The 72,089-nt window shown below is 42.6% G+C and overlaps 1 protein-coding gene across 1 annotated transcript; it reads left to right on the forward strand.

Annotated features, from left to right (window-relative positions):
• The first annotated feature begins 19,964 nt into the window (after positions 1-19,964).
• AVPR1A (arginine vasopressin receptor 1A) lies at positions 19,965-31,644 on the forward strand. The gene is made up of 2 exons (XM_066591478.1): positions 19,965-20,956; positions 26,741-31,644. The coding sequence occupies exons 1-2, from the start codon at positions 19,993-19,995 to the stop codon at positions 27,031-27,033; spliced, it is 1,257 nt and encodes a 418-aa protein (XP_066447575.1). The 5' UTR covers positions 19,965-19,992; the 3' UTR covers positions 27,034-31,644.
• Positions 31,645-72,089: the final 40,445 nt, after the last annotated feature.

Raw genomic sequence — 72,089 nt, forward strand, 5'->3', positions numbered from 1 at the left:
TGCAAGGCTTGTCTTGTTAATTTCAGTGTGTGTGTTGCACAGCTGCAGCGCTTGAGAGGTTAACCTCGCTAAAATCATTGCCTGGATGCAAATGTAACAGTCTGTCATGTCATGTGGTGTGAGTGAAGGTATAAATAGGAGTGCATGAGAGCAGGTAGAGAGTTCTGTCCTCAACCCAAGTGCTAGTTTCTGATCTAGCACAGATCCACATGGAAGCACCTTCAGCTTCCATGTAGGTGAAGATGGAGGAAAAGGAGAGATATCCCAAAGCAACTGAAATCTGGATGTGAGTGGAGTGAATCCCAAAACCCGTAAGAGAGAGCATTCATAAGTAATTCTGTATAGAGAAATTCATTGTAAAGGTACTAATTCTAAACCTCAAGTTGTTCTTGTGCAGCCATCCAAAGTTAGGATCACTGTGCAGAAGTATGCTACAAGTCACATCCACGTGTCTCCCATATGGGGTGTCAGAGCTAATCCTTTAACTAAATAATTGCTGCCAGAGTGTCTGTGGAGTGACCCCTAGCCTCTTTCCTCCTCCGGAGTGCTCCCAATTCAGGAGCGGTACCATACAAATAACGCGGACTGTAGAACCGGTTTCATCCTGTGTATCCTCCCTGATCTCTGTTTTGCTTTCTCTATGAAGAATTGTACCTGCATTTCTGTTGTACTGGCCCTAACCATTCCTAGGGACCCAAGGTACTATACACAAGTGTCTGTGATTATTCTCCGCTGTGTAGCATAGCGGTGTGTAGGAACGGTTGCATCATGCGTGATAACTACTACCCCTATCATCCCGTTTATTGGCTTGCCCTATCCTAGGGGTGTCGAAGGGGGGCTGCAATCCAGCTCTGGTCTTGACTACGTGTCATTCCTCAGGGAAGAGAGTCTGGTAAGTGCCGCCATGACAAGCCATCACTTATCTCTCCCAGCTCTCCGCATTAGTCAAGTGTCTGGGGTATTGCAAATGACTGCCTGTTTACACAGGCTAATCAATGCTCAATTTTTACGCATGCATAAACTTAACAATGACCTATAAGCAAACCAATTATTGTTTCTTGTTCAGTCCGCGTATGCATTTACGCTGAACAACAATCATTCAGAAACTCACTTAGGGTCCATGTAAAAGGGCCCTAAGCAATAACATTGTCTAATACGCTGTTCCATACTACATATAAAAGGTATGACAACATATTGCTGGCTAAGGGCCCTTTTACACGCAATGATTATCGCTCCAAATTTGTTCAAATGGAAAAAAGTTATCGATAATCGTAAATGCGGGCAGTCATGCACTTTTCGTTTAACAATGGATTTCAGCCAGCATAAAAACCATAGTAGAAGCTGCTCATAGACTAAGTGAATTCCTTCAATTAAATGCATTTCCTTGGTCTTTCTAAAGACTCCAGGATGGATTTGTTTACCTTTCATACACAATGAGGTAATTGATTATGGGAGGTAAACAGTTGCCAAGAGAGAACAATGGAATCCCATTGGGCAGATAATGCCTCCCACTAAACACAAGCCCATACTGCTATTGAGTTTACCTCAGATAGTGAGAGAAATGGAGTGATTATCTGTGCAGGTAATTTTATGCAAAACCAATGTTGAATCTTTTTAATCTTTGAGCGATTATCTTTGTGCGTAAGGTCCATTTACACGGGTCGAATGTCAGCCAAACGATGCTTGACACTCGTCCCTGTGTTTCCTCGCTCTCATGCTCCTGCACTGCAACTAGCAGAGCAGGCTCACTCACAGAGCGGTCAGCAGGGGGCGGGGCAGTGCAGGAGATTTCTCTCCTCTTTTTTCCCCGCCCCTCTCCATTGAGATAGCACACTGCTGAACGGCTGCTGTTTAAATTGAACGATGAGCAATGAGCTAATCATTTATGCAGCGTATAAGATCAGCGATAAAGAGAGAGAGCAATAGAGAGACAGAATGAGAGAGTGATAGAGACAGAGAGAGCAATAGAGAGACAGTGAGAGAAAGAGTAATAGAGAGAAAGAGACAGCGATAGAGAGACAGAGAGAGAGACAGCGATAGAGAGAGACAACAATAGAGAGACAGAGAGAGAGCAATAGAGAGACAGAGTTATAGAGAACAATAGAAAGACAGATGGAAAGACAGCAATAGAGAAACAGACAGAGAGCGATAGAGAAACAGAGAGAGAGCAATAGAGAGACAGACAGAAAGAGAGAATAATAGAGACAGAAATAGCGATAGAGAGAAAGAGAGAGCGATAGAAAGACAGAGAGAAACAGACAGACAGAGAGAGCAATAGAGAGACAGAGAAACACAAAGAAAGCATAGAGAGACAGAGAGAGCGATAGATAGACAGAGAGAGCAACAGAGAGAAAAATAGAGAGAGATAGCAATAGATAGAGAGAGAGAAACAGAGAGAGAGTGATAGAGAGACAGACAGAGAGAAAGCGATAGACCGACAGAATAAGAGCGATAGACAGACAGACAGAGAGAGCAATAGAAAGACAAAGAGAGAGAGAGACCCAGAGAAAGCGATAGAGAGACAGAGAGAGCAATAGAGACAGAAAGAGAGAGCAAGAGACAGACAGAAAGAGAATGAAAGAGGCAGACAGAGAGATAGAGCGATACAGAGACAGAAAGAGAGACATAGACAGACAGAAACAGACAGTGAGAGACAGACAGACAACAAAAGAGACAGATAGAGGGAAAGGCAGACAGAGAGAGAGACAAACAGACAGAGAAACAGACAAACAGAGATAAAGAGACAGACAGAGAGGCAGACAGAGACAGAGAGATACAGGCAGACAGAGATAGAGACAGACAGACAGAAAGAAAGACAGACAAATGGAAAGAGACCTGTAGGATTTTTTATATTAGATATCTGCTCCAAACACTAAGTGACACTCTAAACAATCACCTAACCAAACAGATTTAGAAGTTCAAAACCACCACTTTTGAAACATTTTATGTCAATCTAGTAATTAATAATTTATTAATCTATCAGTAACTGACAACCTTCCCTGTAAGTGTAAATACAGAAATAACTGACCGTCTGAGTAGGTTTACCTAAGTACAGAATGAGCAGAGTTTTAGATCAATAGATTCCAAGTTATAGTGAATCATTAAAACTATATATCACTGTTCACAACTTCTCCTGCTCTATAATATGTTACCCACAGATCAAATACCATGTTTAACATGATTGGTTCCCTATAACAATCTGAGCTGGAGGAACTAGTTGGCAGCTATGGATAAGAGACATTTATAGGTCTCATGTCCCTTATGGTCTGTTTACTTGAAAGCTTGGCAACAGCTTGTACCCCTGTGAAAGGGTAAGAGGACCAACTGAAGATGGTTGAATGAGAAAAGCGAAGATTGTAAATCCAATACGGAAGCGAGAAGAAGAGATAAGATATCTAACTTGGAGCTCCAGGTTATATTTTACAATTTATCACAACTTACTTGTTCTTCATTCTGTAATTGTGCAGCTAAATATACTGTTCCGATTACAACTGTAAGTAGAGGTATGCAAACCTGATAGGTCAAATTACATAGGAAAATGTGCAACTTTTTAAAAATAAAAATCATACTAAGGCCTCCTTCCCACGAGCGTGACGGGCTCCGCCGCGTAATATTCCGCAGTGAAGCCCGTCACGGCGCCCCCCAGAGACCCCATACTTACCAGCGGAAGATAGCGTGAAGACGCTTCCCCGCCCACCGCCGTCGCGTCATGTGACTGTAATGGAAATATTTTTATGGCTATTTTGTAGCCATTAATCCTTGATTCTATATGTATATACATATTACAGTGACGCGCCGGCCGCGTCATATGACGCGCGGCGGTAGGCGGGGAAGCGTTTTTTCACGCTATCTTCCGCTGGTTGCAGCGGGAGATAGCGTGAACGGACGGCTTCCATTGACTGCAATGGAAGCCGTCAGCGCGTACACCCGCAGCAAATAGAACATGCTGCGGGTGAGAACGGGAGATTTCACGGTGCGTAATTCCGCGGTGGAATTACGCATCGTGAGCATTGTGCTATTAGGTTCAATAGAACCTAATAGCAGGGGGCAACGCAGCGGATTTTTGCCGCGGATTTATGCGGCGTAAATCCGTTCGTGGGAAGGAAGCCTAAAGGAAGTGCAACAGAGAGAGTTTATATAGTAAGTCCACAGTATTGGTCTGTTAATGACCGCACAGAGTACATGTATAGATCTTATGTTTACAACAGGTGTATGAAATTAGATCCAGAGTTAAGCCCACTCCATGTCCAGTGAATATTGGCTGCATTGAACAGCTGACACACCCCAAGCCCCTCAATGGCTATGATCAGAGATAAGTCTGATTGAGGCCATTCAACCACTTAGACACCAAGGTTAATGGAGACTTTGACACCTAAGTAGTTAGACAGAAGGGTCTTCCTCCATTGTCCCATCAGCTGCCCCCCACCCCCACTCCCACCGCCCAATGCACACACACCCTCATGATGCAGGGTGCCAATGAGCTGACATAGCACCCTAGGGCCTCCAGACCTGTCGAGTATTGAGATCTCACCTCCACAACAGACTTCACTGGCTGGCAGGGAAAGAAAAAAATAATGATTGTCAGTGCCCTCTCTTTTCTAAGAAGCTCATGCACCTCTGCAATTAGGTTCCAAAGTTATCCCACACCATATACACATCAGCTGAAAAGAGTCATGTAGATGAGCATAGTCATGTTGATTCATAAGCTGATGAGCTAACCATGCCCCTTTTCTCTCTCCTGATAAAAGGCTTGACCAAACTCCTGTTACACAGGAAACTGTGTCTATCAACAGAAAGGGGGTGTGGTTAGTTTGACAGCTCATGAATCAGTATGACTCTTCTCAGCTAGATGACTCTTCTTTGCTAATCTGCATATGGAACTTAATTGTGAAGATGCATGGGCTCATTAGGAAAAGATAAGGCATTAGAAGGTGACAGATGTTTTTCATACCCTGAAAGCTCACTGCTAACAGCGCTGTGAAGAACGCGTGAACAGACTGCATCAAGCTCCCTGAAGCAGCCCATTCACATACTCCGAGGTGTGGGCTGCATGCTTTCAAAGCCCCCATAGGAGCCCATGGAATGCACGCAGCAAAGATAGGAAATGTCCTATCTTTGCCCGCACCTCAGAGCTGACATGCGAGTTTGCACTCACATGTCCTATCTTTGTTAGTTGTATGGAGTTTTGCGCACCTAACAATTCTCCATGTGAACACTTCTATAGGAAGCTATTGGTTCCTATTAGAAGCGTGTTTTGTGTGCTGCTAGTAGCGCGAAAACTACGTTAATCTGAACGAGCCCTTAGTAGGACTAAAAAAATATATTAAAAAAGTTAAACGAAGTTTATTCAAAAAGAAAAATAAATCAAAAAATGTTAATAGTTAAAGAGAAAAAAAGTCTGTAGTCCCCACCTGTTAGTATTCAGGAGAGTCTCTTGAGCTTTCTAATGAGGGCTTCTTACATTACATCCATTTGAAATACACCTGAATAAATAGAAAACAGTGGTTGGGAAAGCCATCCTGTGTGTGGCATGTTGCTAAGGAGAAGGAGTGTATGTGACACACGTATGTGATAGAGACTTTGATAAGGAATCCAAATCAACGATCCACTAGAAATTGTCAAGGTTATCCTCTTCTCCCATTCATGATGCACTGAGAGCAAAACATCATTAGAAATACTTGAATAGGCATATAGGATCCACTGTTACATATGCGCCATGCAAATTTCACTGTGTAACCCCTGGAGTTGATATTACCTCACAGGTAGAAGTCCAAGGGGTGAGATACGGCGAGTGTGGGGGCCATTCCACCAGGCCACGACCTCCAAACTACTTCCCCAGAAACTGATGTCACTTCCATAGTGTGGGGATGCACCATCCTGCTGGAATAACACTGGGAATGTGTCATTTGCATTGCACAGTGATGGGAACATTTGCAGATACTTGTCAACCGTAGTTGATGAATAGGCCCACTATCTTTGTACTCCATAAACCGCCCCACACCATGACTTTCTTTCCACCAACCATCTTGAAGGGATCTGTCCAGTGTGTGTTTGTGTTAGACCAGTAATGAAGGTTTTGTTTGCTCATCTTCCTATTCATGTAGATGTATTCTTCATTACTGAACAGTACCGTCTCTGTCAAATGTGGGTCCCATTGCAATTTCTCATCGCTCATCGTTCAGTGTAAATAGCGGCTGTTCAGTACTGAACTGCCGCTGTATTAAGTGAATGGAGGGAGGCGGTGGAGCGAAAGGAGAGAAATCCCATGCACTGCCCTAGGGTTGGGACATCGACACAAAAATATCGATAGTCAACTATTGCTGAACAAACTATTGATTATTGTAAAATATCGGTGGAAAACTATCGTTATTTCGATATATCGACTTTTTTAAATGCTGTATAAAAATAAAACAGGTCTCGGGTTAATATAAGTCACCATTGGCAGAAAAAATTCCCACAAAGGAAAACTAGAAATTACCGAAGGGAAATAACAAACTAAAATATAACCTTTATTATAAATATTTAAAATCTGGCAAAGTATCAATATATCAATACAAATAATTAAATATGACAAATTTTCAAAAATATCAATAGATGAATGGTTACTAATGAAAATTTGGGTATAGGGATCCCACAACAACAGGGGCTCTATACGATAATCTAGATATTAGCCCAGCTCATCCTAATATAACTGATCTATCTATTCTCCGAATATTTAAATCATTCGGATCATACTGGTAAATCTTACGGAGATTCCACCACACCTAACCAAGACTAGATCTCTGAATAGAATACCTGATCTCCAATTAAGACAATACTTAGAGTAGCTCTACCATTCTTTTCTATAAATATATTATACCTCCCTCCAAGACTCCTAGATACCATGGTCGCTATTGACTGTGGCATCTAGAGAGTTAAATGTCAGGGATCAGAGCCTTTCTGATCCTTGCCATTATAGTGAGAGCTCAGCTGTCAGTCAACAGAGGGCGCAGGACGCATCACATGTCTGTGATAGAAGTTAAAGACAAGCCAGTCTATAATGTTCATTTACATCATGGAGGCTTAACACGTTAGAAATAGGTGGCACCTTAATTTATACGTCCAGTTCTAACATGTTCTGTGCTTCATAGTAAGTTTACTGTGGCCACAAAGGCTTCACCACTCTTGCCACCTTTGTGGCTGTGGCAGATGATTTGCTGACCCTTGTATACTTGTATTTGCTCCATTTTTTGCCAGTTGGGGCCCACCTACAACATGGGATCACTGTGTAATTTTTCTGCTAATCGGCCCCTGTTATGATGGTTTCACCAGTGCTCGAAATTCTTCATGGCTATCATGCTAATTCTGATGCAGATTTGCCACAAAATTACGAAGGGAGAAATTCACACAAATTTCACGCAAAATCTGCTTGTAAGACATGCGGATTGTAGTGTCCATTGCAGATTTTACTGTCACGTGTGAAAGCACTTTTAATCAGACTAATTTGTTTTGTGAAAACAAGCAGAGTACAGAATTTGTAAGGATATATGCACACATACACAGAAAGTGATGAACACACAGCAAAAACAACCTCATTCAAATGTATGGAAAATAGTTTAAGCCACAGAAGTTTCTAGAAAAAAAACTGCCAGGTTTATACCCGGATATTAAAGTTCCCCATAATAATTACCTCACTGTAATTTGCTGCTTCATCAATTTACCTTAGTAATAGATTTTCAATGGCTTCTATTATATTTGGTGGCCTATTGAGAAACCTTATGAGGATTTTATTGTTGTTTTTCCCTCCATGTATTTCTACTCATAGAGACTCCACATGTTCATTTCCCTCACATATATCTTCTTGTATTGTAGGCTTTAAACAGGATTTTACATGAAGACAAATCCCTCCCCGGTTCCGGTTTTTATGATCCCTTCTGAACAGACTGTATCTGTTATTCCCACCATGTCATAGTTTTTCTCAGACATTATTACTTCCAGTTTGTCAACCTTATTAGTCAGAATTCTAGCATTAGTCACCATACAGTTTAGAGGTTTTTGGTTATTTTTTATGTTAAATGTAGCCCTACTAACTTTTCTACCAGTTCTAATTGTACTAACCCTTCCCACCACTCCCCCACCATTTCCATTACTTTGTCCCAGATCTCTGTCTACACTATGTTTCTCTCTATCTATGTGGTTGCTCTACCCCCAGTCCCTAGGTTAAACACTACTCCAACCCTCTAGCCATCTTTTTCCCAAGGACAACTGCATCCTCACTATAGTAGAACCTGTAGCCAACAGCAAAGTTGGCCCAGTTCTCCAGGAACCCAATCCCCTCCTGCCTACACCAAATTTTAAGCCACTTGTTTACCTCCCTAATCTCTCTCTCTGCCTTTCTGATGTGGCATGTGGTACAGGTAATATTTCAGAAAATACTATTTTGGAGGACTTCGCCCTAAGCTTTCATCCTAGTTCCCTAAAAACGTTTTAAGCACCCTCCACCTACCTCTAGCTTTATCACTGGTGCCAATGTGTACCATGGCTGCTGGGTCCTCACCAGCTACTCCCAGTAATCTGTCACTGCTCGATGATCCTGGTCTTTGTGGCAGATTGCTCTGTCTGTCCCCCTAATAACTGAGTCTCCCACTACCAAGCTTGTAATCAGGGCCTGTCTAGCCTGCCCTGTACTACTATTCCCTTTCTTACTGTAGCAGACATCCTCCTGGTGGTCAGAGGCCATGTCATGCTAAAGCAGTGCCAATCCTGTGATGGCATTCCCCTCATCTGCCAGCTTTGCAAACTTGTTGCTGTGTGCCAGTTAAGCACTAGCTTCCCAGACACTCTTCCCTCTACCCCTCCTTCTAAGGCTGCCTGTTCATGGGCGTTGTGAAATCCCGTGGCGGATCACCGCCGCGGGAGCCGCCGCTCGGGAGCAGGAGCCAGCAGATGGATCTCCGCGGTGAGCCTACCTGACAGATAGGCTCACCGTGGAAAATCGCAGCAATTCGCAGCATGTTGCGAATTGCCGGCTGCGAGCAGAGAATCGCTATGATTCTTCGCTCGTGGACAGGGGGGCTGCGCTTTCCATAGCAACACTATGGAAAGCGTTCACTGCGTTCCCCGTGGCTGGATAATCACCGGGGGAATGCAGTGAAAATTCGCCCGTAGACAGGAGCCCTAACTGTCAGTCAGCTCGCTGCCTGCATATCCTGCTCTCTCATACAACCATCTACTCTCCATATCTGACCCAGTGAGTGCCGGCTCAGTGACCAGCAAACTGCTTTCCATGTTTTCAGTGGATCTCAGTCTTGCAAGCTGCTCATTTAGATCCAGGATCTGGGCTTACAAATGTGCAGCACGCTCACATTTTGTACAGCAGAATGCAGCCTTGAATAGCTGTTCAAGGACTACATACATGGCACAAGATGTACACTGGACGGCATTGTCAATCATGGAGCTCATTCTAAATTAGGTTCGTACAGATTAGATGAACATTATATATGCAAAAAGTAAACTAGATAGGCAGCACATAAATACAAGTGACTCTTCCAAAGTCCCTGAATCCAAAGTCACAAATCTCAAGTCACACACTTAAGACACAGAACATTTAAGACAACAGCAAATTTACAATACAGCACGCACCCTCACTTATGATTGATTTATACAGGTCTTCCTTTCAACGTGACACAATTCACACTAATTGACAAAATCCGCATCTGGTCTGCGTCATGCAGACAATTCAATCCTGTGTGAAAGGTCCCTAAGGAGCACACAATTCATAATCATACCATACAAATAAGAGGTTAGAAAGCAGCCAGGGCATTTTACGAATAAAAATTGCTTTCATCTGTGTAATGGAAGCAGCACACTGCTAGAATGCAGAGGTGCTGATAGGGTAACATGCACAGTAATACAGAGCTGCTGATAGTGTAACATGCACAATAATGCAGAGCTGCTGATAGGGTAACATGCACAGTAATGCAGAGCTGCTGATAGGGTAACATGCACAATAATGCAGAGCTGCTGATAGGGTAACATGCACAGTAACGCAGAGCTGCTGATAGGGTAACATGCACAGTAATGCAGAGCTGCTGATAGGGTAACATGCACAGTAATGCAGAGCTGCTGATAGGGTAACATGCACAGTAATGCAGAGCTGCTGATAGGGTAACATGCACAGTAATGCAGAGCTGCTGATAGGGTAAAATGCACAGTAATGCAGAGCTGCTTGAATAAATAGGGATTAGAGATGAGCGAGTATACTCGCTAAAGGCATTGCCTTTAGCGAGTATCTCCCCCGCTCGAGACTGCAGGTTCGGGTGGCGGCGCGGGGGAGCGGTGAGTAGCAGCTGTCAGCAGGAGGGAGCGGGGGGGGAGAGAGGGAGAGAGAGATCTCCCCTCCGTTACACCCCGCTCTCCCCCGCAGCTCCGTGCCCACCACCGGCAGTCTCGAGCAGGGGAGATACTCGCTAAAGGCAATGCTCGCTCGAGCAATTGCCTTTAGCGAGTATACTCGCTCATCTATAATAGGGATGTGATACAACATAACCACAAATATGGATGGATGAAGTAATCATTTACTATGGATGTATATCGTTATAAATATTGCAAGAACAGTCACATTGGTAACGTTAGTGGTCACAACAGTAAGGCTGCTTTAATACAGCTAATATAAATGTTTAGGGCTAATCAAATGGCCAAATCTTTAATGGCTTTTTTTCAAAAAATGCAGCATTCTCTATTTTTTGCGTATTTGCCTCCATATTTGTATTATTTTCTATTGGGCACATACAGATCAGTATTTGCGTAATATAAATAATAAAAATATGGAGGCAGGGAGACATGGCCAACTATGACCGCCATCCTGCCTAATCCAGCCTTGCAGTCTAAGAGGGCACCAGCAGAATCAGCAGAACTAGATGACATCTTCACCTACCTATTCCCATACCACTTAGATCTCGCTGACACCTCCTGTAGATGTTCGGGATTCTGACATAGCTGAGGCCTACCGTCTGGGGCCTAGTACATGATCCGCTCGGAGGACCACTGCTTCGCACGAGCCACATCAGCCCCCACAGACAGTTGGCCTTGGAAGCAAGGAGCTCCTAACAGATCCTGGGGACTCTCTCACTTTCCACCACCATTCACGATTTGTTGTGCAGACAGCGGCGAAAACTGGATTGATCCTGAACACGTCCCATAGGTAGCAGCTAGAGATGAGCGAGTATACTCGCTAAGGCACATTACTCGAGCGAGTAGTGCCTTAGCCGAGTATCTCCTCGCTCGTCTCTAAAGATTCGGAGGCCGGCGCCGGTGACAGGTGAGTTGCGGAGTAGAGGAGTAGGGGAGTAGAGATCTCCCCTCTGTTCCTTCCCGCTCTCCCCCGCCGCTCCCCACCCCCCGCCGGCCCCCGAATCTTTAGAGACGAGCGGGGAGATACTCGGCTAAGGCACTACTCGCTCGAGTAATGTGCCTTAGCGAGTATACTCGCTCATCTCTAGTAGCAGCTTCTTCTGCCCTGTGATATAGAGCGCCTGGAGCCCTCACATGATCACAGGATCCTGAGATGGACATACACCCACAGCAGAGGTAGGCGACCTGCCTAAGTCCCATCAGCTCCTCTACGCATCCGACAGAGAGGCGGTCCTGCATCTGGGCAAATTTAGGTCCTGAAGCCTAAAACCTACAGTGCAACCTAGAGGACCACTTGAGATTCGCTAAAGATCCCCATCTCCCCACCCCAGTCACAAACCCAGCAACAAACTCAGTCACAAGCTCTGACAAAATGGTAGGGAGCAGTAAAAGCCGCTTCTTTATCAGCTCCTTTACCAGGATTCTCAACTCCATATCTGCTGGGCTTGAACCCTAATAACAGACTTCAATTTTATTATTTCTCCTAAGCATTCTGCCTCAGCAATGCTTAAAGGGCCACTAGGATCAAGATGAACAACTAATCTTTACGTAGACTCCACACAGACTTTAGCTCAATTCTACAGAAATTGTGAAAAATTGTTAAAACAGGAAAAGATAAAAGCAGGGATCTAACAGGTACACCAAAACCCATGAAAATTCAATTAGAAATGGAAAAATAGTTAAGCAGGAAGCACAATTGCCCTGCTGCTCATAGAAACAAAACACCATATGAAGCACTGCAAGAACAAGATTTAGACAAATCTGATATGGAATGTGCTTCCACCACGTCTGACCACATTGACGAATAAGGCCATGGCCTAATTTCCTGGTCCTTCATCAAGATAAATCTTGACTCAGTCTCTCTCCTCTGTGATAAAAGAATTAGCCAACATGAAAACTGATGTTAAACATATTGGCTACTGGGTGGAAGAGCTAAAAAGTTGCCACCATGAGATTCTCCAACACAGATAGACCGTCCACTCTAGCTTACTGGCCCAGCAAGAGCATTTATATCAGGCGCTACTAATGATAGAAGATCAAGAGCACAGAAGAAGGCGCAAAACTAGACCCCGGAGTCTACCTGAATCCATAGCAAATGAAACCCAGGATAGCTGTGGCCTCATAAACATTACGTGCACAAAATACACCCTTACAGAACTCTGCCTCAGAGACTCTAGTATAATTTCAAAGCCAGAGGTCAGGGACTACACCTACTTCTTACTAGCACATTTGTCTTTCCATAGAATTGATTACCTTTATAGATCAGAGAAGCATGTATCACTGCTGCAGAAATTGGCTCTATAATAATCTCAGACCACCCTTAGGTGTCACTAACGATTTCCATTCAAAGTTTCCCGGTTAGAGAATGGTCAGGGTGATTAAACGATATACTGATAGAAGACGGCAGATAGTTCCCTTCACTCACAGAGAAACTTATAGAATTTTTTTAACTAAATGATACACCAGAAATCTCTCCTATGCTTTGGGAGTCACATAAGGCTTACATTATAGGGGAAGCTGATTATGCTAGACACTAGTCTTAAAAGACTGAGGGAGTTGGAAATAGATTCTCTTTCGTCTCAAATTTCTAGTTTAGAAAACCAAACTAAAAAATATATTGAACATAAAAGCAGCCAAAACTTTCTTCTCATCCAAATGTAAAATCTACGCACATAGAGACAAAGGCTCAAAGGCCATGTCCCAACTAATTAAGAAACAGAAGGATTAAGCTTTTATTTACAAAATGAAATCTTCCTCTGGGACGCAGTCACTTCCATGAAGGACATAGCCACTGAGTTCCAAACATACTACGAAGCCTTATACAGGTTAACTGAAAATATACCAATGCACCACAACCCCCTTCCGTTACCTTCTCTTTTTTAGACTCCTTAACATTACCAAAATTAACCAATGAAGAAAGAACTCAGTTGCTCCAACCATTCACTATTGATGAGGTGACCAAGCTTTCTCATCTATCTTCAACTGGAAAAGGCCAGGCTTAGACAGATTACCCATCTATTACTACAAAAAGTTTTCTGAAACACTCCTTCTATCATTTACTAAGCTATGTAATTCCTTGTTAATGTGAGTAATGTTCCTCAAACAAACCTTGGAAGCTTTTATCACTTTAATATCTAAAGAGTATAAAGAGCCTGAAATATGCAGAAAGCATCGTTATATCTTCTTAATAAACTTGGACCGCAAATTATGGGCAAAACTTCTTGCTCATTGTATGTCCCCCTTCCTCGCTAAGCTTATACACCCAAACCAAGTAGGTTTTGTCCCAAATAGGCAAATTTTACACCATTTGTATTATCAATGCAATACACTATGCCAAAGCCAACAACATTCCGCTAGTCCTCCTTGGCACAGATGCCAAGAAGGCCTTTGACAGAGTAAATTGGAATTATATGGGGAGCACGTTAGCAAAACTCTGTTTTCCCCCTCTGTTCATTACCGCCAACTTTTCTTTTTATTCACAACCTTAGCCAGAATCCATATATAATGGAACACTTTTGAAATCCTTCCAAGTTAAAAAAAGCACCAGACAGGTTTACCCACTCTCCTCTCCTCCACCCTGTTTGTTCTAGTGATGGAAACCATTCTTCCAAAAATGAGGGAATGTGCTGACATTGTAGGTCTCGAAGTGGGTGTTACCACTCATACTAAAGCAACATTTGCTGATGACCTCCATATATTAATGACAAACCCGAAAAAAAAAAAACTTCCCTTTAATACTGGAATACTTTGACCTCTTCTGAAAGCTATCGAATTTTAAATTTAAATATAATCAATCTGAAGCGCTCAATACATCAGATCCAGGTAGGTCTATTTCCTCCTTAAAATGACACCTCCCATTTGCATGGCCCCCTTCAGGCATTAAATAATTACAAACCAAGATCTCTTTCGAACTTTCTTCCCTATATAAAAACCTAACGAGGCCCCCTTCTTAAAAAAAGCACAAGCTCAACTTCAACAACGAAATATTCCCTTTCTCTCATGGCTGGGTTGAAAAAATCTACTCACTACGTATGTTCTGCCTACGATCCTATACACGTTGCAAAGAGTACCAATAGCTACTCCTAAACATTTTTTTCTAAGCTATGCCAACTATTTGGCAAATTTATATGGAATAATTGTAAACCATGCCTAGCTCATTCCTATTTAATCCCAAAAGAAATCACAAAGAGACTTTGGCTTACCGAATATTGAATTTTACAATAAAGCAAACCGCAATTCTAGATGGCTTTCTCTGGTAGACCTAACCATAAGCTCTCCCCCCATAAACCTTGAAAGAACTCTGTTAAACCAATCAATATGTTATTTGGTCAAATAGCTCTATTAAATCTAAAAAGCAAACCCTCAGCTCCATTACAAAAGTCTCAAAGTTCCCGAGCCACCCAAACTCCCACCAATGATCCCTGCTTCTCTAATCCCCTCTATTCTGGCTGACAAACCACTAAAGATATTGTACACATGGACAAAACTTAACACCCTAACAATACAACATTCTTAGGGCTTCTTTAGACAACCGTATATCAGCTCGGTTTTCACGCCGAGCCGATATACGGTGTCCTTGTCTGCAAGGGGGGGAGGATGGAAGAGCCAGGAGCAGGAACTGAGCTCCCGCCCCTTCCCCGCCTCGCGCCACTATTTACAATAGGAGGGGCAGGGGCGGAGCTAAGCGCCGGGACTTAGCTCCGCCCCACCTCGCCCCATCCTATTGCAAATAGTGGCAAGGGGCGGAGAGGGGGTGGGAGCTCAGTTCCTATTCCTGGCTCTTCCATCCTCCTCCCCCCCTGCAGACAAGGACACCGTATATCAGCTCGGCATGAAAACCGAGCCGATATACGGTCGTCTAAATAAGCCCTTAGGGTGACTACCCACTACAGTTTTTTTTCACTGCAGGGGTCTATGGGTGTAATGTTAAAAACGCGATCGTGCAAAATCGCAATTCATCGCGAAATCGCGATTTTGCACGATCGCGATTTTAACATTACAAGTCCCATAGACCCCTGCAGAAAAAAAACGCTGCGAATTTCGCAGTCAAAAAAACTGCAGTGGATAGTCACCCTTAAAAGGAACAGAATCACGAACCCAGCACAAATTAAACTTCTCCCAATTACAGCACTCAACTACATAGAAACACTAGTCATTAGAGATGAGCGAACGCGTTCGTCCAAGCTTGATATTCGTGCGAATATTAGGGTGTTCGGGATGTTCGTTATTCGTAACGAACACCATGCGGTGTTCTGGTAAATTAAACTTTCTTCCCTGAGACGTTAGCGCTTTTTTTTGGCCAATATAAAGACAGGGAAGGCATTACAACTTCCCCCTGCAACGTTTAAGCCCTATACCACCCCCCTGCTGTGAGTGGCTGGGGAGATAAGGTGTCACCCGAGTATTGAAATCTGCCCCTCCCGCTGCTCGCTATGGATGCATTCTATATGCGCTCAATGGGGCCAGCGGCAGCAGCGCTGACCCCATTGAGAACATATAGAAGACAAATCCTTCTTCTCTGGCACAGCTGTAACAGCTGTAGCAGAGAAGAACGATGTTTGCCCATTGAATTCAATGGAGCGGCAATACAGCATGTTCCACTGAATGCAATGGGCTGCCGGCGATCGCAGGATGAATGGTCGGAAAGGGGTTAAATATATAACCCCTTTCCTGCAATTCATCCAGAAATGTGTTACACTAAAAATATATACCGGCGTATAAGGCGACAGGGCGTATAAGACGACCCCCCAACTGTCACCTTATACGCCGGTAATACAGTGGAGCAAAGAATAAAAATCATTACTTACGTTTTTAGATGATCTGCGGTGCTCCTGCAGGCTGTCACTCCCTCCTGGTCCACGGCAGAGTATTGCTTTCTCCACGAAAGACTTTAAATCCCTGCCTCCAGAAGCACACGTGCCTTCAGCCAATCACAGCCAATGACAATGATGTCATTGAATGGCTGTGATTGGCTGTGTTTCTGGAGGCGGGGATTTCAAGGCTTGAAATCCCCGCCTCCAGAAACACAGCCTATCACAGCCATTCAATGACATCATTGTCATTGGCTGTGATTGGCTGAAGGCACGTGTCTTCCTGGAGGCAGGGATTTAAAGTCTTTCATAGAGAAAGCTTGTCTGCCGTGGATTAGGAGGGAGTGACAGCCTGCAGGAGCGCCGCAGATCATCTAAAAACGTAAGTAATGCTTTTTATTCTTTGCTCCACTGTATTGCCGGCGTATAAGGTGACAGTTGGGGGGTCGTCTTATACGCCCGGTCGCCTTATACGCCGGTATATATTTTTAGTGTAACACATTTCTGGATGAATTGCAGGTAAGGGGTTATATATTTAACCCCTTTCCGACCATTCATCCTGCGATCGCCGGCAGCCCATTGCATTCAGTGGAACATGCTGTATTGCCCCTCCATTGAATTCAATGGGCAAACATCGTTCTTCTCTGCTACAGCTGTTACAGCTGTGCCAGAGGAGGACGATCTTTATGCTGACAGTGGGGGGGGGGGGGGGCACTCTTGCCGCTATTGTGGCTTAATAGTGGGACCTGTGAACTTGAGATGCAGCCCACCATGTAGCCCCTCGCCTGCCCTATCCGTCACTGTGTCATTCCCATCACTTTCCTGAATTGCACAGATTTTCACACATGAAAACCTTAGCGAGCATCGGCGAAATACAAAAATGTTCTGGTCGCCCATTGACTTCAATGGGGTTCGTTGTTCGAAACGAACCCTCGAGCATCACGGGAAGTTCGTTCCGAATAACGAACACCCGAACATTTTGGTGTTCGCTCATCTCTACTAGTCATCTAACTCTCTCAAGAAATTCCAAGCACTATTCCACATTTCTTGTGATACTGAATGCAATATCTCTTTTTCCTTGTTGTTTTTCTCAATAAAAATTGAAATGTTTAAAAAAATATGGAGGCAAATAAAGATTGAGATTTGATGACATGGGGGTGTAATAATAATCTTTATTTGTATAGCGCCATTGTAATATCTTTTGGAACATATCCATAATACAGATCCATATTGCGTGTGCAAAAAAATAGATCCTGCTATATCTTTCTAAGTCTTGCGCAGCAAAACTGCCATATGAGCTTATGGCAAGTGCGCAAGTACGCAAAGCGAAATATGAAATACAGCGTAAAATACAGAAAAAGAAGACAGCTGGCCATTATTAGGTTTTAATAGCCATTCTATTCCACAGAATGGGTATGTCATGTTCGAATGTGAACTGAAAATTACAGTAATATGCGCAAATACACACGCAAAACGCTGATTATAACCCTCTCCAAACCTCATTCATGTGCAAATATGCTGTGTTGTGGTATTTTTTAAAATTTTGTGCGCACTAGTGCGGAGTTTGAGTCGTCCAAAGAAAAAAAACCTGGTTGATTTGCTAATACATTCTGTAGTGGTGAGCGCATTAGTGCATGCCCCATGTGTTTTTACCCTAAGGCTACATTTACACTGCTGATGATCTCATGCGAGTTCCGTCTGTGTCTGACACGGACAGAACTAGTACACAAAATGAACCCATTCATCTTAAAAGGTTCCTTTACATGAGTGATTTTACACACTGAGGGTAAAAACATATGGGTTCATGCGCCAGTACGCCCTCGGAGCGTAGTAGCACATGAACCGGAGATTTTTTTTGACTATTCAAACCCCGCGCTATTGCGGAATATAGCTCCTGCCCTATCTTTCTCACATGTACAAGAACTACATACGAAAAAGATAGGGCAAGTCCTATCTTTTCTTGCGCCTAGTATTAACCCTTTCCAATCCAATTTGTATCCTGATTTTCCTAGGGGGCTTACTCTTTTTCTGCCATTATACAACGGCGCTATATGCTGGCTAAAGCCAGTACTGCATGAGGTGACACGTTGGATAGGCTCCAACAGCAGAGAGGCTGGCAACATACAGTAAGAGAACCCTGATGGACGTTGTCCAACATCGGAGCTGTACAGCCTTAAATCATGATGTCTTTAGACGTCAGACAGTGGATTGGAAAGGGTTAACGCATGAGAATCCCAATAGTAAAAACGAAACAATTGAAATCAATGGTTTCGTTTCATTCCGTTATGCGGCCATGATTTTCCTGTATTATGGGACAAAAACACGCCCATCTGTTTAAGCCCTAAACCATGGGCTAAGAGGTTTGATAGACAAACGAATGCGCAAATACACTCTCCACAACAGAGCATATTTGCGCATGAGCAAGGTTTGGAGATGGCAATAATCAGGCTGTTATGCATGAGTCAACACATATTACTGTCATTTTGGCACTTGCAATGCCAGTTCACACCGGTGTGTGAAACTCTCTTTCCATGGACTTAAATGGCTATACCCAGAAATTGTGCACGAGAAATACACTCATGAGAACGAGCTCATTGAAATCAATGAGTTCAGCTCATCACGTTTTAAGGGTGTGAGTTTCACACACATACATCTATTTAAGCCCTAAGATTGAAACGAAAATCGCTGCATGCCCCATTTTCATGTAATTATCGCATGAGAATGGGACATAAATGTGCCATGTCCCGCTGCTCACACAGCACACGGATGTGTGCTGTGCAAAGCAATCTGCGCTTGAAAGTCTTGGGTGCAACTTGCATTGACCTGTGTAAATGCAGCCTTAGTCCTTCTTCACACGAGCGTATGCGTATATACATTCGCCCGTACGCAACATTTATTTGCATGAACGAATTTTTAACAAGCTCGACTTCCGATCGTGATTAACATTTTTAATGTCATTCACACCGGGCAAATAAATGCGTTGAAACGAAGGCAAGCAATGATCGAAATAAACCCTCGGAATAGCATTAAAATGCCTAATTAGGGCGAGCTCTCTTCCTTTCCCAGCATTGTACACAAGGTAACTCCTCCCCCCTCCCTTTCTTTCTGCTGCCATAAAAGTCTATGGGAGCTTTCTGCGTAACATCAAGACCTATCTTTTCATGCCCCGTATAAAAAAGATGGCCGAGAAAGATACAGCAGGTACTATTTTTTCTTGCGCAAATATTTTGTGCGGAAAAACAATTAACATCCAATTCATTGCATGGTCGCGTTTTATGTGCAACTTTTTAACGTGCGGAAAAGCCTGCGGAAATATGGCCGTCTGAATAAGCCATCACAAGTGCAATATCAGTCCGATTTTCTCAGACCGATATCGCGCTCACCTGTGCAAATACTGCCTGAATATTCAACTATTTATACAATGATTAATAATTATATATTATACACTTTTATGAAAAAAACATAAAAACTAGTAACACATAAATAAAATATTTTCTAAAAAATAAACTAACAAACACATAAGAACTAACAGAGAAGTGAGCAGACAGACAGGAGACGCAGGGAGAGAATGCTATCTCCCCCATAGGGAGCTGCAAGGACACTCCGCTCACAGCGCTGCAGGTCGCTGCACAACGCACTGACACGGGGAGCTGCAGGCTGGAGTGACGCCAGCCAGTGTCTTGTCTCAGCCCCCTTAAGGAGGAAGGAGGAGTGAGTATATATAAAGACCCCTGGACTTGTATGAACAGGAGGACGGGACTATCTGGATAGTGCTCGGTGCAGAGTTACCATGAGACCCTCTGCAGCGGCAGACTCTAGGAAAGGCGCAAGTTTGGGAAATGACAGTACATGGGGGGCAGTGGGCACCACGACCCCCTCTCTATTCTCCACGATCCTTCCTGATGGCAGCAGAACAGCCCCCAACTCCTCCGACCTGCTGTCCAGGGATGAAGAGCTGGCCAAGGTGGAGATCGCCGTGTTAGCGGTCATCTTTGTGGCTGCAGTTCTGGGCAACTGCAGTGTCCTGCTGGGTCTGTACAAGTCCAAGAAGAAGATGTCCAGGATGCACTTATTCATCAGGCACCTGAGCCTGGCAGACCTGGTGGTGGCTTTCTTCCAGGTTCTTCCCCAGCTGTGCTGGGAGGTCACTTACCGCTTCTATGGTCCTGACATCTTGTGCAGACTTATTAAACACTTACAAGTGTTTGGGATGTTCGCTTCAGCTTACATGCTGGTGGTGATGACAGCTGACCGCTATATCGCGATATGCCACCCCTTGAAGACGCTCCAACAACCTACAAAGAGGTCCTACCTGATGATCAGCGGTGCCTGGATCCTCAGTTTCATCCTCAGCACTCCTCAGTATGGGATCTTCTACCTGAAGGAGCTGGGAGATGGGGTGTATGACTGCTGGGCAGACTTTCTTTCTAAGGATGCAGCCAAAGCTTATATCACCTGGATTACTATTAGTATCTTTGTGATACCAGTGGGCATCCTGCTGACCTGCTATGGCTTCATCTGCTACAATATCTGGAAGAACATAAAGTGCAAGACCAAGAAAGAAGAGACTGAAGGCAGGAAGGGTAACATCGGGTTACTGTCCACATCTGTCAGCAGTGTGAGGACCATCTCCAGAGCCAAGATGAGGACGGTAAAAATGACCTTCGTGATTGTGTCAGCCTATATCATTTGTTACAGTCCATTCTTTGCCATTCAGCTGTGGTCTGTATATGCAGAGGACACCAACTGGACTGGTAGGTGCAATTCTCTCACTATTCTTTGTGTTCAATTGACCCTGATCTCACAGTCTTTTTTGCAAAAAGTCTCTTTTTGTTGCTTTTTTTTTGTAGCAAAGCTACATCCAGATGTTAGCTGTAAGTCAATATTATAAAATGCACTATAAACATTTCATTTTTTATAGTGGCATTTTTCCTTTTATTTGCTGCTGTCTTTGTGTCTGTGATGTTTTGGGGCAAATCACAGTATATTTTACACATGGCATTTTTTCAGGCGTTTCATCATAGACCTCTCTATAGGAAAACACATGAAGAAATTGCACTTCTGCATAAGGGCTCTTTCATGAGGGCAGATTTCTGCATGTTTTTGCGTGTGCAAAATTTGCATGCGCAATACGCAGAGAATGCACTGATTTCAATGGATTTGCTCACATTTTCATTTTTTGCACACACATTTCGCATGCAAGAAAAAAAATGTAGCATTGTAGCTAAATGCCATGTAAATCAGGGCATGGTTGTATCCCGTGTGCAAAAAAAACCACGCTCTACGGGCGCAAAAGTTACAGTAAAATATGACGATGCACATGCCAAAGAGTCTCGTTCATAGCGGAAATAGGTTGCACTGGGGCATGCGCAAAAATACATACCCCCGTGTGAAGGAGCCCTAAGGCCATATCTAAATAGGTAATTGTGATATTAAAAAATTCTGATCTTGTACACCTGGAATTTATTTTGGCAAGTGCAATACATTTTGTGACAAAAACGCATCACATCACTGTACTTGAAAATTGCATGCTTTCCAGTAGTACAAGTACAAGATCACATCGCAGGCGTGTGAAAATCACACTTACTTTCGAGTTCAATGCTATTTTTTCTTTGCCTCCTATAGAAAACAATTGGCGATTCTGCTACAGAACCACCTAAAAATAGGACAGGCTGCAATTTTTTGTTCTCACACTATCAATGCCAGTGAAAGATCACTCATGTAAATTAACCCATTGAAGTCAATGACTCATTTTCCAATTAAAGTTCTGTCCATATCGCAATCAGATGGATTTCACACAGGAAAGCTAGGAGAAACGCTGTAAAAAAAATTAAGGAAGCCTTAGCCATGTGTATGTCTAATAATGATGGATATGGATCTGGCAACCCCTAGGGCCAGTTTCAGATGAGCATATTAATTGTGCATTTTTGTGACGAGTAGACGAGTGTCCTGGTCTGATTGGACAAGAACACTTGTCCATCTTATGGGCACAAAAATGTGCCCTTAATACACTCATCTGAAACTATCTCTGAATGTTGTGCAACTGCAGTTTCCTAAGCACCCAGTTTTAGTCAGGAGGAGCTAATAGTTACTTATGCTTGAAAACATCTGGAGGTTGTCATACAGAGGATACTTCGTAGCAGTGATCTGTGAGTTTACTTGCCCATTTAATGAACTTTTCCTTCTTGTGACAGAATCCATCTGTAGTGTTTACAAGCTACAAAGTCTATATTGGACAGTCCAAACAATACAACATTTTGTAAGCATGTAGTATTGTTGTTGGCAGGATTAGGGTTCATCCATTGTACTTCTTTAACTAGCTGGATGAACTCTACATGTCTGACTTCTTAGGGACCTTTCATACGGGTCGGAGTAGGCCCGCGCGAACATTCATGCGTCACAATATTATTCCTATGGGGCTTTAATTCCACACCTGTTAAAATCCTCTTGTCTTTACTTAACGGGCACCCTCCCCTATAAATGTCTATGGGGAGCTTTGGTGCGCAAATATACACAAAATTAGAGCATGCTGCATTGGTTTTTCGCACATATCCAAAAAAGGGAGATGAGAATGTACCCATTGAAATCATCAGGTTCTATTCTCTGCGTATGGCGCACGCCAATACACCCCTGTGAATCCGCCATAAAACTATAAGACTAAAGTTTGCAGTGGAAAAGCATTCTGCTGCGGAGTAAAGGATATCTTGGGGAATTCTTCTTGCGGATTTCTAATGCATAGGAGATGTAATATCACAATTAAAGTCTGCGGAAACAAAATGCAAAACATTTTGCAAGATGTTTCGCAAAACACATTGTGCAGTTAAAAATGCAACAACATCCACATCTGTGCTGCGCCATGTGGACCATTCAGTTCCGTGTGAAAGGTTCCTTAGAATGATGGATGTCTCTTCCCTATGCCAATCATACTAGAGTTAGGATGTTTATCAAATAATGTACAAATATGCAGAGTTCTCCTTTGGTTTATTCATTTTAATCCATATTATTAGATATGCAGTCAAATTATGTTATTATAATCTCATCTAATGAGTACTCTGATTGCCTGTTAAACTGTAGTGATTATAATCTTCATCAAAGGTCTTAATGAGCTTATTATATTCAAATCTTTTCCATGACCTCTGGGCTTTTGTGTGCATATAAAAAAGAACCTGTAGAGTATATTAAGGGCTAATGGAAGGCCATTCAATGTCCTTAAATGGGGATAAATATCCCTTGCAGCATGATGGTATTTAAGGCAACTGGCAGCATAAGGCCAGCTTTACACGGACGTCAAAATCACGCGAGATTTGTGCATTGCAAGACGCACAAATATGAGCACAAGAAACTCCACGATCCTCTGCCCCAAAGAATCCCTGCAGCCTCGAAGTGATGCGAGGCCGTTTTGGTATGAAAACGTCTCGCATCCACAGGAATTTCACAAGGCTAAGTGCGATATGGAGTCGGAATTTTTGGCCCTATATCGTGCTCACTTGTATGAAGTTAGCCTTATAGACAATGGTGAACCAACTAGACAATGCAAAGGGCTAAAGTACTTTTGTCCAACAGACACACCTTGCTTTAGCAAGGACCTTAGGCCAAAGATTGCAACACAAGTACAGATAGTCCCCTACTTGCGAACTTTCGAGTTACAAACTTCACAAGATGCGAACAATCTGCCCTGCACAGTATGATGTAATGCTATGGCATTACATCATACTGTGCAGGGACCCCACAGGCTTCTATCAAGCCTGTCAGGTCAGATCGCGGGACGCTGTGCGGTTGCTAGGCAGCCAGGGCCTTCTGAAAGGCCCTAGGGCTGTCTATGCAGAGCGCCTATCAAGCCGTGCGCTTGATAGGCACTCTGCATAGGCAGCCCTGGGGCCTTTCAGAAGGCCCCCAGCTGCCTAGTAACTGCACATTGTCCCGCGATAAGATCGCGGGACACTGTACGGGCCCCCTGAACGTCGTGTGCACGCTGTTTCTTACAGCGGACACCCGGCGGCAGCATTTCTGACGAGCCGCACCGCTCGTCGGAACTGTTAACCCTTTAAATATGACAGCGGCATTTAAAGTGTTTACAGTTCCGACGAGCGGCGCGGCTCAACGGAACTGCTGCTGCCGTCAGGTGTCCGCTGTAAGAGCAGCCTGCATCTGACGTTGTATAAAGCGGGATCCACCCGCGATCCCCTCCATACAACCATTTGTTCGGACATACGAACAAATGTACTTGCGAAAAGGCTCCTGGAACGGAACCTGTTCGCAAGTACGGGACTATCTGTAAAGGTTTTCATTTCTATGGTATACAAAAATAAGAGTTAAACGTAGTATTCACTTGCTGATTTGTCATTCTATTGAGAAAGTTTAGAATTTACAGATGTAGTTGAGCTGCAGTACAATGTGTTTTCTTTGATTTTATACGCTGATCAGCCATAGCATTAAAACCATTTGCAGATGAAATGAATAACATTGGTTATCGTATTACAATGGTACCTGTCAAGGGTGAACTGTTCCTGAAGCTGATATGAAATGATCCTACTTGCTTTGGCAGCAGCTGCCTGACACAAGCTTACAGTTAACTAAAAATCCCCAAGTCCCTTTCCATGTCAGTGTTTCCCAGTAGTTTCCCATTTAGTGTGCAATGGTGACATGTATTTCCGCTGCTCATGTGCATTTTATATACCAATCTTTAATGCAGGACAGTATGAAACGCTTTGAAAAAGTCCAGATGCACAAGATCCAGTGACTCCCCCTGTTCCAGTCTAGAACTTACCTTCTCAAAGGAGCTGATCGGGTTGGTTTGACAGGAGCGATCTCTCATAAACCCATGCTGGTACAGAGTTATACAGTCATTTTCCTTGAGGTCCTCCAGGATAGCATCTCTTAGAAACCCTTCAAACACTTTAACCACAAAAAAAGTAAGACTTACTGGCCTGTAGTTTCCAGGCTCTCTTTTTGACCCCTTTTTGAATACCGGTACCACATTGGCTATGCGCAAATCCAGTGGAACCACATCACTATAGAGACCTTAAGTATAAGAAACAAGGGTCCGTGTATCACATACTTAAAACCCAGGGATGTATGTCATCACGATCCCACAATTTATGAATGTTAATCTTTTTAAGACAACTCTGCACTTCTTTCTGGGTTCCATCTTCCTTATTTGCATATATTACCCAGAGGAACAAAGATGGCTTTATATGTCTCCTCACTTACCTCCTAGGTGTCTCCTCACACATCTTTTAGGTGCTCTCTAGAGATGAGCGAACGTGTTCTTAACGAACACTTACGCACCCGAACACCGGCTTTTCCGAGGACTTCCGTGTTCGCGCGTAAGTATTCGGGGGGCGCCGGGGGGCGGGGAGAGGCGCGGCGGCGCGGGCGGCAGCAGCGGGGAACAGGGGGGAGCCCTCTCTCTCTCCCTCTCCCCCCCACTCCCCGCCGCAACCCCCCGCGCTGCCACGGCGACCCCCGAACTTTTTTCGCCCGAACACGGAATTCCTCGCGAAGTTCGGTGTCCGGGCGAAAAGGGGCGGAGCCGAACACGTTCGCTCATCTCTAGTGCTCTCCTTAAGGAGAAATGATAGCCTTCCCAACTCACATTATAGGCCAGTCACTAGCCAAGCCAGAAACCTACTGCACACTGATGAGGGGCAAAAAGCCTGAAACAGCTGTCTGTGTATGGATTCTGGCTGGGTTTTCAATTTCAAATCACTGATATAAAGACCTGTGTAAAGAGTCGGACATTGATTTGCAGGAATGATGCTATCCAACATGTGGCACTGCAGAGGTATTGTTCCATCTTCCTTATTTGCATACCTGTCCCGGGTACATGCTACCTGTAGTTTGGGCATCATGAACCAGATGACAGATTCCCTTTAAAGGTTGTGCTGCCACGTACCACAGGGCACCTTCAGAGATTGTAGAATCCATGTCTCAATTGTTCACAGCTATTTTAACCTGAGGGCAACCTGCATAATATTAGCAGGTCGCTTAATGTTATGGCTGACCAAAGTATAATACTGTAGGTAAATATTATCTTTACTGAGAGTTATAATACATATACAATGTAGCATAATAAAGTATGAAAGTGTTTAATAATAAATTCAGATTTGCTACGTGAGAATATTACCATGAAAGGAGCATAGTATAACGGTGGTTTCACATCTGCGCTCAGGGTTTTACTTTCCTGCTTCGTTTGGGGAGGAGAAAAGGGGACTCCACGCTGCTGAATAGCCCAGTCTCAGGACGGAGCTGAACAGCGGACCCCATTGGTTATAATGGGTTCATCTGGTTTCCGCTCAGTTGCCCGGCTTTTGGACGGAAGAAAAAATGCTGCATGCAGTGCTTTTTCTTACAGTATTTGACCGGAGGTTCCAACGCAGATGTGAAGCTGGCCTTAATTCAATGTTTACTAGCCCAGAATTTTGAGGTTTATCTTAAATGTATAGAGCCAAATAATGATTAAGACGATCAGACTGCATAAATGTTTGACCTAAAAAGGCTATAGTATTGCAATTACTAATGTTTTTGATCATTTCTAGAGAATGAGAACATGGCCGTCACTGTGTCTGCCCTGTTAGCCAGCCTGAACAGTTGCTGCAACCCCTGGATCTATATGTTCTTCAGTGGACACCTACTTCACGATCTGATCATTAGTGTTTTATGCTGCAGTAAATTCAAGCAAAATATAAACAAAGAAGATTCTGACAGCAGCACCAGAAGGCACACGTCCTTTACAAGGACCCAGTCAAGAAGTCCAACCAATAGTGTGGGCACCTGGAAAGAGTCTCCAAAATCTTCAAGATCCATTAAATTCGTACCCATACAAACCTGAGACTGGAAAATAATATTTGCCGATATCAGGCAGCATGGCTTATTGCCTACTAAATAATGCACTTCAGATACACAAGTTTGTGAACAATGATGAGTATGGACAAACACAATGTATATGATGTATTAAGTATTATTTCATGTACTGTAAAGTTAATGGGAGGAATTTATCAATTGCTTTGCACAAGTTGTTTTGGAGTAAAAAAAAGTAACAAATTTTGTGACTTTCTCAGTAACCACCATTTTTGAAAAAAAGGTTGAGAAAACAGTGGGGATTGGTCAATAACCTTCTGAAGCACGTATTAATTCTAAAGCCAGAAAATATCACACATTAGCACTGGAGATGAGTGAGCACCAAAATGCTCGGGTGCTCGTTACTCGAGCCAAGCTTTTTGTAATGCTCGAGAGCTCATTTCGAGTAATGAACCCCATTGAAGTCAATGGGAGACTCAAGCATTTTTCAAGGTGACCCATGCTCTGCATTGTTTTTAATGGAGCCACGGCTGCTGCCGGCGGCTCCATTGAAAACAATGGTCTGCCGGCACCCCTGAATTGTTTTTCAGGGAAGGGCTTTACATATAAGCCCTTCCCTGAAAGACAATAATTTGAGTGTAAAAAAAAATATATATATATATACTTACCTCTCCGCCGCTGCTGTTTTCCCCGCAGAGATGAAGAACACATCTGCCGCATGCGGCAGATGTTTCCTTCATCCTCGCTAGTAAAGAGAATTCCCTGCTGCTGCACCTGCCACATCTGTGACAGATGCAGCAGAGGAATTCTTTAATTCCAGTCATTGGTTTTCAGGGAAGGGCTGTAAACATAAGCCCTTCCCTGAAAAACAATAATTTTAGTGTAAAAAATTTTTTTTAAAAACTTACCTGTCCGCCACTGCCCTGTCCCCGCGGGGATGAAGAACAAATCTGTGCCATGCATTCCTTCATCCCTGCGGGGGACACGGTAGCAGTGGTGAGGTAAGTTTAATAATTTATTTTTTACACTAAAATGATTGTTTTTCAGGGAAGTGCTTATGTTTAAAGCCCTTCCATGAAAAACAATTCAGGGGTGTCGGCAGAACATTGTTTTCAATGGAGCCGCCGGCAGTAGCCACGGCTCCATTGAAAACATGTGGGGAGGAGAGGGTGAAATTTTTTCGAGCACCACGTGGTGCTCGGCTCGAGTAATGAGTACATCGAGCAGGCTAATGCTCGAACGAGCATCAAGCTCGGACGAGCATGCTCGCTCATCTCTAATTAGTACAAATCTATACTTGTTCCTATCAGTCATATGTTTCATTTTCTGACTTTAGAACAGACCAAAATATGCCAAATTTATTGAGGAGTGTGCCTTCTAATAAATTTGGTGCAATTTACCGCTTAATGAATGTGGGGCCATTTGTACGCACTTTGTATAAATTTTGTGTGTTCTTAGTATGGAAAATTGTCTCTGGCTACAATTAAATGTGAGTTGTATTACACTGTAAATTTAGAGGTGAACTTGATAAACACATTTCTCTTTCACTTGACACAAAGAGAAAACTGTATAAAGCGCTTTCATAGAATCATAGAATGGTAGAGTTGGAAGGGACCTCCAGGGTCATCTGGTCCAACCCCCTGCTCAGTGCAGGATTTACTAAATCATCCCAGACAGATATCTGTCCAGCCTTTGTTTGAACACTTCCATTAAAGGAGAACTCATCACCTTCCGTGGTGACCTGTTCCACCCATTGATCACCCTCACTGTCAGAAAGCTTTTTCTAATATTTATTTGTGTCTCCTCCCTTTCAGTTTCATCCCATTGCTCCCATTGCTTTCATGTGGGGTGGAATATTCCACTGTGCAGAAAAATACACACACCAAGATCCGTATGTCTAAAGTACAGATTGTTGATGTGGAATTGATAGTGGCAGATTTCTGCTGGCAATCCTAAATCAAAATCTGCATATAGACCTGCAGATTTAGGTGTGGATTTCGACAGCGGAATATTCTGCAGCATCCTGCAGAATATTCTGCCCTATGGGAAGACACCCCAAAATTGGTGAATTGGTGAATGGAGGAGCTGCAATGGTAGACACAGCCCATGGAGAAGTGTGGAAGTTTCTCTGTAGAAAAAAGCCATGTGCAACCACCCTCACTTTATTACCTGACAAGTATAGAAACTTAACATTCTGCCTGTGAGGGGGCCATTTACGCAAAGCATAAGGGCTCTTTCACATGAGCGTATATCGGCCGCCGTTTTGATGGTCGGGCGATACATGCTACGATCTGATGCATTGGATTCCAATGCATCAGATCACATGGCCGTATTCCTGTAGTGTAAAAGCGCCCGGCCGGGCCAATATAGCGTTGGGCGCTTTCACACTGGGCCGAAAAGATAGTCCTGGAATTATCTTTCCATCCGGAATATGTCGGCTTCTGCATGTGCTCCTATAGGAGCCACTAACAGAGAATGGAGGTGGGAGGGAGTTTAGCAGCGTGGCTGCTAAACTCTGGCTGTTTGCAATGGGAGGGGGCGGGTGCTTTTCCATTGCAAACAGCTGGAGGGAAGAAGAGAGGAGGTGAGCGGAAAGGGGGAGGGAAGGGGAGGCAACGGCATTACAGCCTTGGCGTATATGCGGCGGGACCCGTCCTATCTGAACGGGTGCACAAACGTTAGGCACCGGCGGGCGCACGTAAAAGCGCTTACAGCTATGTGAGAGAGGCCTAAGTGTCATATCCAGGTGTGGTGAAATCAACAGTGGAAATATTACATGTGCATTTCGATGTGGATTTACCACAGATTTCTGATTTCCATGCACAGCAGCACTACATCTATTCCTATATGATACATTATATACAGTAAATCATATATAACTATAAGATTTTATTTAGATTAGAATAGATGCTGGTTGTCTCTCCTGACATGTCTGTCTTAGTAAATACTAGGAATCCCTATATAAAGCCATTCTGAAGCAGCTTTTCTTAGAACATTTTTTTTTTGCAATTGTGCTGTTCTTTTGTTATTCCACCAGAAAATATTTGCATAAATTGACAACTAGGTACTGCTTGAACAGTGTCAGAAAGTATAAGTATTTTTGCAAGGGAAATAATAGGAAGTGCCAAACACCTAGATGGATGGATAGATAGGAGTGCAATAATGTTTATTCTCCCAGTGCAATGTTTCAGTCCTTTTGGGGGAGAATAGAGCCTATTGATTTCAATGGTTTTGTTCATGTTTCCTTTTTTTTTGCGGAAAGGAGATTTAGGGGGGGAAGGGGCAAATGCAATGCCATGGGGAAAAGAACACATCTGGAACTTATAAGGCTAAATAGCCATTTAAATTGGGGCGTGGTTGTTTCCTATGCACAAAAATTCATACTCTGCAAGCGCTAAAAGAAGAGTAAAATACGGGGATATGCCTACAAAGAGGCCTGGTTCATAATACAAATACATTGCACATATGCCCATGTGAAGCCACCTGTACTGAGACTTTTTTCAACCCACCATGTTCCTTTAAAGAGCAATTACCATGCTGACAAATATGGTATATGCTACCCTTAGGCCGGATTCACACAAGCGGATTCGTATTTTCATGCACATTTGCGCCACAGTTTGTGCATCAAAAGTTGCCTATTTGTGCGCGTAACTGAGGTTTTTTAACTGTGTTTTTGTCAATCGCAAATCATGTGCATTCACGCACATAAAAACAATCTCCGCCCACGGTTCCGTACATTGAAATGGCTAATGAGCCTGATTAGTTTCATATGGTCTATTTCCCTGTGCAAACGTGCAGGAAAACGGGACATACTATGTAGTTTTTGCACGATGGAATTGTGCGCACAAAATATACGCTGATAAACTATCCCATTAAATGGGTACTATTCACTGAGTATTGCGTGCGCACATTTTTTGTGTGTAAATGGGAGCGCAAATACGTTCTTGTGAATACGCCCTTAAAGGCTGCTGCACTTCTACAAAAGTATTAGTAAATCTCCGCCACTGTGTGCGATAAAATAGATATAACTTATTGAAAATGGAGGAACCCCTGTAAGTACATATCAAAATAAAGAGTTTTTAATGGAAGCATTCTGGTAATGCTTGTGATACAACATGGGTATGATTTTAGTAGCAAAGCCGATGAAATATTGAACTAAGTTTAAAGCTGAATGTTGTCACATTATACATATGTACTAAATGACACCTTTTATTTCAGTAGTAATATACTGTAATCTATCGTATTTGCATTGTAATTAAATCTATTTTTCTATAGTAAATCTTTATATTTATATCACATTTTGCCAATTTGTCTAAAATAGTTCGAAAAACCAGTTGAGCCAAAACCATGTAACTTCACAAGCTAAACGAAAACTATATCATACCTCTTATAAATCCTGCCATTAAATATTGAATGTATTTTATTATGATTGTATAAAATCTTTAAAGTATATTTAGTGTATTCCAGTCTGAAACAAATATTATAATATAACATTACTTGTAGAAATGTGTTTATATATTAGTTGTGTATGAAACGGACACAAAAAGATGAAACCTGTTATGTCTGTCCACTATTGTTCTAGTGGCTGTGTAGATGTACAAGAATTAAAATAGAATAAAAAGAACCACAACTGCCTATTCCACATGATTTGTGTCTCAGCTTCCTCACCAAAACACATGTGGTTGATTTGGCTGGCTGATGGTGTGGATTTCTCCAGCCAGCCAATCACCAATCATATAAATACTAGCCTGTCTTGCTAGAGAGCGCTGGTCATTATCTATTCCTCATACTTCCCTCTCAGAACTCTGGTGTTTGGTGCTGCTCTCCCAGAAGACAGTCTGGACACCCGATTCCCCTGTTCACATGTTCTGCAGACCGCTGCTCCTTTACCACTGCCCTGTGTGGTTCCAGGCATTGGATGTCTTTTACGCTGTCAGATGGGTGATGTCTGACGCCTTGTCCCTTCTCCGTCAGATGGGTGATCGCTGACGTTCTGCCCCTTACATGTGTGGGTGTGAATGTTTAAACTGTGTCTGTTTTGGTGTAAGTATGCATGGATGAGTTTAAGGTCTCTTTCACATGAGCGACAGTGAGATCACCGCAAGAAAATCGTAGCGATATCGCAGCTGTATTCTGTGCGATATCGCTGCGTTTTCTCTGGCGATATTGCGATTTTGCAACTTTGTAGCATTCTTTTGCCGGGATTTTCAGGGGGACTTGAAATATAAGCCCTACTTTAAAAATAAACCCTAGCTACATTTAAAAAAAACCCTGAAAAAAACAATACATTACCTAACAGGCACTGTCTGCTCCGCCGCACTTCCTCTTCTGAAGCAACGCTGCACTTGTTTGTAGTCTTCAGTCACTGCTTCCTGGTCAGGGGTTCAAAAATGCCGCCTCCAGATGTGCCCCTCTTATTAAAGCATTAAATGAAAGGACCAGGTGAGGTAATATTATTTCCTGAAATCTTTTGTAGTTTGCTAATGAGAAACCATCTGGTCCTGGGCTTTTATGTTGTGAGAAGCTATTAAGTATTGAGGTCAGTTCCTCTCGGGACACTGGGGAGGTCAAAGGGGAAATTTTGTCTATGTTCAGAGAAGGGAGAGTTAGCGAAGACACGACCTCCTGTAATGTTTTTCTTTTGTTTTCCTACTAGCCTAATTCGCTTTTATTTATGTTATATACATCTGCATAATATTCCTGGAAAGTTTGTGCTATTTGTGATATTTTTGTTAATTGTTAACCCAAGGAATTTTTAATACCATGTATATATGTTTTCTTTTTTTTTTTTTTTTATTAAAGAGGACATAAGGCACCCACCTTTTTTTCCATGGGAGTAGAGTTGATGTTTATAATATAATACTGATTTAGCGAATCCAGTATTCAGAATGTCTCTTAGTTCTTCTCTCAGATTGTTCTGGGCTTCTTGGGCATTTTTCTGTTTCGCTATCTGTTCTAGTCTCGATATCTGGGCTAATATTTCTACAATCTCCTTTTGTCTTTTCTTTTTTTGTGAGGATCCTATAGCTATGAGTAAACCTCTGATGTAGGCTTTATGTGTTTTCCATACCATGGGATGTTTGTCAGATCATTGTTCTCACCCTTGAACCCATCCTATTCACTCCCACAACTCCGCTTACCACTGAGAGCAATCTAGCATTTATTTAATAATATGCAAAAGGTTATGGTTAATGTTTTGAACATGTATTGATATATATTATTTTACGCTAAATTCAATAAAAAACGAATTTATGAAAAATCTCGCCTCCAGGAAGCACTAGCTCTGATTGGTTCTCGAGTGCTACGGCTCAGCCAATCACTGCAGCGCTCGATGAACCAATCACAACCATTCAACTCGATGGATGTGATTGGTTCATAAAGCGCTGCAGTGTTAGGCTGAGCCGCAACGCTCACGAGCCAATCAGAGCCAGTGCTTCCTGGAGGCAGGATTTTTGAACTCCCTGACTAGGAAGCGGGGGCTGAAGATGACAAAGAAATGCCGCGGAACTGTCGGAGGAGAAGAAGTGCGGGGGAGTGGACAGCTCCTGTTAGGTAATGTATTGTTTTTTTTTAATGTAGCTAGGACTTATTTTAGGGACAAACAGTAGGACTTCCTACTGTAAAAGTTGCATCACACCACACAAAAACTGCGATTATGTGCGATGTGATGAAACACAAAGGAAGGCTCCATAGGGAAACATGGGCTACAAAACATTACAAACCGTGGCTGTATAGAGCATGCTGCAATTTTTTTCCCCACAATGTCAAGCCAATAAGAAAGCTTGGGCTTCACATGCTTGCAATTTGCAGCGCTGTCGCATCACAAGAAAATCTTACAATTCTGTCGCACATGTGAAAGCGGCCTAAGGTGACCAAACATCCCAATCTAGGTGGGACAGTTCCGCTTGGGACCCTGTGTCCCACTTTCTGCCGGGACCCTGGTGGGACAGCCATTTGTCCCGCTTTTGGGATGCCTTGTCACCATTAAAGTGATTACCAGTTGGGGTGCTGCGGCTCCGCTGCTGGTAATCACTCTGCGTAAGGTGCACACTACTGTCAGATGCACACTGAAAGTAGTGTGTGCATCTGAGATCTTCCTCCCGTCCTCCCCTGACCATTCCTCTTTAGTTCCACAAGAGGAGAGCAGAAGGAAGGAGGCGCTGCTGCAGGCGCACACACTTCCGCCCTCAGCAGCGGGTAATAGTGTCCTCTATATCAGCTGCAGTAGTAATAGTATTACTACTGAAGGCCACTGTGGGGGTCACTATTACTACTGAGGCCACTCTGCACATACCAGCATACCTCAAGCTGACTTAGGTTGTGTTTACATATGGTGAAAATGCTGTGGAATGTCAGCACTCCCCGGCTTCCGATTCCCGGCAGCCTGACCAGGTGGTCATATGAGGCTACTTTAGGCCGCTGGGAGTAGTAAGCCGGGGAGAGCTGACAGCGGGAAGTCTTCAGAGGAGGTGAGGGGGAGCGCCGCATAGTATGAAATCAGTTGCCGATACATGGCTAATTGTCAGTCAAAATTCACACCAATGGTACAGGTTTTGACATATGTAGTAATACTGCTGAATTTGCTCCCTGCCTTTTTTGAAATGGTCCTGTATTTTTTATAACGACAATGTTGTCAAAAGCCTCACCCCCTGACCACACCCCTCTGCCCTACTTTGACCCTGGGAAAATCTGGTCACCTTAAGGAGTTTCTGGGTGGGATTGCCCTGTGCTTGGAGGTTTGCTGACACCAGGTGTGTATTATCTTCTGGTTTTTCCTTTTGTTTTGTGCATGTTAGGTTTATGTTTGGTATAACCCCTTTCATCCTTAGGTGATAGGACATTTGGTTTATGTTTGGTGTGATCGTGTGTGTGTATATCATTTATCCCTTCAGTCAGCGTTCTCAATAAATTGCGTTTATGCAGGCAAGATGAATAAGACCTGCATGTGAATGGAAAACTCTTATGATCCCCCACCTTCCACTGAATCTGAAAAGAAAGGATTCTTCCCATTTAAAATATTTAAAACATTCACATGATCCATCTCTGAGACTCAAATCTATGTCAAAAAGGGGTGTCTAAATCATTTCCAGGCGCTTGGCTAAAGGACATTTGGTCTCATGGTGCTCATCAGTGAATTCAGGTTGAGTTTGGGCACTGACGATGACCATTTTCACATCGGGAAATCTAGGGGTGAGGGCCTCAATACTGCCTTTGCTGTGGAGCAGCACACTACCCACACTGCTGCTGTGATGGTCTGGGGGGGGACTTTACATAGTCGGTCACCCCTAGTAGTGGTACGAGGGACAATGACAGCTCAGAGATATATTCACGACATCCTGCAGCCACAGGTGTTACCTCTCATGCTAGAGCTGTCAAGAGGCATTTTCTGGCTAGATAATGCTCAACTACACACAGCAAGGGTGCCACAGGAATGCCTCAGGAGTATTAGCACACTTCCATGGCTTGCCCAGTTGCCAGATTTATCACCAATAGAACATGTATGGGAGCATCTGGGACACCAACTTCAACAGCCAACAAATTTGCACAATCTACATCACAGTTACAGCAAAATACAGTGTTTTGTTACGTCTGACCAGGAAGAACCAAAATTGGTTCCCTGAACAGTTCTGGGGCTATATTAACATAGTGGAACAAAGAACATAAACCACCATAATGAATGGAAGGACAGATGAGGAGTGTAACTTTCCCTGTGTGACTAGAATAAAAGACCATACCTGCCTATAGCAGATGTCTCATCCTGATACGAAAGCACCTGACCCATGATCCTCAGCCACTCACTGTCACTATCAGGGACAGAAGTAAACAACAAGTAAGAATACTACTACCACCAATAACCACGGTACTTAGCTTGAGGTAAGCAGAGAAAAACAGGAGACCAAGATCCAGCTTTGATTCCAACAACCAGTAGATGAAGACTGAGAATAATCAGCACAGGTCCACAGCCAAGACAGGAATAAAAACCCTCCCTAATTGCTAAGCAGGTGCAACAGGTAGCAGAACACTCCCATAGACAATCCAAAACAGTACTAGCATAAACAAGAAACCCTGCCATAACAGGTTTTTGTTAGGTTTTTCAGGTTTTTACATTAAAAACCCTATTTTTGAAAAATAATTTTCTTTGCATCGCTGCATTCAGACACGTTTTATTTTTTATTTTTCTATGAAAAATAATGTGAGGGCTTGTTTTTTGCCTGAAGGGCCTTAGTTTTTATTGGTACCATTTTGAGGTAAATATGACCTTTTTGATCACTTTTATTACATTGTTCATGAGGAGAATTAAATAAATAAAGCTTTCTTTCTTTTTTTGAAATATTTATTGCCACCAGGAATAGAAAGTATTCTCAATGTGTTGCATGCATCATTATAGATGTGACAATATGACTTTTTCTATTAACTTTTTTTTATTCACCTTTTTTCATGTCCTCTTAGGCGACTTGAACCTGTGATTTTATGATCGCTGAAATAATACACTGCAGTATTCTCCATTTCAGAGCTTTATATGGTTTCCCTGCCAGTACTTGCTTTGGCTGACTCAGAAGCCACTATTAGGCTTCCAGTTGCCATTACACCCCATCAACCCTTCACAATTTCGTGGCAGAGGGTCAATAATGTCACAGAAGTAGTTTTCTCCCTCTCTTTATGCCATACATACTGCAATCAACATTATTGCAGCATGTAAGGGGTGAGCAGTAGGAGTTGGTGTTCTTGCTAATCTCTTGTGTTGCAGCAGAGTTCTGGCTGTCAATCACAGCTGACTCCCTCTGTAAGTAGCACGGGCTCAGTAAATGTACCACATTCTGTGGGAACCCCTTCTCATTCTTGACGTACATGTATGTCATGGGGTGGGAAGGGGTTAAAACTGGATTTGCACTGTTTTGATAATAGAGAAGGGGAATAGCAGTTTGGCAAGAGTCAGACAACACCATTCCCAATGTCAGGATACAGTATTATTTTTTCTAAAAAATAAAAAACTAATCAGAAAAACTTTTTTGAGTCAATGTGAACCAAATACTGTTTTAGTTTTACGGGTCTTTGACAAATCATCTAGAGTATAATAATATTGTTACGTTCGTGAGGGCTAGTGAGCACTGGGCACCCACGAATGTTACCCGGATAGGAAACACCAGGTGAAACAACCACTGATTAACACCTCTCCCTATCTTCTACAGAGGAAGAGGACCAAGGACCTACCTGAGCAGGGACATCACCCCAATAGGGGGCAGCCCAGCGATATGGGCCCTTGCTGCCCCTAGGAACACACGCACCCAGGCTAGGATGCATACACATGCCACCGCCGACAGGGACAGCTGGACAGAATAAGACACACAGAGCCAAAATCACACCATACAGCAGCCAATATGCAAACACTAGTAGAAGATATTAATGCTATAAATGCCAGGTTTTTGTTGATATTTTGGCCCAAATATGGAAGCTAGCAGGCCATATCACAGCTTCTGGCAATACCGCTAGTCCCTACACTAACCAGGAGTACAGCGACATAACCAAACAAAACCACAAGACAAAAACCTTTCTTGCAGCCACCACACATAGAACTTGCTCACACCACTTAGAGAGAGAGAATGAGAACAAAGAAAGCTGAACACACCCACACCTGGGAGGGCATTCTTTTATGTGTTCTGACCTAGAGTGATTGGTTGACTAGAGACACACAAACATGCCCAACCAGCACAATTCCCCACACCTGAGCAGGAAAGCTCCAGAGAGCCTGTAGTACAACAGACGAGACAAATATCATGCTGATTTTTGCTACTTCTGTCCAGATATGCCCTCCAACATTTTTATTAAACAGTCAGCCAAACAATATAACATAGTTGAAAAATAACTGCTCTCAAAACAATCTACATGACAGAGCAAGAAGTCATCATATAAAAAGTGTCAACAAGAAGTCGTCACATAAACAGTGCCAACAGTCTGTGCTCCAAGGATGGCAGGTAAGGAAAATTAGGTTGTATAGAATTCTGTAAGGTAATGGGAAATTCATGCCATTGTACATTTACTGCAGTTTCTCAAATTCTCCATTATTTATAATCACATGTACAAACATGTAAAACTCCAAGGAATTCCCATGAGTAAAGAGTAATTTCAAAGTATGTGTATATTTAAAGAAAATCTGATTTAACAAACTTTCTAATTAAATCGAGGAATTATTTGCCAAAATGTCATATCTCATTTTGATTTCTATTTGTTCAAGAGTCTTGGCAATTTATTTTGTTAAACAAACTATTATAAAAGCAACCCCACGAGAAAATCCCGTGCTCAGATTGTAATTCATGCAGTTTACTTTTCTTGAAGAACACTTTTTGTACAGTTTAGCGGTAATGGAAATCAGCATAGTTCTTAAGCATTATTTACAGTGTTGTATAAAATGGTTTCATTATATTTGTTACTACTAGAGATGAGCGAACGTACTCGGTAAGGGCGATTTCGCAATCGAGCACCGCGATTTTCGAGTACTTCACTACTCGGGTGAAAAGTACTCGGGTGCGCTGTGGGTGAGCGGGGGGTTGCAGCTGGGAGTGGGGGGGAGAGGGAGAGAGAGAGGGCTCCCCCCTGTTCCCTGCTGCTACCCCCTACTCCCCTCTGCAACCCCCCGCCCCACAGCGCACCTGAGTACTTTTCACCCGAGTAGTGAAGTACTCGAAAATCGCGGTGCTCGATTGCGAAATTGCCCTTACCGAGTACGTTCGCTCATCTCTAGTTACTACCAAAAGCAAATATATCATTTAGCTATTGTTATCTATTCTTAAATATTCAATCCAAATTCTAAGACAATTAGAATATAAGGGGTACCCAGAAGAAACAGCAATCTTCTTCAGGTAGGTGGGGTGTTACTAGTGTTGGCTTCTGTTGCTAGATGAATGTCTGCGAGACCCTTCTGAGGCGGTATGCCAGCCAGTGTTGTTGGGGAAGGTTGCATTTGGCTCCAGTGATTTTTTTTTTCAACAAGTTGTTCACTTTTTTGCCTGTTTTGTGATGGCTGATTCAGATGGACAAACTAGAAGATGTCCTGCAAAAAATGAGCCCTTGCACAACTACCTTGACGGAAAAATCAAAAAGTTATTTGCGCGCAGAAGATGGCGGCAGAAAATAATTTTAAAGAAATTAAATGTCTTTGAAAAAAATAAAAGTAGTACAGCAAAAAAAAAAACTAGGTTTCATATTGTAATAATCATACCAACTCATAGAATAAAGTTATCAAGTCATTTGTGTTGCAGTTTGTGCACCGTAGAAACAAGACGCCCCGAAAGAGGGTGGAATGTCATTTTTTTTTTCATTTTACTCCACTTAGAATTTTTAAAATGTTTTTCAGTACATTAAATAGTACTATTGAAAAATACAACTCATCCCGCAAAAAACAAGCCCTCATTCAGCTACGTCAATGGATAAATAAAGGGAGGGAAGAATAAACTAAGATGAAAAAAAAAAGGGCGTCATTAAGGGGTTAATCTCTACATAGGCTTTTAGAAGTTTGCAATCCAGGGCTATGTTTTTGGCTGGATTCACATGACCATTGGCGTTTTTACGTGCATCCGCCTTCTCTCTGCCTCTCTCCTCCCCTCCAGCTGTTTGCACTGGTAGGTGGAGCTAAGCTCCCACCCCCTCCCCCCCTTGTCCGCAGCCAGCAATGGCTTAGCTGCGTCACCTCCTATTGCAAACAGCAGGAGGGGAATAGAGAGACAGAGAGACGGCGAGGGGTCACGCTGCTAAAATACCTCCCACCTCCATTTTCTGGCTGCTGTCATTGGCTCCCACAGGAGTCTATGCAGCGGCCAACGTATTCCGTCTGGGAAGACAGTTCCAGGCGCTATTTTTGCCGGCGGGTGCTTTTATGCCATGGGAATACACCGGTGTGATCTGATGCATTGGAATTCAATGCATATGATGGTAGCGTATATATCGGCCGGCCAGGAAAACAGCGGCTGATATACGCTCGTGAGAATAAACCCTTTGTGTGTATATACACAATTACACACATGATTCTAACTAATGACTGCTGCTCACATTTTATTGTTACCGCCATTTGCCCCTTTATTTTAAACATTATTCGATATTGTCTTTGTCTTTTTGAATAATAAAGTATTTAGATTATATTTTAGGGAATATTACCTAATAATATGGGGGGGGGGTTTCTCTGGCGATTAGAAATGGCTTCTCTTCATCACATTTTTGCAGGCGTGAGTTGTGCACACTGCCTGCTTATACTGACAATGCATCGTTCGGTTTTCTGCATGCATTTGCATGGAACGATTATCTTTCAGATTCTTGCTGGGTCCCAGGAATCTGAACACTCGTTCTTTGTAAAAGTAGCTTGCGGGCTCCTTCACATTGATACATTTGCGGATGCAAAATTTGCATGCACAATACAGAGAATAGAACGCATTGGTTTCAATTGGTTCATCCACATTTCCCTTTTTTTGCCCCACAAAAAAATAGGACCTGCTCTATTTTGTGTGCTTTTGTGCACCAAAGGTCCCCATCAAAGTTTATGGAAGATGTGCAAATGCCTGCACAGATGTGCTATACATTGCACAATTCTGTGAAAAAAGAACACATCTGGAATTCAATAGGTTAAATAGCCATTTAAATCAGTTCGTATTTCTATGCTGCCTGCAAATGAACTTGCCCTGCATGCGCAAAAACAGCTTCTTTGTCCTATACCAGTGGTTCCCAATCTCAGCCATGCAGCCCTCTTTGAAGCAAAAGTTTCTTCTGGAGCCCCAAAGCGGGACAGAGGGTGGGGTCAAGGGAGGGGTTAGGGGCGTGGCTTATCACAACATATGATTTTTACCTCTATCTCTATAAAAAGGACATGGCCATTTAAAAAAAAAAAAAAACAGGAGGAAAGTTTGAACACTGGATGGGCTATTGATATACATTATATTTAAAATTAGCATGCTGCGGAATTAAATCCCGCACCACATTTCAATATCCGCACAGCTTTTGTGCAGATTTTTTCCACAGCGTGTGGATGAGATTTCCAAAATCTCACCTACTTTGCTGCTACAGCTACTGTGAATTCCTCAGCAAATCTGCCCCGTGTAGTAATAGTAACCCCCTATATTGCTGGCCCCAGTAGTAGCATCCCCTTTATTGGCCCTGTGTAGTAATAGCGACCCCTATTGTGGCCCCCACAGTGGCCTCAGTAGTAATGCTGACCCTCAACAGTAGCTCCAGTAGTAATAGCGTCCCCTATATTGGCCCCAGTAGTAATAGTGACCCCACAGTGGCTCCAGTAATAATATTAACCGCACAGTAGCCCCGGTAGTAATAGTGACCCCCATATTAGCTCTAGTAGTAATATTAACCCCACATTAGCCCTAGCAGTAATATTACTGGGGCTACCGTGGTGTAAATATTACTAATGGGGTAATGTGGGGTAATAATAGTACTGGGGCTACTGAGAGGTTAATATTACCACTGGGGCAACTGAGGGGGTTATTATTATTACTGGGGCTACTGTGGGGTTAATAATGTTAACCCCCTCAGTAGCCTCAGTAGTAATATTAACCGCTCAGTAGCCCCAGTAATAATAGCCCCCCCAACCCATATACTTACTTCCTCCTTGTAATCAGCACTGCTCCTCCTCTTCTCTGCGCTGATCCCGGGTGCACACTGACGGCAGTGTGTGAGCCCGGAACATTTCCTCCTTTATCTTCTCTTGTGGAACTAAGAAGAAGAGGTTAGGGGAGGAGAATCCCAGGTGCTCACACTGATGTCAGAGTGTACAATGGGACAGCTGCGCTGAGTGATTACTGGCCAGGGAGCTGCGGCACCCCAGTTGGTAATCACTACAGTGATGAGCAGCCGTAGGTGCTCATGCCAGCAGAGAGGGCTCTGTGTGCCCTCTCCGGAACGCATGCCATAGGTTCGCCACCATGTATCTATACCCTCCGTCGGAGCCCCTGACTGTCGCTTGCAGAACCCCAAGGGCTCCGCAGAGCACAGTTTGGGAAACGCTGTCCTATATAGTGATATATAAGAGGATAACAGTGCAAAATGTTTAATTACACCCTATTGCAAAAATGATTGTCAACCATAAATACATGCATTTAGGTGAATAAATAACATTGGCAGCAAAAGATGTCCATAGCCTTTAAATGTTTAATCCAATATAATCCCTTTAAAATGTGGTTAGTCTATGAATATAATTATTCATGTCACATAATTCCATGTTTAATTATCTCATTTCTACATTTTAAAATAAAATAATACAACTTTGGTATAGGTACACTGTGTATAATGATGAATTTGAATGATTTATTTCCTGGTTTCCCTGTTAATGTGAGTGAATATGTGTAAGCATATGAGCTATGTGTTGAAAACGTGTAGTGCCTCAGAGTTGGGGTCCCACAGCACTTTGTTAGCAGCCTCATGTGGAGTGTTTATGTATATATGTGTGTGTATGTGTATCCAGGGGCGTAACTATGGGGATGCAGGTAGAGATGAGTGAGTATACTCGCTAAGGCACATTACTAGAGCGAGTAGTGCCTTAGCAGAGTATCTCCCCCCACTCGTCTCTAAAGATTCAGGGGCCGGCGCGGGTGACAGGTGAGTTGCGGCGGGGAGCAGGGGGGAAGAGAGGGAGAGAGAGATCTCCCCTCCGTTCCACCCCGCTCTCCACCGCCGCTCCCCGCCCGCCGCCGGCCCCTGAATCTTTAGAGACAAGCGGGCAGGTACTCGGCTAAGGCACTACTTGCTCGAGTAATGTGCCTTAGCGAGTATAGTAGCTCATCTCTATATGCAGGGGATGCAGTTGCACCCGGGTCCAGGAGCCTTAGGGGGCCCATAAGGCCTCTCCTCTCCATATAGGGAGCCCAGTACTATGAGTAAAGCATTATAGTCGGGGGCCCTGTTACATATTTTGCATTGGGGCCCTGGAGCTTCAATTTACGCTTCAGTGTGTATCCATATATTGTTATGTGTATTGGCCTTGTCTGGGCCCCAAAGAGTTAATGTCTAGTATCTCTCTAACTAACGTCTGCATGACTTTGCTGTATTCTACCTAACCCACTCTGTTACGTGTCAGTAATCCCTAGTTAGTCCTGGGATTAGATAGTAGGTTTCCTCCTAGTCCAGGATTGGTTGGTGGAGAGATATAAAAGACATCACTTGGGTGTGGTTAGGGGCTTTTGGGAGCTTGGAGTCTGGTCTAGTCTAGCATCGATGCCAGTTAGGTCGGTCTAGAGGCCAGCCAACCAGAATGTGTAGCTGTGGAGTCAGCTGGAGGGAAGAACTAAAGGAGAGCAAAGTCTTTTTCATCCCTGCCTAAGAAGGAGTCTAAGTCAAGGCAGACCCCGCGGAACCTGGAAGGAAATGCGTCCAATTCAACTGTGAGATTACCTTGACCCTGTACATTCAGCAGACAGTGGGTCCACAGGAACGCCTGCATTATTCCCTCCATTCCTCCACAAATAACCTCCCAGTATGGCCGCCTGATAACATAGCCTGGCAGCCCCCATCATTCTTCAGAGGGGAGTTTTAAGGAACAAAAGCATGTCATGTCATTTGTATAAAATCTTGTTGGAATAGTTATTAATTGGAGAAGAGTGTGAACATTGTCATTTATTGGCAGGCATTCAGTAAACTTTGTGCCTTTGGTTTTACTGCAACCTATTTGGACTCGTCTCTTTGTTTCAATATGTTAAACTCATTCAAAGGCACTGGCGTCACATCAGTTAATACACAAACCACTAATTGTTGTTTTGCTAAGAACTCAGTTGAAATCCACCTGCTGCACGAGCCATTATTATTATTAAAAGCAGAGTAGCCACCACCGTGACACAGTTAGAATTGGCACAACCACTCGGGCTACCCTTCTGTCAACTTCAGCTCACTGCACATGCAATGTATAGTCCTGTGGAAAATGTTAGCACTTTACACTATATAAATAATGCGTTAAAAATAATAAAAAGATAGTTCTCATAGAGTCATATTTATGGTATTTATACTAAAAGCCTAGTATACACTGCAATTTGGAATTTTGTCCATCTTTTTATCTTGCTACTGTCAGAGTTGTAGTACAAGTTTGATAAATGTTACGAAGGGCTACTTACATCTCCTTTAGCAGAATGTTCCATCTCTCTTTACTTAATATTAAAACTAAAAATAGAATGAAAATGCTCATGTCCCATAAATAAAGCAAAATGCTAGATATAGACATTAGGATTAAGTGAGAATTGTTAACTATTATATGTTCATCGCATTTAACACTGACTTCCAGAGTCGCTAACATCTTTATCTTATATGCAATTTAGGGCCCTATTACATGGATGCAGATGCGCCCAACTGTCATTCCAGTGATAATTCCTTTTAGGGATTGAAGGTGGAGGAGGCGGGGGATCCTTCTGGCCTGCCCACCCCCATTAACAGTAAACAGGCAGTTATTCATAGATGAATGACTGCCTGTTTACACGGAAAAATCATTATTCAGTTTTTATGCATGCATAAACTAAGCAAACGATAAGCGAATGACTTATATTTCGTTGTTCAGTCAGTGCATGCATATATACTGAATGATCAACGTTCAGATTCCCGCCATCCAATGAGAACGATGATCAGCCTGTGTAAAAGGCCCTAATTCAAAAATCACAGATGGACAATATTTTTTGCAGACAAATAAGAAAACCATAAACAAAGATAATGATTGTAAGTAATATATGTCTATAAAGGCCCATTTAAACACAATGATTATCGCTCAATAATCGCTCAAAGCCATCTTTTGAGCGATAATCATTGTGTGTAACTGCACTGACATCGTGCAGCTTTCATTATGCCATCGCTCATCCTTGTCTTTCAGCATGCTGAAAGACAAGGATGAGTCTTATCAGGGATTCACAGCGGGATACAGCTGATACTATTGTTTTAGCTGTATCCCGCTCCCTGCTGACAGGCGGGGTATGAAGAACGCAGCTGTGCCGCTGTGTTCTCCATACCCCACACGGAGCGCTCGGCTGTATAAAAGCCGGGTGCTCTGTGCAGAAAACAGCTGGATGCAGAAGACCCGCGGGCCCACCCCACTTGTTTTCTGCATCCTCTACTCAGAGCGCTCGGCTGTATAACAGCCGGGCACTCCGAGTGGGGAGCAGCGGGATGCAGAAGACAAGTGGGGACACCCCACTTGTCTTCTGCATCCTCCTCTCAGAGCACTCGGCTGTATAACACCCAGGCGCTCGGAGCAGGGAGCAGCTGGATGCAGAGAACTAGCGGCCCTCCGCTTGTCCTCTGCATCCTCCGCTGGGAGCACTGGGCTGTATGACAGCCGGGCACTCAGAGCGGGGAGCAGCTGGATGCAGAGAACTAGCGGCCCTCCGCTTGTCCTCTGCATGCTCCGCTGGGAGCGCTCGGCTGTATGACGTTGAGCGATCATCTTGCGATATAAATGACACAACAATTATCGCTCAAAGGGGGCTCAAAAGACATCTTTTGATCGATAATCGTTGTGTCTAAATGGGCCCTAACTCAACATACTGATATGAACTCATTACCAGCATTTACTTGTGAACTATAATATGATGTTAAGTACCATCACAATGACCATCAGCCTAAAAAAAAACAAGGACACATAATTTTTTTCATAGACACTGGAAAAAAGATCCCTATGTTATTTTTATGGACTGTCCAGGATTTTTCTTGACTTGTGGCTCAAAATAGAACAAGGTAAGATAATACAAAGAAATAAAGTTAAGACAGATGTAAAAGCCAGCATTAATACAAAACTGATATATCTAGATCTGTGCCAGGAATAGTATTGCAGACAGCAGGCGCACTGAATGTGATATTCCCCGCAGTCAGTTACTATATTCAACTTTGCAGCTTAAGACGAGTTTTCCTTAGCAAATATCAGCTGCTTCATAGCTGAATAGAGATAGGGGAAGGCTTTTACAAGCATTTCTCAATGAAAAGAGTTCTGAATCTATTGATTACTTATATTGAAAAAAGTTTTAAAACCATCTGCTCTTTACACTAAAAAAATAAAGGAAATAACTGACTAAGTACAGATTCAGCAATAAGCTCAACACTCGAGCAAATTCTTTTTTTTCTTGTAAAATAAAGATGGCTACATAGCCTGTTGCTTTATACTAACCCCCTTCCTGGCATGGCACCTGATTTAGAGGCCACTGAGAACCTTCTTAAAAAGAGTACAACCCACAGTCTTGCAATCAGGATGTCATGGGATAATACACGGCTGAAATCAACAACAACCCAATTGATGAGAACAGTTTGAGATTTGTAGAACGTTTTATGTGGAGGGTTAGGAGAATGTATAAAATGAGATGGAGAAAAGAACTGCTTTGTACCTAAATAGGGAGAAACCTGTCAATCAGTGGCAGGAGGAGTGGGAGGAGTCTGCAGCTTATGAAAACGTTAGACTTCTAGTTCACAGCAATACCAGCATGCTGTAAGGGATGAACTAGTTTTCAAGACTGCATGTTCACTGTCACTGCAGTCAGCACATGAAGCAAAAAGTGTTAATCATAGTGCAGCGACCCGGGTTGGCATTGCAGGTACAGCTTCCATTGAAGTCAAAGTCTATTGTAATTTGTTCTGCTACTCCAGCACATCATGTGTTTTTTTTTACACAAAATAAAGTAATTGTGGCATTTTAAATAACTCAGTGTAATGATCTTACATATACCTATGATTACAACTGCCTACTGGGGGAGCATAGACTCTCCTGCCACAATTACTGATGATGATTACACAACTCCTGTCACACAGATGTAATAGAGGAGTTCAGAGCTCATCCTCCTGACTGGATATGTATGATCTGTAACTTACTTAGGTGATTATAGGAGCGAATGATAATGAATTATAATTAAACTGTTCCCCCAGCAGATAGAAATGGTATAGACTAATGCTGCGCTGATGTATTATGGGATAGATGTGAAACTGAAAGTAAAAAATCTCATCATCAAGATGGTGGCTAATAAGCATCAGACAGGGGGTTGCACTGCAGGGAAGTGGCTACAATACACAGAGACCTTCAGAGTGTGATGGGCAGTCAGGTGAGGCAGGTAAGGATAGAAAAATATGTTTTTACCTGAGTGGCCTACTAATGTAGATGGAGCTTTAGATCCATATAATGTCTCTATCACATTTCAAGGGCAAAAAGGCAAAATAGATTTAATGGGAAAATTTGTTTATATGTTATTAGAAAAAAAAAACATTTAAAGAAATACAGTAACTCTAAATTGCTCTAAAATCCTTTTGTTTTTGAATTACGGGTTTCTAAGCAATGAATCCATATGATAATGGTCTCTGTCCGCTGTTTATGCCCAGCCTAGAGGAACGTGAGAGGAGTAGTGATAGCTCGAAAATGATACTTTTGAAATCCACTCACCTAACAGAATCAATGAAACCTTTCTGCCACTCCCACACTGACAACCATAGAACTGTATTCCATGAACAATAGTTGCCTTTCAAAAATATATATATTGTTAGATGTTCAACTTTCTATCAGAATGGAAAACATTTTTATTCTCTATTGTAAAGTCCAATTTGTCTCCTCACTTTAGTCTTTTCTGTTGTGTCTAGAGTGAAAGCGTTAATGAGAAAGTTTAATGCGTGAGAAAGCACATAGCCTGGCACATTATGGGTAAGAGCTGAGATAAGGGGTCTGATAAATACATGTTGGTCCAAGAAAACGGCTACATTCTTTCTGCGGTAACTTTATACATTCTGGAGTGAACATTCTAAGTATAAATTATTTAGAACTGTGTGAGGTAACTAGTAGAAGAACTGCGTGCAATGTAAACTTTAGCACACATTCCTAGAAAATACAGCTTCACCAGTTCTTTAAAACGGTTTTGTCACTTTTTACTATTGATAAGCTATGCTCAGGTGATCAATAGCAGATTGGCAAGGATCTGCCACTCGAGATTCCCACCGATCAACTGATCGTCTTTCTTGCTGTCAGTGGGGCCAGAAGTCCACATCGGTGGTCAGGGACAAAGGTGGAACAGATGGCTTCACTCCTACTGAAATAAATAGGATGGAAGCCATCTATTACACTTCTGACCCTGACCAGCAGGTTTGAATGTCCACATCAGTGGTCAGGGCTGGATATGTAATAGACTGCTTTGCTCCCATTGATTTCAATTGGAGTGAAACCACCTATTACACTTCTGGCCCTGACCACTGATGTGGATGTCCAACCATGCTGTACTAACAGCAGGCTGGATCATCAACTAATCAGTGGAGATCTTGAGTGGCAGATATCTATTAATCTGCTATTGATAAGGATAGGTCACCTGTAGTAAAAAGTGGCAAAACCCATTTAACATAATTCTATCTGTATGTATAGACTACAGGCTACTTTTTTCCAATATCTTAGAGAGTGCCTATTGTTAGTAAAATTACAAATCACAGTCCTTCATTAGATCAATATTGATGTATACTGAATGTAGTATAGTCAAAGGGGTGTGTCTATCTTCTCTATCAGTTCTGTAAACATTATTCTTCTCTCTATAAGGGCTCCATCACACTGGCGAGGGCAATATTGGGCCGTGAATCACGACCCGATATCGCCCTCGCCATCCATGTAAAATCCATGTGGATGCGAGGTGTTTTCATGCAAAAAACAGCCTCGCATCACTGCAGGGATGAAGAGAATCCCCCGCCGCGGCTGTCACAGAATCACCGGCCCCATTGAAAACAAAGGGCGATCTAGCAGAAAGATAGGACATGCTGCACTGTGTTTCCCGCATAGCATCGCGGTGCCATGCAGAAAAACATTGCTAATGTAAATGAACTCATTCAAATGAATGCGGTTCATATTTGTGCGTCTCACAATGCACAGATCTCGCACGATTTTCATGCCAGTGTGAAGGCAGTGTAAGGTTATGATCACACATTGTGGAGAAAATTAAAATCAAAATCCACACTGCATTTCAATGAATGAATTCATTGCTTTTCAGTCCTGGGGTCCTAGGTTCAAATCCCATATCAAGGGTAACATCTGCATGGACTTGATAAAGACCCGAGCTTGATAAAGACCTGTTTCTTTGGGTCAAAACGTCGCCAGCTTTTTTATAATATGGAGGAATAAAAATTTTAATCTTTATACATCGGATGCTGCCATGGACTTTATATTACCACTGGATGAGATTTGGGTCTAGATCCTGATCCAAGTGTGGCTCTTGCATTTCTGTTCCTCCTTGCCCTCAAGGGTTATAAACACCAAGAAGCTTTTTTGCTTTCTTTTGCTGATGATTCAATTTGTGGTTCCTTGAGGGGCATCGTTTGCTAGACATGCATCCAGTGTAAATGGGCCTTTAGTCAGATGTGAATTTACAACTCTATGCTATCTGTTGTCACTCTTCTATGTCAATGTCCCTCCAAACTACCAGTTGAGGATCCTGTTTTCAGCAGTCCAGGATGGCCACTGCAATTTTCTAGCTACCTAATGCACACTGTGATTGGCCAGCACTGATCTTGTGTGCAGTGATGGCCAATCAAAGAGCAGGTATACTGCATTGGTAGTCTAACACTACCAAAGCACTGTAGGGATTAGGTAGTCTGAAGACTGCATCAGCCATCTTGGAGAGCTGAATACAGGACCCAGACCAGTCAATCAGATGTGCATTGGCACAGAAGAAGAACGGCATGTAATATACCTCCCACCTCTAGTCCCAGGATAAAATGTTGTCCCGAAACTGAAGGATCACTTTAAGTTGTTTCTGTGCCAACAAATTGACTGGGAAAACCCAAATAAACTATTCCTACTTAGATTCTGAGACTATCAAGAAGGCATGATTACAAGTTAAGCCTGTCTAAAACATTGACATTGTATGACAGGTTTACAAATACAAGGTAGAGTATAGAATCAGGTTTCTTTCCCACAGTTTTCCAGGCTGTCTATGACCTTCCACAGGAGCTGAAAATAAACTAACCAAATATAAATCTTGGAAGGTCTCTAGACAACTTAATTGAGGTCTTTGCTCCAAAAACATTTTATTTCACACAACACAAGCTCTTTCCCAACATAGATATTTTAACCACAAATCTACTACGGTATAGGTGGTTACCAGCAATGAACTTCAGCTTTTGCTTAAAGAGAAACGATTAAAAATGCATTTTGACGATTTTATTAAAAAAAGGAATATCCCACAAATATAAAGCTTACAAGATATGACCCATTAAAAAGAAACACTTTATTACCATCAGGTTAATTGCTTAAATCCCCTTAATTCGCAGGATGCTAACTTTATACTAACGTGCTTCTGGCATCCCTAGTGTCCTCACAGCATTCCCTATAGCAGGCTCCACTCTCAGAATTCAAGAGCTCACTAGTTACCGGTATTTGTGAGATCTCATGTTCTGGTTAAAAAAAACACTATTTTTGTCATGAATAAAACATTTATCAATTGATAAACTTTGATACAATTGATAACTGTTTCATTAATGCAAAAATAGTGATTTTTTTCCCCTTTTCATTAAACTTTTATCATTTATTATATTTGTCCCACTTAGGATAAAAACCAATCACATGCATTCATCGAGCGCTGGCTGTGATTGGCTAAGCGCCAGCCAATCACAGCCAGCGCTTCCAAGAGGCGGGGATTTTTGAATTCCTGGCCAGAAGAGGAGAAGATCACTGCCGGGGACCCGGGGAGAAGATGCGGCCGGGCTGACAGAGCGGGACAGATGATGTATGTGTGTTTTGTTTTTTTTCTTCTTCAGCTGCAGCTTATTTTTGGGGAAGGGCCTATATTTTTTAAGCATCCCCCGAAAAACCTCGCATGTGGCGCTACAAAGTCGCGATATCACCCCGATAAGTCGCAGCGATGTCGCACGGACCATCAATGCGATATCGCTGCGATTTTATTGCAGCGATGCCGTGTCGCCCGTGTGAACGAGCCCTAACCATTAGGTAAGACAATAAAAACACAAACACATGTTACTATGTTACTATGTAACTCTCCATGTCACCTGTCCAAAGCATGTGATAATGGGCTAAAACCCCATATGTATGTGCTGTTGCACAAGATGTCCAGAAAAAAATTATTTGTTAACTATGGATTTCTAATGATGTATCCCAGCATGTAATGACATATTCCAGCTTAGGGGGTGTCAATAAAGCAACGAGGGATATGTTTAGGGAATGTATAACTCCTAATGAAAGCAGGACTGCCCAGATGAATCTTCATGAGTAAATTACATACTAATTAGCATACTGTACACCCTACACTGTTTCATAACTTAATGTTATACTTTATGCCATTATGGCCAGATTATAGCAGAGGGACATCTTTTGAAACCTATTACCATTGGATATGATGGCATAATGACAGTTCAGTGTCCTAAAATGTGGTGAAAGTTTGTTTTTATATAGTATCGCTAATGAATAAGAATACACAATGCAAAAAAACTGGTATTGTGTAAACATCTAAAATCATCTGAATAAGAATTAGCTTCTGGACGTTAGTAGCAGCAACCACTGCCTTCACTCACACTGTCACCTGTAATGGTCTTATAGACAGAAGAAGCATACACTAATTGGTTATAGTTGCAAAACAAGTCCAAGGGTTACAAGCCCAGGATGAAAGTTTAAAATGTTGTTAATGCAAGGAGTGACACGGAAAAGATCCCAGTAAAGCAAATACTAAAAAAGGTTAATCATCATTGCGGAATAATGGTTGGAGGTCTTCCATTTATACATCCAGAGCTATTAATTTTTTCTTCTTTGCAATCGTATGCAAAGGAGGAAAAATATTAATAAGGAAAAATCCCTATCTTTATCAGTTAAAGGTATGACAATCATGGCTCTACAAGACGTCTACAATTTTGGTATAAAATATTAGTACCATCCTACAACCAGAAATCACAAACAATATCAGCATTAGAGATGAGCAAACGTACTCGTTTCGAGTAATTACTCGATCGAGCACCGTGATTTTTGAGTACTTCCGTACTCGGGTGAAAAGATTTGGGGGGCGCCGAGGGGCGGGGGGAGGCGTGGCGGAGCGGGGGGTAGCAGCGGGGAACAGGGGGGAGCCCTCTTCCCCCCACTCCCCGCTGCAACCCCCCACTCACCCACGGCACCCCCGAATCTTTTCGCCCGAGTACGGAAGTACTCGAAAATCGCGGGCGTAAAAGGGGTGTGGCCAAGTAGGTTCGCTCATCTCTAATCAGCATTCATCCTGTTACAAAACTTATCCTCACCCACAAATGTTATTTGCACATTAGTTCATATTATGATCATACATGGTCACAAAATGTTAAAACTCGCGGGAGCCCTTGGGAATCATTGACATTTTTCACACAAAGGTTGACTGACTATATAAAAGTCTTGACAAATGGAGCAAAGCCAGATCATACAAAAGATTTCCAATCAGGAGCATAATTGCCTCCATAGCAGCCATGGTGGCTACAACCGTGTCTGTGTCTCTGGGGGCTCAGGATTCCAGGCCCCTCATAGAATGCAGTTACTAAGTGAGGGAAAGCTATAAAATAAAAGACATTGTGTTCATCTATTTTGCTCCCCTGTTGTTCTGCTCTGGTCGTTCTGCAATTCTGAGTAGCGCAATCACATACCAATCAACACTTGACTGCTGCAGCCAATCCCTGGCCCCAGCATATGCGGCCAGGGATTGGCCATAGTGGCCACATGAGGAAGTGAAAGAGAGGAGTATAGTTTTTCTTATTTTTTTACAATGTAAGGTGCATTATTATTAATGGGGGCATAAGGGGGAGCATTATTACTGATTGGGGTCATAAAGGGGAATATCCTTACTGATAGGAGCATAAATGGAGGAGCAGTATTACTGATGGGAGCATCCGGAGGAGTATTATTACTGATGGGGGCATGAAGGAGAGCAGTATTAATGATGGAGCACAAAAGGGGCATTATTACTGATGGGAGCATTATTGTTGTTAGAGGCATAAAAGGAGGAGCATATTTACTGATAGGATAGAAAAGATGGAGCATTATTGCTGATAGAGCAAAAACAGGACATACTAATGATTGGGCAGAAAAAGGGAGATTATTCTTTTGTGGAGGCATTTTGAGGGGCATTACTGTGTGAGGGCATAAATAAAAGAAGTATTACTGATGTGGCCATAAGGGTGAGCATTAATACTGATTAGGGCATAAGGATGAGCATTATTATTGATGGGTCATAAAATTGAGTATTATTACTGATGGGGTATACAAGGGAGCATTATCACTGTGTGGAGTCATCATTACTGTGTGGTGGGCACTTAGCTTGTGGTGTCTAAATATTATCTGGATAAGAAGATTATGCAGGGATTGGGAAAACATGGGGGTATGCTGGAAACACATGCAGACAAAGATGCCTGTATGTCAAATTCTGCAGAGACAAGATGTGACTCGGAGAAGTCACCATGGTGGTTTGGACCAGATGAAAAAGAAAAGGAAAAATGATTGACTCCAGTAAGCAGTGCAAAAAGGACATTATCTGTGATCGCTGAATATAATGAAACTGTAATCACTTATATAGTCTGCAGAGCAACTGTGTAGAGCTGGAATCCACCAAGTTGGTAACGTCTGCCATAGTAACCAGTGGAGCCCAGGCTGCTATGTCCAGCCTGGCAGCCCAGGCCTACCTAAGACTGTTATTATTATAAAAATTAGGCAAATGCTTCAAAATAAAAGAAACAAGAGTATACTCATCTCTAATGCTTTTCCTGTCTCTCCATTCTCTCTTTGCCTCCTGGCAGCTGGTTACATGATGGCACATGACCGCTGAGGCCAATCCCAGCCTCATATGGCTCAGGGCTCTTTCCTACGAGCATATATCGACCGCCGTTTTCACGACCAGCCGATATACGCTACGATCTGATGTATTGGATTCCAATGATAGAATTATTAATCTTAGGTTTTTCCATAATTTTGGTAAAACCCTATATAGTGACTGTTCTATTGCTAATGACAATCTCCACATTCTATTGTACGATACTGCGTGTAAACACCAAGTGCTTTATTACTGTATGTTACCATCAACGGATTTTAAGCAAACAAGCACAAAAAGGGTTAAGAACATAAACTAAAATAGCAATTTCCACATTAGAGAGACAGCCATGAACGCATTAAATTTCTGTAGTACATTTATTGTTCTCCAAGGAAAACAAGGGTGTAGAACAGGCAACCTCTTACCCAGATGTCTTTGCAAAAACACTAAACTAATTATTGCCCAGGATTTATTACTAGTACATTTATGATTTCTAATAATTTATAGCAGACATGGTGATAAACAAATTTCAGGACATTTTTTACCAAGAGTAAAATAAAAACACGGTCTCCGCACACAATAAATTAGCACTGAGATGGTTTACTTGATTACAGAAGGCACTTAGGTCACATATTTGTTATAAATTATTTTCAGGTCCTTTCTAGGTCTTTATATAGACCCTCATTTTGAGAATGGAAAAAACAATAATGTAAAATAATAATTAAATTAACCACATTTTTCGCTCTATAAGATGTACCTAGGTTTTAGAGGAGGAAAATAGGGAAAAAATATATTTTGAACTCCCCCAGACCAGGCAGTGACGTAGGTATTACAGGAGGAATAAAAGCCTCAAAATGAAGATCTCATATAATAAAGACCCAGTAAGTCAATGCATTTAGGCCCATTTACACAGAGCGATGAACGCTCAAAAATCGCTCAAAAGCGATCTTTTGAGCGATAATCATTGCATCTAAACACACGCCCATTAAGCACTTTTCGTGTACTGCTAGCTGAATTAAATTCAAACCAGCCTAAAAATCATCTTGTGGTCTTATCAGGTCCGCAAGGTGGGTTCTCCGCGGGTAGTGCTGATAGCATTGTTTCAGCTATTTAACCCATCAGAGAACAAAGGAGCTGAATGCAGATAAGAGCCCTCCAGCTATTAACTGCTTTCAACTAAAGGCTTCATTTGCACACTTAATTGCTACTAAGTAGCTGAGTAGCTACTTAATAATTTATGCAAAATGATTGCTCAAAGTTGTAAGGAATCCAGCTGATCAGAGCTGTTAACTCTTTAGATGTTCTTCAATTCTAACAGTGGCATTTAAACACAGATTGCCCTGTGGTTGCCCTGAATGACTCCAGGGCTGCGATTGCAGATTGCCTGCTAGATCATGCTTTTATGTAATGCTATGGCATTACATCATACTGCAAGAACGATCAAACCATTGCAAGTTCTAATTCCTATATGGGAACTGTAAAAATTGTTTTTTAAAAGTTTTATTACCGGTAATTATTTAAAAAAAAAACAACCAGATAATAAAAGTTTGAAAAAATCCTTTTAGAATAAAATAATCAAAATAATAAACCCCCAAAACATATTTGGTATCACTGCATCCATAAAAGTTCAGTCTATCAAAGTAATGCATTATTTACCCCACACAATGAACATCATAAAAAAATACATAAACAATGCCAGAATTGCGCTTTTTTGGTCACCTTGTTACCAAGAAAAAAAATTAATAAAAAGCTATCAAAAAGTCATATGTACTCCAAAATAGTTCAAATAGAAACTATAGGATGTCCTGCAAAAAATGAGCTCTTCTATAGTTGGGGCAACAGAAAAATAAAAATGCTATAGCTGTCAGAAGATCTTTTTAAAATGAGGGAGAAAAACGAAAATGGAAAAAAAAGAGCCGCATCCTTAAGGGATAAAGCTCTATCTGCTGCTATGTGGATTTCTTATGTGTGTAATTGACTGTAGGTTCATAATGAACAGACAGTGTAATGTCTTGCTGACATAAAAAGTATGACAAAAAAGGGATAAAGCATAAAAGCGGAGAATATTATTAAACTATGCTGCTAACTATCATTGTGATACTAATGGACACATGAGACTATGTTGAGAAGGAAAGCTGGTCTTATATGTGCAGTAATGTTCTATTGATTTTGTTTATAAGGTAAACATATGGGTGCAATTATTTTTGCTTCAAATTTACTTAAATGGTCACTGAGATTTCATCAAACTTTACATAAATCTATAGTACTGGCGAATACAATAGAGCAATTGTAATAAAATGATTCTTTCTCCACTTATTAGGCTCTTTTTCTCCTCCTGTTCACTTATAATGTGGCTGGATGGTTCATTGGTCAGATCACAGGATGTGGCATAAGAAACAGGAAACCCTAGGTATTTATGCTGAACAGTTCTTTTAATGGTAGGCAACCGAACTGCAACACCAACAAGTCTTTATAAACTCTGGTCTTCCTTCCTACAAATGGAGGTGGCAGCGGTATTGGCACTTGGTTCACCATGGCAGTATGAAGACACCTCTACAAGTTACTACTTGACAGAAGACACCGACCTACCGCCACCACAGAGATCCAGTGAGCTGAAAGACCTGCGGTGACATCACTGCTGTGGGAGGAGCCATTGTGCAGTTTGGTAGAAAGTGCTGTATGCTGGATAAGCTGACAGCAGCTACCAGGACCTGAGATGATGACACCATCATGTGATCACCTGTGTGGGTGGAGTCAGGGATCACTTAACCAGGTGCTGATCACTATATTCAAGAGTCTGCTGTGTTGATTGTCATGCCTGCTGGATAAGCTGAAGGGATCAGGATGTAGCAGAGCTGTGTGTGTGTCATGTCTGAAAATCAGAATGGATGTGAATGTACAACAGCTATGTGTGTCATTTGTGGGAATCAGCATGGACATAGTAGAGCTGTGTGTGTAATGTGTGGAAATCAAGATGCATGTACCACAGCTGTGTGTGTGATGTATGTGAATCAGCATGAATGTAGGAGAGCTGTGTGTGTCATGTGGGAATGAGGATCGATATAGTAGAGCTGTTTGTGTAATGCCTGAGCATCATCATGGATGTAGTAGAGCTGTGTGTGTAATGTCTAAAAATCTGTGAATCACGATTGATGCAGCACAGCTGTGTGGCACATCTCGCCGCCAGAAACACTGGTACTATAATTGCCTAATAATTACTAGTATCTACACTGTTCAGTTCTTGTCTAAAATGATTTCTATGCTGCTGCTTCTTTTATATATGATGAATAGTGATAGAGAGAATGATCTCCACTTGTATGTGTGTGTGCAGTGCATGGGAGACATCATAACATTCTCTGAGCAGCCGGGCGAACATCCTATAAATGCCTGCAATGGTCAGGTGGTAATTGGTCATAAACAAGACCTGGAGGACCACAGGAGCTGCTGCACTGAATCACTGGAGGAATGAACTGGTGAGTACAGCTGCTTTTATTGTCTTAACACATTTGCACCCTAATGTAAAAAAAAAGCCATCGACATCTGGGCATGACCAGGGTATGCCAGACTCACCTCAGACATACAACATCCCCAAATACCTTCAATTAATAAACTAGACAGCACCTTCTTTGGATATTATTGGCCACTGCAGCCATTTTATTAAATAACATAACATTACAAATTACAACTTTAAATTACGGAGAGGAGACCTTTGGAGACACAACCAAAACTAAGGGTCTGGTGCTTTATACATAAAACCGAGCCTTCCCTCCAATCATACACCGAGCTCAGAGAAAGCACTGGCCCCTCACCCCCTTCTCACACACTGGGAGGTTAGAAAATCAAACATTGATCAAGACCACCCGGGAGCCCTTTCCTGGCCTTCCCCTAATACACCAGACCCAACCATGATGAACAAACAGGGAAGTCTTGCAGGTGAGGCTGTACTGACCATAACTCCCTCCACCCAATATAAAAACCCACCTCTAAGGACCCCCCCCCCCCCCACACCTGCCACAGCCAGCACGACTTACCCCATAAGTCTGCACAGCCCCCACACAACAGTAATGCCCTTTCTATCCCTTCCTGTATTGCCAGAGTCCACATATCTGTTCCCACATCATTGAGATGAACACCATCTCGTAACCAATAACCACCTTCCCCCTTCCAAATTCACATGCCTCACTTATCACACCTCCAGTGTGCACCATGAATGCAGAAATATGTCTATCAATCTTTATCCTGGCTTTATTTATCTTTTCAACTGAACTAGCCATCCTCCAGGACTTTCTGGGTACCATCTCCGACTACACAATGATCATACTGGGGAATAGTCTGCGCAGTATCCAGAAATCTTTCTGGATATCCCTTCATACTTCCCTTGCAGGTCGCCCACCCAGGATGTTTTCCCCACCGTGCAAGACCAAAATGTCCAGAGCCTTGTCCAACTCAGCATAAAAAGTTACTTTGGGCAATACCCTTCCCCACATCATGCCCCGGATACCCATGCAACGAATAAAAGTATCCCTCCGCAAGATGCCCAACTGACGGTCTCTGGTTGGATCGTCACACGCTCCACCGCGCAGAAGATGAAGGAATGTCCAAGAATCCACACTAACGCTGGACTTCTGCCTATTAAAAACAAAAATCATGACACCAGCATGTATCCCAACAACAACCACCCCACAAACCTGTATTGCTACCCCCCTCCTAAGTAACAATACCTCACTCCATACCACTGAACCACCCCTCAGGCTGTACATACAGCTGATACTGGTTTGACTCCCAAGCCTAATTTTTTGCACCACCGCTGGGCTCAAATTCCATTTAGCAGCCTCCGTTGCTGCCCCAATCCTTAAAGAATGGGAGGAGTAGCCAGAATTTTCAAGACCCAAGACTCCCAATTCTTTATTTAAGACCACCCCCATTTGAAATTTCAATAGAAACTACCCGTCCTCGTGTCGCAATAGTGGGCCCCCGGTATTCAGAAAACCCTCAATCAAACTGCGAAGACACTTCACTGGACACATCTCAGCACCTGGCACTCTGCCCAAAATGATCCTCTTCCCCCTCCCAAGCTGATCCGTCTTGAATCGTTTTAACCAAATTTCCACCCTATCTTCCAAGACCGTCATGTCTGACCTCAACAAAGCCCCCCTGCCTTTTTACTGGGAGACACCAATTCACTGAAAAAGGCAAAAGAGAAAGCCAACTGAAATAAAAGCAACTCCCAACCATCCTGGCAAACTGCTCCCATTTGCTCCAAGCCGACTCATAAGCCTTCCAAGTGCCGGCCACCAGCGCCCCTTGAATCAAGTGCTCTGCTGCACGTTAACAAGCCTCCAAAGTTCCCGAGGGCATGGTTTTCTTTCCACATCCGCCTATTGCAACAGTACCCGAAAACTATCCCACTGAAACCAAGAAAGTGAGTCAGCTATAAAATTCTCAACCCCCAGGACAAGTACCGCCGTCACCTATGCATTTAATGATAAACACAACAATACAAAATGGTGCAACAAATCAACAACAGGCAGTCACCACATTAATAACCTGCACAACCCCCATGTTATCGCAATAAAATGTCACCTTTTTATTTTTAAACCATTCCCCTCAAATTGCTACTGCCACCACTATTTGGAACAATTCAGACAAAACTAAATTCTTGACCAGCCTGGCTGCCACCCACCCTTCCGGCCACACCTCCGCACACTACTGCCTCTTGAAAAAAGCCCCACAACCTTCACTCCAAGCCGCCTCAGTAAACATCTCCAACTCCACATTGTCAACACCATCCTCCATCACCACTGATTTCTCATTGTATTGGCCAAGAAAGGATAGACAAACGTCCAAATTGGCCTTCAAGCTCACAGTAATTCTAATGAAATGATGAGGCTCTCTTACTCTGGCTGTAGCCTGAGCCAGCTTACAATGAACAAACCTGCCCATGGGAATAATCCTACACACAAAATTCAACTTTCCAAGTAATTATTGCAAACATTGAAGTGTAATTTTCTTTCCCGTTCTCGCCTTCAGCAGATCCTGCCTCAGCGATGCTAACTTATCCTGTGGCAAACGGCATTACATTGCTTTGGTATCAATCATGATCCCTCAAAAACTCAGGCACGTCGCCGACCCTTCTGTTTTTTTCGGAGCCAATGGTACACCAAAATGATTTGCAACCCATTGTACTGTAGTTAACAAAGAGCCACACATGGACAACTTTGTCCATATACATAAAAAATCATCCAAATAAAGGATGACTACATGAACTCCCACCATATCACAGATAACCCACTCCAAAAATGAGCTAAATGCCTCAAAATAAGCGCATGAAATGGAACAACCCATCGTCAAACATCTATCAACAAAAAACGCCATGTCTCAAAAGCAACCCAACAACCATCACCTATCCGGATGAACCGTCAATAAACAAAAAGCTGATTCAATATCGTTTTTTTGCCAACAATGCCCCCGGCCCGTACCTCCACACCCATTTTACCACTGTATCAAATGACGTATATAACACCCAGCAAAGCTCAGGGTCTATACCATCCTTCATTGTTGCTCCTTTTGGATATGACAAGTGATGAATTAGCCGAAACTTATTCGGCCCTTTTGTAGGCACCACTCCCAGCAGTCATACAACCAGGTCACTCCATGATGGAGAAATAAATAGGCCCGCCATCCTTCCTAACCGCACCTCTTTGTGCAACTTCTCCCTCACCAACTCTTTGTGTTGTAATGCTGACTTTAAAGTTTTTAACAAAAAAGGAACTTGATGCCCCAGGGGGAGGGGGGGGGGGGATACAAAAACCATCCTTAAAACCTTCAAACAATAATAAACTTTTTTCCTGAGCCGGACATCTATTTAGATAAGGGACCATCTTGCGAAGCCTCACCTGCGTCATCCCTTTTTTCACCACCCCCAGAACCTTTTCTCTTTTCTCACCGAAAGCAATGGGCTGACCCATGAGAAGCCCCGTTGCATACCGAGCACACATGCTTGAATCTGCATGTTGCTCCAAATTTACATTTTCCATCATTAAATTGCTAGCACACACCTGGCTTCTTACCACCAGACTAGCCTGCCTGCTGCCTCGTTCCAGCACTACTACTTGAGCTCCCTAAAAGGGGTGCCCATACCGTGCCAGAGCCATCACTTTCAGCCGTAACCCTATATCCTTATGATCCTATCTTATACTTGGCCTGACCGCTTTCCGCTGCCGAAATTGTTTGTCATACAGGAGTCAAGTCTGCCCACCGTAAGTGTGATACACCTCCCCTATTGCGTCTAGGTAACAAAACAAACCCGAACAGTTCTCAGGAGCCTTTACCCCAATCACACTTGCCAAAATTGCAAAAGCCTGCAGCCAATTCTGAAAGCTTTGGGGAATTAAACACCATCGCTTTTTCTCCTCATCCACTTTCTTAGAATCTTTTCCGTTTTTTTCTTTCACCAAGTTAAACTTTTCCAATGGAAAAAGAGAAAAAATTTCCACACTAAATCCTTCCAAATTTTTACTTTTACATATTGTTTCAAATGCACCCCCAATGGCCCTTCAAAACACACATAAAATTCCCCTTTTGCCTTGTCATCCAAACGGATTGCATTCCCATCCTTCTCCCTGTACGGAGGTGTAAAGCCCTGCAGGCCCCACCCCCCAAGGAGAGCGAGACCTGGGACTTGCGGTTGGACCTGGCCATTGTCCAGGATTCCCCCTGGATGGTCTAACCCCACTCCCCCCAGCACTAGAAAGGGAGCGACCAACCAGAGAGTCCCAGAGGGGCTCCTCATCCTACGCCGGGTCCTAGGCTCCACCTCTTTGATTATCAGTCTAGCCGTAGGATGAGCCCTGCGCACACGCCGCGCCCTCTGTCCCTTTCCTTTACCTGCCGCCAGCGCACTGACCACTTGCTGCTATAACCACCCAGGGGGTGGCACTCCTCTGCAGCCCTCAGCATTGCCAGCGTCTCCTCCACAGATGCCATGCCTGGTGAGTGTTACTTTTCAGCACTCTGCCACTTGCCAAGCCTAAAAAACTGCTCTATTCCTCACAGCTTGGGTTTGCTCCTCCCCGCTCCGCTAATCCCACTACCGTTTCTCACATGAGCTAGCTCTGCACTCACTACTCTCTTCATGCACTTTTCAAATTTGGCGCTCCCTCCTAAACATTCCCCCTTTTAACCCTTCCTATGTTCATCACCCCATCACCTCATATTCTATCTCCCAACTATACCCATTACCCTCAACTAGCTTCTTCACTCCCACATTTTTAACCCCTACCTGCTTTCCTTTGGCTCCTTTGGCTGTCATGCAGGGCCTCCTCTTACGGGTCCTGCTCTGGCCCTGTGCTATTTCTTTAAGTGTATCACTAAGAAGTAAACCATCTTCATTGCCTAACTCTTTTAGTGTCCAAGAAAGTACTTTAAATTGCTAATAACTAATATGATTTTACTATTTTCTTTACTAACATCTACACGAGAGACATTAAATGGTCACTACACTATGAGAAAGCATGTGTTAATATGATAGTAGCCAATGTCATAGCTATCAAAAGTGCAAATCACTCCATTTACCTAAATGATGTTTTTGTGCAAAAAAAAAAACCTCCAAAATGCTGGCCGCTAGGGGTTACCTTCTTACTAATTTGCTATCCACTAACTGCTATCATATGATGTCCATTTCAGGAAACAGAGATGAAACAGAGGAAGTGAAGGAGGGTGATGACTCATGGTTTCCATAGAAGTCTGTGGAGAGGAGGAGGAAGGGAAAAGACTAAGGCTGCCTGCATACGAACATGTCAGATTCTGGCTGGGAGATCTCGCAGCGGGATCCAACCCTGTGCCCCAGCGGTGACTCCTGGGGCACCTGTCCAATGGCTTTGTGTGCAGGCAGCTTCTGTACTGCGGATGTGCCAGCCGGTCGCGCCGGCGCTCATGCGCAGTACAGAGTGTGATGCGCCATCGCTAGGCAATGACATGGATCCAGCCGCCCGTTTGCACTGCTTACTGCGCCTCAGGATGGATGGCTTCCATTGACATCAATGGAAGCCGTTCATACGTGGTCTCTGGCGGATCTTTGCTGGCAGAGCTAATGTTTACAAATTGGTAAAACACTGCGGGGAGACCCATATGCCTGTGGACGGGAACGCATACGCAGGTAGACTTTAAAGATGTTTTAAAAAGTAATTCTGAAATTGTACAATGAACCTTCCAAATTCTTAGGCCATATTCAGAACGTGTTATGCAAGTTTGTTGATGCATAAGGCAATCTATTTTCTTAAAGGGGTTGTCTCACGCCGAAACGTTTTTTTTTTTTCCATAGGCCCCCCGTTCGGCGCAGGACAACCCCAATGGATGTGTTAAAAAAAACCAAACATATTACTTACCCGAATCCCCGCTCTGCGACGTCTTCCTTCTTCCTACTTCTTCCTTCACCAAGATGGCCGCCGGGATCTTCACCCACGATGCACCGCGGGTCCTTTCCCATGGTGCACCGTGGGCTCTGTGCGGTCCATTGCCGATTCCAGCCTCCTGATTGGCTGGAATCGGCACACGTGACGGGGCGGAGCTACGATGACCAGCTCTCGGCATGAGCGGCCCCATTGACCAGGAAGAAGACCGCACAGCGCAAGCGCGTCTAAAAACGCCAGAAGAAAGCGAAATTAGACGGATCCATGGCGACAGGGACGCTAGCAACGGAGCAGGTAAGTGAATAACTTCTGTATGGCTCATATTTAATGCACGATGTATATTACAAAGTGCATTAATATGGCCATACAGAAGTGTATAACCCCACTTGCTGCCGCGAGACAACCCCTTTAACTGCTTGTAAGAAGCACCACTTAAAACTGTATACAGGGGTTTATCAAGAAGGTGATGAGATCCTCAATGACCATTTAAATAGGTGACCTCATATTAAGTGCACTGTTTCCACCATATATTATGGACCAATGGGAGTTGGATTACTAATTCAGAAGATGGTGATACAGTTCACTGACAGTCTAAAATGTGTTGGAATGTTAGTTCCATCTTACTAGAGAGTATTTTGTGCTTGCATGCTCTTGAGATTTACAACTAGTTACAGTATTTGCTACATTAGGGAAATAAAGCTAAATATTTATCAACAGAAAATGAAGCATGGTTAATAACTGGCCACTTAATCCTTCAGAACTGAGAACCATTAGACTTGATATATTATTTTATGTGAAATTTTTACTTGATAACACGAATCTCAAAATGTACTGTAAATAAGGTTTTTGACAAAGACATCAAAAAATTATGCAATTCTTACTATGATTATTATTACTTTTAGAGGTATTATTAATAGTGTAATCATGTTGTGCAAATATGGTTTTCATTAGTCCGCTTTCATTTTATTGCCCTCTGTGGGAAAAAGTGGAATTTCACAGATATTTTAACGATTTTCAGAAAAATACTTGATAGTATAATAAAGAAACAAGTAAACAGATCTCGTAACTATGTCTCAGAGCTTAAATCTTTTCTTTTTTTTTTTTGGATTGGAATTTTCATTGAGTTTCCTAGATTCGTTTTGTTCTCTTTTTATTGCCAATGAAATGGGTCTTTATAAATCACGCCAATAATGCTTCACCTATAAAACCATTCTTAAATCTATAAAAATATTTCTAAATGAAAACTTTTCAAAAGACGTTAGACAGGATGTTTCCATTAGTTCTGCCATGGGATGTTAAATTTGTGTCAACGTTATTTTCCTGATTACTGATTTTCTAGTCATTTTCTTTGGATACCATGAAAGTAAGAACAATGGTATCCCCATTCTCAGTAAAGCTGCAGATGTGAGTTTACTCAATGGGACCTCTACTACTGCTTCCCTTAAACTGTACAGCAACTACCCTGAGAAAGTTTGCTCCTGTCATTGCGCCAAATCCTGAGTTCTTCCCTTAGAGATTGAGCAGAGCATTCATGAAACAGTCTGCAAAATCATATTAAGAACTGTGTGGGTGTCTCATTCCCCTCTCTATACTGATCTCTGTGATGAGTGCATAGAAATAACAGGAAGCCAAAGACAATCAGGACCACTCAGCAGCTAGTTACCCACTGGACCCTAAGTATGACAGGCTAGTTATTAGTATTAATATTTATTCATCAGTGTTTCTAGTGGCGCAATGTGTCACTTATGATATCATATAGTGAATTACATCATCAGATGTAACTCACTGAAGGACCTGTGGTGATGGTTAGAGTTGATCAAAGTATTGAAGGACCTGTGATGGCATCACCGTCATGTGATCAGGGGTGGAAAATGTAACTCACTCACTTGAAAAACCTGTGATGACGTCACCATCATGTGATCAGGGGCGGAGCATGTAATTCACTCAGTCAGTGACAGACAAGTGGTTGTTAGTACTTTAATTAATCCTTTCACTGCCATAGAACTCCAGGGATTTTTACATTAGCCTTTTATCTGTCCTTTACCATCAGGTATACTGGCATAAACACTTTTTGTGTCCTAGACCACTAACAATGCAGACATTAAGGCCGGCTGCACACGGCCGTGACGGGCTCCGCCGCAGAATTCCGCGGCAGAGCCCATCACAGCGCCTCCCAGAGACCCCCAAACTTACCTGCAGATCCGGCGTCCTCGCTCCCGCATGACGCTTTGGTGTGATGCGCCGCAGCATCACGTGACACACCATCACATCACATGACACGCCACCGCGTCACATGATGCGCCGGCCGCGTCATATGACGCGGCGGCGGTAGGCGGGGAAGCGGTTTCACGCTATCTTCCGCTGTGCTACAGCGGAAGATAGCCTGACGGACAGGCTTCCATTGACTGCAATGGAAACCGTCCGCACGTACACCCGCGGCAAATAGAGCATGCCGCGGGTGAGGTCGGGTGATTTCCCGGTGCAGAATTCCGTGGTGGAATTCCGCACTGTGAACCCTGAGCTGTTAAGTTCAATAGAACCTAATAGCTGCGGGCAACGCAGCGGATTTCCGCCGCGAATTACGTGGCGGAAATCTGTTAGTGGTGTAGGAGATATCCTATATGTTCACCATTTTGTATGTATTTTCTGTTATCAACTGTGAATATACTGTATTTTGTCTATAATGGTCTGAACTTCTGGAGGAAGGGAACATCACCTCCCCCCCACCTCCACAAGAATTGGAGGAGCTCAAGAACTGGTAAAACCAGTTCTAACTGGCCAAACCTTTTTAGGAGTGCTTTGTCTTGGACAGCAGAGAGGAGAAACACAGGATGTTCTTCTCATGAAGCTAAATTCAAGAATGAACTGAGCGTGCTCACTGAAGTTCCTCCCAGATGGATGACATCACAAGCTACCTCACAAATACCTCCCTCTGAGAATGACCAATCGGCTCCCTAAATACTGTAACTGTAAATTACTTCATTTCCTGTGTTAAGATTATTTAAGTTTACGCGCGCTGAATAAAGACAGAGTTTGATTTCGGGGGCACATGATGTAGACGTGTGGTCTTTGAAAGGCTCTCCAGGCCTGTACACATATTATTTAATTTGGAACCACACGGTATATCTATAATAGCGAATTTTGCGCTAACAAATTTGGAGGCACCGCTGGGATAATGAAGATACAGAGATATGAAGATATTTCATCGTTATCCGGACACAAGGGGACTTCGAAGCAGAGATGGACAGATAATGAGCTCAAACAAGGTAATAAGTTATTCTTGTACCTGTCCCATCTCTCCCTCTCTGCTATGATCCGCCCCAGGCCGGGTGAGTTGAAATATGATAAGTCTGTATCTAAAGAACTATGAAATAGATATACTGTGTTGTTTTTATGTTGTCTGTGAAGAAAATGTCCTGAGTGAAAGAAGGTGTGAGCTATGGGGGTTTATATATTCTCTGTAGTAGTGAATAGTGTGAACAGACTGTGCAGGTTAATAAGGAACAAAGAAAGTGTAGTATAACTTGTTAAAAGAAAGCAAAAAGGAAAGTTGATGTAAGCAATTTTAGCTGAAGGTTATAGTAGTGATTCTGGTTAAAAACAGTAGTGTCCATGCGGTCAGAGAGTTTCCATTGTGCAACATGTGGCTGAAGAGGTCTCCCTTTGTTATGTGGGGGGAGGGGTGCACATGGAATGCTTGTGTTTGCCATGTTGGCATACCTCAACTCAAAGGATTTTGGCTTGGAGTAATTGATACCAGACAGCAGAGAGGCCTGTCTGATGGTAGATGTGGGCGCGCCAGAGAAGTCTCCTCCGATTATGGCAGGCCAAGCAGGCTGTTGAGGTTCCACAATGTGGTGCCAAAAATACAGATCTGCGCCATGAGGTGCGGGAGTAGAGAATCTCAATTAATTAAGGATTTTTCCAATTACGACAAGATGGGCAGGGACGAAATTGTAAGTGCTTATTAGTGGTAAGCCAGACCTGTGTCGTGAGTTGTGGGAAAAATCGAAGTATGACTCGCAAGCAAATTCAGTGAGATGATGTTTGTAAACATAACTGGACACACAAAAATGGGTGAAGGAAAAAGCAAGTCAATGAGTTAAGGAAAGGTAGAAGGTTTAACAATGAATGGTGATAATAGTTGCTATCTGGAGTGGTGAATATAAGTATGTGGATGGAAATGGGCATAAGTTGTATTATGTTTGTCATTGGATAGCCTATTCTGAACAAAATATGTAAAAACCGCGGTACATAAGAGTTTTCTTATATATATGTACTTTGTTCAATATGGGAAGTTCTATGAACAGTAAATACAATCCCAGTTTCTACTTCACATGAGATACTTATCAGTCCATATATGAGTGAATGAAAACCCCAGTGAGTGTGAATTTGTGTGTATAAATGAAGGGCCCGTATGAGAGTTAGATTGTGTTATATGGTGTGTACTGTCCGGTGGCTAGAAACTAAATGAGGAAAGAAAGACCAAACGCTGAGCCAGGCCACAGGGGGTGGAGCTAGGTGATGTAAGGAGATGGGAGGGAAGAACAATAGGAAGAGGTCTTGCTCCACCCTCCACACAGACCAGCCTAGGAGAGAAGTGTGTCTCCATTTAAGTGGATGTTGGTATAGATATGTATATTGTGGTAATGTATAGAGGGAAGGTCACTCTTAGACTCCATGTTAAGTCTCTCACTTGAACAAATGTAGGTGACCAAAGGAGGGGCATCTAATTTTATTCCTGAGGGTAGTTGTGTGAGATAATAGTCCAGGATTGCCACAGTGTATATATACATATAGGTTCTTGGAGTATGTGGAGAATTTAAAAATATTGAGTCGTGTTAATTTGAATATTATTGAATTAAGATACTAAAATGAGGTAATTGTGTACTTGAAACACCTGATAAGTACTTTAGTCAAATTAGTAACAAAAGTTCTATTTTATAATGTATCTCATTTTCAATTAACAACAGTATTTTACATGAAAATAGTTACATTTGAAAAATAAGTACATTTTTGATGCCAGAATTTGAGTTTATCCCAAAGGGTATCAGGGATACCAGTCCCTTAGTAAACCAGTAATTAACCATCATTGGTGCAGTTGTTATGGTTGCAGATTGTAATAACAATATTTCCTCTCCTGTTTGCTGTACGTTTTCCTGCAGGTACCAGAGATGGTGTGGGGCCCCTTAATATCATGCTTCCTCAAGGGGTCATAAAATACTGTATAGAGTACAAACTAAACATCTTTCAGCTTCCAGACTAGCTATGTATGAGACTGCCCTGCTAGCACCCTCACATATCGCAATCAAGAGGGGTAGAGTTCCAAATGATGTTTCATGTCTTTTACTGAATTTAGAAGGTTGAGAGGAGGGGCAGCAGGCGCAGACCATGACATTCAATAGCAAACACATGAGTGTATGATTGTTGGAAGATTAATGCAGAAGAAAGAGAAACTAGGGGTCCTAACAATAATGTTGTAACTGCCATGATTAATGTAAATCTTGAGTTTTACCCATAGATGGTTCCAAATATCGGTGAAATGGACAAGTAAAACAGGCTATGCAATGGTAACCGACAGAAAGAGGTAATTGTACAAAAATCACTCTTTCCCTCCTGAGACACTCAGTTACTCAGGAAATAGAGGTGATGGCGCTCACTGAAATATGTAAGCTGGCTGCAGGTAAGACTGTTTGAGTCTGCACCGACTTAAGGTACACATTGGGAATCGTACACGATTTCACATCCTTATGAGGCACAGTGGAAGTTTCATGGGGTCCTCGAGTAAGCCAATCCAGAACGCAGAAGAAATGTCTTTGTTCTACAAGGTTTTAGCTCTTTCCGCACAGGTGACTTATCATCAAGTCCAGGCTTATGCCACAGAGACAACCACTGAGGCTGGAAGGAACCAGAGAGCAGGCACCGCAGTAGCCTGACTTCCCTTGAATGAGGTAACGGCTGGTAACCTGCTTGCACCTGAAACAGGTGTAGATATTTCTCTGTTGCTTGAATTACAGGAACAGGCCTCAAAAGAAGAAAAAGGAGGAGTGGAAAAGCGAGCGGAATGCTACTGGGGTCTGGCAGAAAGGTAAATGCCTGTGCCTCCCCTGCACGCTGTACTCCATGATGTCACATCTAATCCCTGAGCTAACCCATTCATCCAAGGAAGTAATGTGTGGTATGGTGTCTTCTGCTTGGCTTACCCCAGGGTTCAACACTGCTGCAATAGGGTTTGTACAGGGATGCATGATATGCGCCCATTACAATCCAGGCCAATTGGTCAAGATACCTTCTCGATGCGAGCCAGACTATCTGTATCAGTGACTGCAGGATGATAGCATACAGCTACCACAGGTAGGTGTTTGGAGTTGTTGGTTTGCATAGACCTCTTTTCATGTTATTTGGAGGCGTGGCTTGAGAAATAAAATAAAAATAATTTTAACACGCTAAGAATATGACCTAAAAAAATATGTTTTATGAAAGTAATTTTGAATATTTAGGTACACTAGAAGTAATAATAAATAATAAAGGTAAACATTTTAATAGTCATCTACTTGGTTAGAGCCACGCCTGATTGTAAGACTAAGTTGAGTCCCTATGAAGGTTTTGTTTGGTAATGCTGCTGTAATAGGCCTATGCTTATTCCAGGCCAAAAAGGAGGGCCTTACCTCCCATGTGAGTGCCTAACATCAGGAGTTATATCATCTGTCACTCATAAATGTGTATTCTCCGTGTTTCCAGATCAAAATGCAAAGAATCCTTTCAAGTGCTGTTAACCACTACGATCACAGTGAAACCTCAAGAAAAGCTAATTTGGGTTCATGTCAGACATCGAATAAAGATAATCAAGGAAGGAGACAAATGTGGCCCATAATCCTTTGTTATATGTAGGACCCCTGCGGTCATTGGGCTGTCATTTCTCTTCTTCCTCATAAGGGATGTGGTAAATACATAACTACTGATGAAGAGGATTATGACAAATCTAGGAATGTTGCGTTATAAAATTTGCTTAACTTGGTTCGCAGTGTTTGATAACGTGAAAAATAAGTAACTGTACTGATGATGATATTGATCAATCTAAGATTATTGTATTGTAAACTTGATTGATTTGCAATGTTTGATATTATATTGTTTGTTTACATAGTAAGAATTCTTGAGTTATATGTCTACTGTATGTAGAAGGTATTTGTGCTGTAATGTAGGAAGATTAGGAATATTAAAAATATTCATTTGCTACAGCAGAAAACTTATCAGGTCCCTCTGGGCAGAGTTTGCTTTATTGATAAATTTGACCTACAGATTTTTGTTTCATCTATTTTTATGAAGGGGTGAAGAAAAGCACACAAGACCCCAGATTGTGATTTTGTTTTTGTTTTGTTTGATTTGCCATGGACTGATTTATTCTGGATCAAGTTTATTTGGGACTGAGTAAGCGTATGAACTGAGTTATTTCCACCAGGACATTGGGACTTTCTAAGTGTGATTTGAAATTTCATCTTCTCTAAGTGAATGCTGCACCTATCCACATGCTATGACTATTCAACTGAGCCTGAAGAACTGACAAGTGTGCCTGACTGCTGCTAAATTGCCACTGGGGTGATCCTCATACTCTGCATAATAACCGCCAGCAGATGACGTCAAAGGAGGGTGAAGCATCACAGCTCCTCCCTGAAAACCTTGGGCAACAAAGCGGTGTAGAGAGGGCATCTGCAAAATTTTAAGAAAGGGGCTCTATAGTCAGCTGTGGATACTTCTAGATATGGAGAATGGAGAAGATTGTTTGATACCAATGTAATGGGTGGGGACAGATTCCTACTTAGGGTCTGTTCTTTGGCTAACCAGGGAAAGCAGTGAGGGCATAATAATCCCCCAGCTTCCCTGCATCGGAGATCCTATAGGTTTAGGGTCTAAAGAAGATCAAGAGAAGAAGAAACAATTTTACAGGAAGAGACATTTGTATTCAACGTCTAAAGGGTTTTGAATTTTTTGTTTTTCGTTATTTTCTCGAGCCCAGATTTGACCAGATTGGTTTTATGTTGATAGCAAATGGATATATATATAGGGAACAGGTATTTGGTTGTTTATGTAATATATTTCAGAAGTTGATTAATAGAACTTGAAGATCAAACCATGATATGTCAAAGTACATATTCCAACCCTAAATTGTATGCTAATTTTATGTATCTTGATGAAATAGTTGTATGGTGGCTACAAATAGCCAAAGGGTGAATTGTGGTGCAAATATAATTGGCTATTTGTAGCCCTCCATTTTGTCCTTCATCCTCCATTTTGTATTTTCCTTTATCCTCCATTTTGTATTTTACATGCGAATAGCTATGAACATTCATGTGGCCTTCAAACCTGTTTGGTGTAGGAAGCTTTGATGTAACTGTGAAATGTGACAGAACAATGCTAACTGCATTAACTACAGTTCCATTTGTATAGGTTTGTTTGAGCTCTGTCCATATACATTGTATGGCCAGGAATCTGTTGTCTTGTTAATCCTGTGATACCATCAGCATTGTCTAGGGAATTGAGTTGCTGATTCTGAACCTTTGATCAATGAAACTGGCTCCTTCAGATGGTGGGGGGTCTCAGACTGATAACATCTTGGTTTGCAAAGCTTGGAGAATATGGCCTATGACTCAGCAAGTTATACTAGTATAAAGGACAGGAGAGAGTTAGGAGGGGTAGTAGCTGTTGGAATCTAGGAGGAGAAGCTCTTGGAATTTTTGATGGAAGGATGAGAAGCTTTGAGTAGTAGATGAGTATGTCATCTGCTGAACCCCTAGAAGTGAGGGAACCTTTGGTGATGGTAATATGTGATCTGTAATCTTTTAGGTAATAATGTAACTTGCTATCTTTATACTTTGTGATGTGACATCTGCAACCGTTATGTTTTGTATATAGATATTCTCCTTTGTATATAGATCCAATAGTTT

The sequence above is a fragment of the Eleutherodactylus coqui genome, chromosome 2 (genome assembly GCF_035609145.1).
Source record: "Eleutherodactylus coqui strain aEleCoq1 chromosome 2, aEleCoq1.hap1, whole genome shotgun sequence".
NCBI classification, from domain to species: domain Eukaryota; kingdom Metazoa; phylum Chordata; class Amphibia; order Anura; family Eleutherodactylidae; genus Eleutherodactylus; species Eleutherodactylus coqui.

Excerpts from the sequence above, each read along its gene's own strand:
- AVPR1A (XM_066591478.1), top strand. The coding sequence starts at position 19,993 with ATGAGACCCTCTGCAGCGGCAGACTCTAGGAAAGGCGCAAGTTTGGGA. Across the intron at positions 20,957-26,740 it reads AGAGGACACCAACTGGACTG|AGAATGAGAACATGGCCGTC; the intron begins GTAGGTGCAATT and ends GATCATTTCTAG.